The sequence below is a fragment of the Syzygium oleosum genome, unplaced genomic scaffold (assembly GCF_021117445.2).
Source record: "Syzygium oleosum isolate NSW1041296 unplaced genomic scaffold, Sole_v2.1 Sole_v2.19, whole genome shotgun sequence".
NCBI classification, from domain to species: Eukaryota; Viridiplantae; Streptophyta; class Magnoliopsida; order Myrtales; family Myrtaceae; genus Syzygium; species Syzygium oleosum.
Window position 1 is genome coordinate 6,443,558 of NW_026607503.1, and position 71,007 is coordinate 6,514,564.

At 39.1% G+C, this 71,007-nt stretch overlaps 4 protein-coding genes across 5 annotated transcripts; 2 read left to right on the top strand and 2 right to left on the bottom strand.

The window, feature by feature from the left end:
* Positions 1-7,338: 7,338 nt before the first annotated feature.
* LOC115674047 (general transcription and DNA repair factor IIH subunit TFB1-1-like) lies at positions 7,339-16,496 on the top strand. Its single transcript, XM_030596367.2, has 20 exons — positions 7,339-7,736; positions 8,291-8,369; positions 8,567-8,628; positions 8,858-8,921; positions 9,585-9,711; positions 10,111-10,186; positions 10,349-10,444; positions 10,591-10,635; positions 11,458-11,514; positions 11,678-11,833; positions 11,962-12,027; positions 12,427-12,550; positions 12,760-12,816; positions 12,905-13,032; positions 13,117-13,296; positions 13,417-13,530; positions 13,629-13,706; positions 14,197-14,244; positions 15,597-15,665; positions 15,954-16,496. The coding sequence occupies exons 1-20, from the start codon at positions 7,656-7,658 to the stop codon at positions 16,038-16,040; spliced, it is 1,794 nt and encodes a 597-aa protein (XP_030452227.1). The 5' UTR covers positions 7,339-7,655; the 3' UTR covers positions 16,041-16,496.
* Positions 16,497-18,687: 2,191 nt separating this feature from the next.
* LOC115674034 (tRNA (guanine(26)-N(2))-dimethyltransferase 2-like) lies at positions 18,688-25,265 on the top strand. Its single transcript, XM_030596347.2, has 12 exons — positions 18,688-18,999; positions 19,972-20,271; positions 20,359-20,446; positions 20,849-20,970; positions 21,126-21,265; positions 21,358-21,430; positions 21,934-22,022; positions 22,124-22,229; positions 23,481-23,693; positions 24,153-24,347; positions 24,495-24,572; positions 24,779-25,265. Exons 1-12 carry the CDS (start codon positions 18,910-18,912, stop codon positions 25,028-25,030), a joined length of 1,746 nt encoding a protein of 581 aa, XP_030452207.1. The 5' UTR covers positions 18,688-18,909; the 3' UTR covers positions 25,031-25,265.
* A 1,268-nt stretch (positions 25,266-26,533) lies between these two features.
* Positions 26,534-29,829, bottom strand: LOC115674035 (cytochrome P450 85A-like). Of its 2 annotated transcripts, none has more exons than XM_030596348.2 (9): positions 29,429-29,829; positions 28,637-28,961; positions 28,393-28,542; positions 28,045-28,290; positions 27,866-27,952; positions 27,677-27,755; positions 27,284-27,390; positions 27,064-27,188; positions 26,534-26,964 (listed from the first exon to the last, which is right to left on the bottom strand). In XM_030596348.2, exons 1-9 carry the CDS (start codon positions 29,620-29,622, stop codon positions 26,877-26,879), a joined length of 1,401 nt encoding a protein of 466 aa, XP_030452208.1. In that variant the 5' UTR covers positions 29,623-29,829; the 3' UTR covers positions 26,534-26,876. The 2 variants fall into 2 exon arrangements, with proteins under 2 accessions (XP_030452208.1, XP_056176019.1); XM_056320044.1 differs by lacking the exon at positions 29,429-29,829 and adding an exon at positions 29,053-29,394.
* Positions 29,830-66,029: 36,200 nt separating this feature from the next.
* On the bottom strand, positions 66,030-70,107 carry LOC130134462 (PI-PLC X domain-containing protein At5g67130-like). Its single transcript, XM_056320112.1, has 8 exons — positions 69,878-70,107; positions 69,659-69,781; positions 68,025-68,162; positions 67,811-67,909; positions 67,360-67,663; positions 66,995-67,224; positions 66,617-66,703; positions 66,030-66,335 (listed from the first exon to the last, which is right to left on the bottom strand). Exons 1-8 carry the CDS (start codon positions 70,073-70,075, stop codon positions 66,303-66,305), a joined length of 1,212 nt encoding a protein of 403 aa, XP_056176087.1. The 5' UTR covers positions 70,076-70,107; the 3' UTR covers positions 66,030-66,302.
* Positions 70,108-71,007: the final 900 nt, after the last annotated feature.

Consider the following 71,007-nt stretch of genomic DNA (forward strand, 5'->3'; position numbering starts at 1 on the left):
CATAAGATTAAGGAAGATAATGCTGATTTTGTTGTTGACAGTAGCTTTAGAGAATGGTCTTATGCTATAACTATATGTACAGCAGCTTAGGTCGACTTTGGATTCTGTGGAAGCCATCTATTCTTAGGTTAACGGTGTTGGAGGTTTCTGCTCAAGTCATCCATTGTCAAATTGATAAACCTGGGATGGACCCATTTTTGCTTTCTGCCATCTATGGTTGCAATACGGAAGTGGAGCGTGGGAATATGTGGCGCAACATTTTGAATTTTTCGAACAGAAATCCCGGAAACGTGCCATGGTTGCTCATGGGGGACTTTAATGAAACAAAGGATATTAGCAAAAGGATTCGCTCCACGGTTCGCTGGACTGCGGGTATGGAGGAACTAAACAACATGATTGAGGAGCTTGCATTAATCGAGCCTCCATCATTAGGCCCGGTCTTCACATGGACTAACAAAAGCTCTGGGACAAATCTTAGAGCAAGTAGAATTGATAGAGTACTGGTTAACGCAGAATGGTAGAACAAGTATGAGCACTACTCAGTTGAATTTCTACTTCCAGGGGTATCAGGCCACTCACCCTGTTTGGTGAAATTAGACACCACTAGCAGGAGAAAGAGATATTCCTTCAGATTCTTCAATTTCTGGACCTCAAGTCCGGACTATCTACCTATGATTTCCTCCTGCTGGCAAAAAGAAGAAGTTAGAGGATCATGCATGTTTGCAGTAGTGACAAAGCTCAAAAAACTGAAACAACAACTCAAGAGCCTAAATAGATCTCAGTTTGGTGACTTACAAGTTAAGGTAAACCAGGCTAAGGAAAGCTTGTATCAAATTCAACAAAAGCTGGTGATTGACCCATTCGATGCCATATCTCGGGCGGCAAAAAAGGTACATTTGGAGGAATTTCTGGCTTTAAGTAAACATGAAGAAATTTTGCTCAAACAGAAATCCAGAAATCTTTGGCTAAAGGAGGGCGACAATAATAGCAAGGTTTTCTTTGCTTCCATGATGCGAAGAAGTGCTCAGAACAGGATAAATCATCTCATACTTGAGGATGAATCCGTTATCTCTGAAGATGGGGCTCTTAAGAACACAATCTTATCATACTATCAAGCCCTTCTTGGTAGTTCCAGGGGACCTTGTATCCCTTATGAGAGGTTTGTCCTTTTTTTTCATGAAGATATCAATGCTTTAGTTACTTTCACACCACCTCAGAGAAAGGATATTCTTCGAGTCCTAAAGGGTTTCAATGATTTCAAAGCACCGGGCCCATATGGTTTTAACAGTCGTTTCTTCAAAAGTGCTTGGCCTATCATTGGACACGACATCAAGGAAGCTATACTGGATTTTTTCTCGTCCAAAAGATTATTGAAATCTATAAATTCCACTCTGATCTCTCTTGTCCCGAAGGTTCCAAATCCCTCATCCCTCAAGGAGTTCAGACCCATATCATGCTGTAATACCTTGTACAAGATCATATCCAAACTCCTTGCAGAACAAATAAGCGGAATGCTCCCCTTGATTGTTGATCTAAACCAAACCGCTTTCATCACCGGACGACAAATCTCAGAAAATATCCTGTTATGCCAAGATTTACTTCACAACTATCATAAGGGAGATAAAGGTCAACGTGTCGCCATAAAAATAGATCTCATGAAGGCTTATGATATGGTCAGATGGGATGCAGTCATTGGGGTCCTAAAAGCTTTAAATACACCCCAACATCTGGTTGAATTGATAAGTGAGTGCATTACTACCCCGAGGTTTTCAGTGAATTTTAATGGCGAACAGGTAGGGTATTTCAGTAGCACTAATGGGCTGAGACAAGGTGATCCTCTTTCTCCATATTTATTTGTTCTAGTTATGGAAATTTTCAATAGAATTGTAAGAGCAAAAGTTGCTAGTTCTTCCTTCAAATACCATTGGCGCTGCAAAACGCAAAGGATTACACACCTTTGCTTCGCTGATGACCTGTTCTTATTTGCCCATGGAGATGTAGACTCTGTTCTATGCCTAGTAGAAGCTCTTGAAGAATTCGCCACTCTCACTGGACTGCGGTTTAACCCTGACAAATGCAAAATATTTTTCTCTGGGTTAAATGAGGAGGAAAAGCTTCTTATATTGGACCATACGCCTTTTCCCGCAGGTACTCTCCCTATCAAGTACTTGGGTGTTCCTCTTATTACTAAAAGACTCACTCACTCAAATTGCAAAAGCCTTATTGATAAGATATTCAAGAAAATTGAGAGTTGGGGAATGAAGCATATGAGTTATGCGGGTCGGTTACAACTAACCAAATCGGTCCTTATATCTATCTGCACGTACTGGATGCAAATGTTTCTTCTTTCGAAGCAAACTATGTATGAGATTGAGACGAAGATTCGCCACTTCCTATGGGCTGGGTCTTCAACAAACCGTGGATCGCACAAAGTTGCATGGCGTGTAGTATGCTCACCCAAAAAGGAAGGAGGGTTAGGATTGCCTGATTTGAACCTATGGAACAAAGTGTTATTAGGGCGCACAATGTGGAATCTTATCAATCATCCATCTTCTTCACTTTGGAGCTCCTGGGTCCATAGTACAAAATGCGAGAGGAACCCCATTTTGCGAGATGGACATGAAGGGTAGTATGGCCTGGAGTTGGCGATGTCTCCTCAAACTACGTCATGTCCTAACCGAGTCATGTCTAATCCAAGATATTCTTTGCCATGATGTCTTGGATGAACTTAGACACGAGAGTCCGGCTGTGGAGTGGTATAACTTAATATGGAGTAGCGGCGTTAGCAAACGCAATTTTATCGGTTGGTTAGTATGTAGGGATAGGCTTCCGACAGCAAAGATCATATCACGGTGGATGACCTCAGTCGATGTCCAATGTAGCTTCTGTAGGGCAAGTATAGAAAACAGGACTCACCTTTTCTTCCAATGCGAATGGACAGGTAGCATCTGGCGCAATATTCTTGCGCAACATGGGATCAGGCGTAATGTATGGGGATGGAATGAGGAGCTTCAATGGATGGTTAGAGCAACAAGAGGCAAAGATTTGATAGCGAAACTCCTCAAAGTATCTTTCCTAGCGACTGTATATTGCACTTGGATGGAGCACAACCATAGGCGGTTTCAAAACAATCCAACTGACATTCAGATTATTTTGGCGAAGGTGCGGAAAAATGTAAGAGGTAGAGCTTCGCTATACCAAAAAATCAAACCTTCGCAAGCTAACGTTGTTTTAGCTACTTTATGGAGACTTCCTACCTCTATATTCTCGAATTATTAGTACTAGTTGTAATGCCAAGGTATGCCCCTAAGCTGCTGTACATCATCTGTTATATACTACTTACATTTTACACAAAAAAAAAGTACTGCTCACCATCATCGACCCAAAATGTACTCTCATGCTTCTGATACTCCCTATTATGATACCAGCTGGGTACTCAGTTACCCAATGCTCCGTTTCCGTTGGTACCCCAAAACGTAACGGAGGCTCAGTCATAATCAAGGTCGAGGGACTGAAATGTTTAATAACAGGGAATGAGATAAAATCTCAATAAGTAAACTGCCTAAGCCTCGACTAATACGTACCTCCGGCACCCTAATCATGCTATTCTAACCAATAGGGTAAGTTCCTATCAAACGAACAATGGTACTACATACTATGTAAAGTCTCGAATTGTATCACAACCATGGCATACTATCAATATGCATGATACCAATAATAATAATCTAGACATACTCAATCATTCACACGAGTCTCGATTATAAGATGAAATCACTTCAGCCCGTCCCATACCGTGCCTCACGGTTTTATCCCATAATCAAGCGCAAAGCATGCCATATGCACATAACACTCGAAGTTGTCCAAATTATTAACAACCCACCATAGGTCACACCGAACTCCCGCCGGTCTTCCGGCATAGCCAGGCATCACCCCACTACTTTGAGCGTGGCAACGTCCAGGATCGAACCCCCCCCCCGATAAGTCGGGTACTAGACGGCATTCCATTTAGGAGCATCGACCCGGCCTCCACCGCGATCGGCAATGTCTGGAATCGAACCCCCCCCCCCCCCCGACAAGTCGGGTACCAGACAGCATCCGAACTTCCGCCGGGCATCGTCTAGAACTCGTCTTAGACGGAACTCATCATGGCCATACACGTAAACAACCACGCATTGCCAATTTTAATCTTCCTTAATTAGCCAATGCAAGTGTTTATGACATGCAATTTACTATGAATATATATGCCATGAATCGCACTCATTTTCGTATCAAACATCAATATATGATCACGGTATGCCATGCTAAGCCAACAATAGCCATAATTAACCACACGATCCACTTTTAAAATCCTACGATTATTCATCAAGTGCAAGATCAACCATGAAACATCAATTTCAACCATACGATCTTCGTTCTAGGCCACGAAATCATCATTCCAACCACACGATCAAGCCATGTCAACTACTCAGCCATGATTAAATAAATTAACCATACGATTAAATACTTTAACCATGCGATCGGCATTAAACAACTAATCCATCACACGATCGTCATTAAACATTTAATCGGCACATAATTGACTAATTAGCCATGCGATGGTCAATCAAAGCTACACTATCAACTTCAAATCTCTAATAAGCCATATGATCAAATTTTATCACATCCTAATTTACTTAAACCGTACGATCAAAATTAGCACATAATCATGTTAATTAGGCCCTAAAATTAACATTAACCAATCTAGAATCAATGGGGGCCATATGATCAATGTCCAAATCATCCAATTCAGCCACTACCACATGATTATTGCAGCCACAAGACTAACCCACGAATTTAATTAAAACAATCAATAAACAATCATAATTAGCCAAATTAAGCACAATTAGCAACATTAAACATATGCTCAAGCTCAAGTCACATAATCTACCTATCTTAACATTCAAATCAGCCATATAATTATCAAATCCAGCCACCAACAAATCCTTAATTCAGCATCTACCATAACCCCTAAATTAACCCCTAAAATAACCCCTAAATTACCGTAACAACCCCTAAACACTATCCATTGGTAACCTACTAACCTAATCAAGGTTTAGGGAGTTATTTACCACTAATTTAAGCTAGAAACTAAGCCAAAACCAGCAGCACAAGTCACGGTCAGATGTGGAATTTTCGGCGAACAGCGGCGACCAAACGGCGATCCGGCGAACGGCGGTTGATCCGGGAGTGATCGGCGACTTGGGGGCGGCTCACGATGGTCCACGGCGGTCCAGGGGTGGTGGCGTGAGGGTGCAAGGGTGGTGGACGGCGGTGGTGAGTGAGTGAGTTTCGGCCAAGGGGGGAGGGAGAGAGAAAGAAAATGAAGAGAGAGAGAGAGCAATGGAGAAAGTGAGGAGAGAGAGAGAGAGGGCTAAACATATCTCTCAAAATGGAGGGTTAGGATGAGTCCTTGGTGCCCAAGTATTGATCTAAGGGCTAGGAATGCATCTAGCAAAAAGGTTTCTAGAAGGGCAACTATGTAAATAACTAAAAAGGGCAAGGGCAAAGTTGTCCAAGAGGATTTTTGGCCACTAGGGGAAAAAGACCAACATGTCCTTCCACTCAACAAATAAACTCTAGAACACACAGGGGTAAGATCGTCTTTTCCAATTTCCGAGCCAATTTTCACTTTTTCGAGAATTTCTGAGCAAACCGATAATAAAGTAAGCTTAACGCGGCGACGTCCAATATAATAATTTTGACATTCTTGAAAGTTCGATACCCAAGTTTGGATTTCAATTCGTGGCCAAAATCGATCAAACGCGACTTTCGTGTGTCTCAAACTAACGGGCGGCTTTTAAGGTTTACGCATGTCGACCCGTGGTTGATTTGATATCAATCCACGTTTAAGTTGACTCGAGCCTTGGTGACTTCGGTTGTCATGTAATTACGAAGGTCAATCACTAGTTCCAAATGACACGATCATTATAAATTGATTTTGGAACGTTCGGAATGCATACAACGATTAAACGGATTCACCTATGACTCAATTGTATAACATTGTTAAATTATTCCATAATCATTCTTGGATCGGCCTATAATGGCCCAAAATATCCCCTCGTCAATCCTTATGGTCGAAGTGTCGATCCAGGTTCGAGTTCTTGGGTCGTGCGTACCGAAATCCTAACTAGCCATTCCCTAACGGTTAGTATTATCAAGAATGGCCAATTCCGAGTGAGATATAACAGAAAGTACATTGATGATAATATCATTTCATAAATCCCGAAAGTGGGTCGAAATTCAGAATGTCACAATATACATTTGTGTACTCTATTTTTATCAACGTAAATCTCTATTGCAACTCGCAAGTAGCCCTGTTTGCTTTTTTCGCATGCCATCTTTTAGTGTCGTTCTTATCGAAGGGTGGTCGGTTGTGTTGTCTGAAAAATTTGGAGCTTTTGGTCGGGGCAATTAGGAATTCTGCCATTACACTTTTGTGATTGATCATTCCTAAGTTGTGATCGGGGCTCGAGCAGTCGAGTACTGCAACTACAATGGTGTGATGGTGTATAGTCATTGGATTTTTCTTGTTTGGCCTTTGGTTTAATTGTTTGATATTTGTCAAATGCTATGCCGCTGATCCGTAGATACGAGATATTACATGTGGGGTTTAGGAGTCAGATGAATCTCTGTTTGGCTTTTTCCCTTTTTGCTATATCACTTGACAGTATCTCTTAGGGCTTCTTAACTCTTGTTACCCATGAAAGAAGAAGAAAGGAATGTGTTTGTTGTTCTGCATTCTTGTGTTTGACAATTCAAAGGCCAAGTATTAATCCCATGGTCGGGATGAGTCTAAGACTAGTTTTTAAATTCACAAACTATTTGTGAATCTATCAGAAAAGTCAAAATGCCTGTCTGCATGTCACATATGGATCCATGCCACTTAATAGGGAATTTGACTGTGTATATAGAAAACCCTCGAGATACACCGCATTATGAATCTTCAAGGTTTTTGGAGATGTAGGACTCCCAAGCGATTGTGGGCGTAACTTAACCTTAATTTATAATAAAAATCTAAAACACGAACCCGACCCGAACCGACCCGACTTGATCGTGCGGTTATATCTTGTTTGGGTCTTTGTTTCGGGTCGGGTTGGGTATTATGAAAATCCGACCCAACCCGACCCATTGACACCCCTAGTTCCATGAGAGAGTCGGAACATCGTCAGACGCGAACCGAAATCGAACCAAACAACAAAAGTTTTTGGTCTATCCAATAGAATCGGACCGATCGACCGGCTGACGCCCGGTCCAACCGTTTCCGGTCGCCTATATAACGCAACCCCCATTACTTCCTTCCGCATCCTACTTCTTGGCGCTCTGCAAGTACATGCGCAGAGAATAAGAACAAAGGACGAGCTTTTCCTCTCCGGAGATCCTCCCATGAGGATCTCGACACTACCCTTTGCCCTTGCGGTCGATCGGCGTTTCTTCCGATATTGCTGATCGGAACCCTAGATCGTCCGCCCCGTCCCCCGACGATTCGCGGGGTCAATCGCTTCTCGCATTGGCGGTATGGGTGGATTGCCCTAGGACTCGAGGGCGACCCCGAAGACCCGTGCCATTCCGATCGTCTGGCGAGTTCTTGAGGACAATCGATCTGTCGGGCGGCGGGGATGGCGAGCGGGCAGATGATCAAGCGCGCCAAGTACAAGACTAACGTCAAGGACCCGGGAACTGCTGGCGTTCTCAAGATGGTACCCCTCCTTTCTTCTGCGTGTAAATCTGTGGTTACCCTTTTTTGTCCCTTGTCCTCTGAGGCCAAGGTTTGACTGTGTTTGAAGTGTTACCGCAATCTAGTGTGATGGGGTTCTGTTTTCCGTTTAAATTTGGAAACTTCAAATGCGGCGAGGGTGTTAATGGTGGCTGAATTTCTGTAAAGCATTGTAATTGACGTTCAGTTCAGCTCACTGGTACATTTTGTCCACGTCATTCGGCATGTGAGATCATGAGACTCGTGTATAGAGCAGCTTGGGTAAATGGGCTCTCAAATCAAGTTAGTTGTGATAGTGTGCTTCAAAACTTGATTGTCCTCCTTCGATAGAACATTGCTCGAGAATGTAATGTATACTTTCGGCCTCCTAGAAAGTAGCATTACATATTGATTATTGGAGAAGCAGTTGAAAGGATTACTGTCATCGTCAGTACTTCTGTTTGCTATGGTTTAGGCACCAAAGTTACGGCCTTTGTAAACTCTACTTATCATTCATATTTGGCTCCTTTTTTAATAGTAAAATTTTAATTTATGCAGGCTTGGGACAGATTTATTTTCACCCCTAATCATCCCAACTCTGCGTCAAAGCTTGATGTGGAGTTTAGATATATTAAAGGTACTTTTTTTAATGAATGGGTGCTAAACTCTGTCTGTTATTTTGTGAAATTTGATAGGCCTGTCTCTTCTGAGGCAAGATTTGCTTTTGGAAGTAAATGCTGAGTTTTGTGTGATATGAACTTTATTTGAGAAGTGTACCGTTAGTATTGAAGATGTCTAATGCAAGATGTCTAATCCAAACTCTGGATGTTTCAGGTCATAAAAACACCAAGGAGGGATCAAATAAACCACCGTGGCTCAACCTCACGAATGATCAAGTTAAGTTTCTGAATGACTATTTACTGTGACTTTGCTCGACATGAGGATATCTAGCTTGGAGACATGTGACATGGCCATTGTTGCCATCGTTTTATCTTACCAGTATTTAATTAATTTTTCACTTAAGGAACAAGTATTTTGCTCTGCTCTAGTTTGTGTTTCGTTAATTATACTCCACAATTTGGTGCTCTTTATGATTGAAGCATGATAGTCACCATCTCCTTGCAGGGTGGAAGTTTCATATTTGAATTTGAGAGTTACTCCGATCTCCACAATTGCAGAGATTTTGTAGGTAAGGCTAATTCTGATGGCAAAAGCTTTCTGCCTTCCCATTAATGTGCTGGAGCCTAGAATTTAAGTGTCTGAGTTTTGATTCTGTTGTAGGAGCTGCTCATTCTTCTCTATTTTACGAACAGAAGAGATTAGCTTTCATTTATTGTGCAGACGCTGAATTATTTGATTTTATAAGCAAGAGATTTCTTAGTATGTCCATGGATTCTATTTCCTTTTCCTTTTGTTTTGCTGTTACTATTCTAAGCCAAGTTATGTGATATAATTTTTCATTTTCAGCTACCGCAAGAGGGATGAAACTATAAATTTAGTGTGCATAGATGACAAGTTGTCTATGTCTGTGGTTTTGTTCTTACCATTTGTTTTAATGTCTTTAACGAGGAAGGGATTGTGAGTATTGTGAATATATCTAATAAAATGCAGATGGCTAGATGTATTGCCCATGTTTTTATGTCGGTTGTGCATTTTTTTTCAAAATATTTTTGTGGGGCCAGATTGATGGAAGTCTTTGTCTCTGTTCTAGTTAGTTAGATTGCTAGACGCTAAACTATGCCAGTTTTGTTTTTCCTTGTTGCCTTTTGGAGTGAGTAATTCTCTTTTGCTAGTAAAAATTTATTGGTAATTTCATTCTGTCATGGAGCTTTAAGTGGTGCTTCTTGAATAGGAAAAGCCATTGGAAGAGCCGGGGAGACTCCAACAGCTGCCTCCGGAAAGACTGATGCCTCACTTCCTGATGAACAAATCAGCACAGCTGAATTGGAGCTCCGCATCAAGCTTTTGAGAGAAAACAGGTAAATTTGTCTTGTCTGACCACCCATGGTTATACTAAAATTATTAAAATATAGACTTACTCATTCTCCATTTTGTCTCGGTGGTTTGAATAGTTTGAGCAGTTACTGTATATATCCACAGGCCTTATAATGGCTTGATGTTGATTATGGCATTCTCTAGTTGGTCTTATTTTCCATTGATTGTCATCGTGGACCTATGCCCTAAAAGATATTTTGGGCAAAATAAGTAAGATAATTTCCTAATTCCTATTATGACTAGATCACATGAATAATGGTTTGAATAATTTGGCAGATCAACTCCGTAACCTGTACTTCTCTGTTCTAATAATGCTTTAGTTCATATAGTACATAATATGTCTCTTAGAACCACCTGATTTCGCAAAAGTTTGCCCATCGCAGTGAGTTGCAGAAACTTCACAAGCAACTTGTGATTGGTGGGATCCTGACGGAAGCGGAATTTTGGGCAACAAGGAAGGTGAGTAATTTGAAGACAAAAAGCTGCTTGAACACAATATGTTTTTATTTAGAATTTCTAGCATATGAATTGGTTGAACCTCGTTTCCAATGGAAATCATATCAACACGCATGATTACAACTGGTGATGTGATTTTTTCTGCTGCTTATTTTATTTTTGCAGAAATTGCTGGATAGAGAGTCGAATAGAAAATCAAAACAACGTGTGGGCTTCAAAAGCGCCATGATTTCAGACATTAAACCAGCAACAGATGGCAGGGTATGATACTGATCTCTCTAACCGAGCATGCCTATGTCATAATTTTATCTTGGATTTTGCAGGACTTGTGGTATATTTGTTCTCCCTTTTTGGCAGTGTCAATTGCAACAAGAACTTATGGCTGTTTCTTTCCTGTTTATCTGCAGACAAACAAAGTTACTTTTAGTTTGACACCAGAAGTAATCCTTCAGGTATTGTTTCTTCTTTGAAAGAGGACAAGCTTTTTGATTTTAATTTCCGCTTCCATTTTTTGGGTAATCTGGAAAGATAGAAATAGGCGGGCTTTTAAAAATGAGGAAAGTTCTGTATGTGCTGTAAAGAATAGTTGGCTTCCCACCTTATCCTTTTGGCATTGTGTCTGGGAGCTCTTTGACACCGAGTCTTTTTTCAATGTCTCCCATTTTTTCTAGCCTCTAGGTTCTTTGATATGAAAGACAAAACTGGGCTGCCTTTATCACAAAGAGGATGATCATTTCTTGGTGTCACTGCCACAACTATACATAATCTTTGCTAAGAGCTGAATTCTGGATGCCAGTCATTAATAGGGAATGACAAATCCCTAACCATTTTGTTTAGGCATAAATCTGAGTATCACTGGGTGGAATGTCTAATATTTATAATGCAAAATAATAGGCAGTAAAAATGTAAAATGCAGAGAAGTTAAAACATACGTTTTAGTTTTGAATAATGTGGTGAGACACTTAAGCCCCTGCTAAATGGAATGTAGGAATGCCTCTTTGCCTTAGTCTTGAGTAATGCGGAAGAGACATTTCTGATTTCCCTGTTTGTCTCAGTCGTGAGTAATGTGGAAGAGACATTTCTGATTGCATTTTGTATCTGTATGGTGTGTTTAGCATGAGATGTAGTCTTTTTGCACTTCTTTTTTTTCTGTCTAGTACAGATAGATGTTGGTATCATTTTGATGAAATTGGCCTGATACATACATTACTTATATTAAAGTAATACTTATTTTCATTTTACCTTTGAATTGTTAATTTGTACTTGTATCCCAGATTTTTGCTGAGAAGCCTGCGGTTCATGCAGCATTCTTGAGTCATGTTCCAAATAAGGTAATGAAAATATTGCTCTCGTTCCATCGTTTTCCAGACATGTTGACCCTGTAAATACTTAAATTGTGATGAAGCATTTGCGTATTGTTCATTAGATTGTTCAAAGCAACACATGACACTGAACTATGGTTTCTTGAATCATTTCCTGTACTTCTTACTTCAGATGACTGAGAAGGACTTCTGGACCAAGTACTTTAAAGCGGAGTACCTTCACAGCACAAAAAATGCTGTTGCTGCTGCTGCAGAGGCTGCTGAAGATGAGGAGCTTGCTATTTTTCTCAGGAATGATGATATATTGGCCAAGGAAGCGCGGCAGAAGGTGCTTGTTTGAGAGTTTGAAACTCTTCCACTTGAGAATGTTTGAGAGAATTTCCACTTTTGTTACCTTCTTTCTTGATTAGTCTGTATTGATGCTTGAGTTTTTCTAATGTTTTGCTTTGTTTGCAGATCCGACGGGTTGATCCTACTGTAAACATGGAAGCTGACCAAGGAGATGACTACACTCACTTGCCTGTATGATGATTGTGCAATTGTCTGGTTATAATTTCGCATATCTCCTTATGACTATGTACATCTCTACTCTGGTGTCCTTGAAAATCATTTCTCATATTGCTTTGGAGAAACAGTTGACCTGCTAGTGCTAGCTATATGGAATTAAATTTGCTATACTAGACATCTCGAACTGCCTCTCAAGTAACTATTGTGTGAAGAAATCACCTTGCTTTAAGAGCATGTATAAAATTTCTTAGGAATTCCTTTTACTACCTTTGTCTATTCGATTTTCCCTAGGGCATTGCATGGCTTACTTGAGGACTGTCTCGAGTGTTTTATTCATAATGACATGGTGACAGTATGGCCGACAGAAAAGATGGAGCTAAACTTCAAATCAGTTTGCATGTTTTGGACACGCAGGATCATGGAATTTTTCGTGATGGTGGCAAAGATATAACTGAATCTCAACATGAGCTGTACAGGAGGACTTTAGCTCATGATCTTAATCGGCATGCTGCAGTTGTGCTTGAGGGAAGAACAGTAGGTGGGTAATAACTTTTCAGTAATTAATGTTTCTTGTACCATAATTCCTCACTTTAAGTTTTAACTTTAGGCTTTTTATCAGTCTTAGATTTTAGACCTAAGAAATGAGGTCTGAGTTGGAATAAAATTTTTCCTCTTTTCTGTATGTTTTCTAATCGTTAGATTTAGGCATGTGAGGTTAAGCCTATGCCTTTCTAAATAATCACGCAGAGGTAGAAATGGAAGACACAAGGACAGTCGCAGAGGCACTTGCTAAGTTGAAACGCGGTTAGCCCAATTCTTGTTTCCGCTGTGAATCATTTGTTTTATTTTTTCTATCGTGACTCAATATTTCCAACTTTTATTATTCATATAGTCGAGTCGGCTAATGAGGATTCTGATGGGAACGCTAATCAGGGGAGATTGGAAATGATCTCTCGTATCACAGAGATTGAGGACCTTCAGGCAGCTCACGGTCCACCACTTGCTCCACTCTGCATAAAAGTATATCAGTATTTACCTTTGAAAACTTTTAAGTTGCAAAACAGATACTGTGAAATTGGATGATTCATGTCAGTTTGCATCCAGGATCCTCGAGACTACTTTGATTCACAGCAAGTCAATGCCGTTAAAGCCTCAGCAGGGGCAGAGGCGAAAAAGTGCAATTTGAGCTCCAGAGAAGCATACGGATCTCTGAGGGACTCAATATCGCAGACTAAACAAATGGGACTTCAGAATCCTGTTGTAAAGACTAAAGATGCTCTTCAGGTAAAAGAGTCTTTTCTAAAGTTATTGCTCAGCACTCATACAATTGTTGGACTAGTATGCCGAACATTTGTATTGCCAATGCTAGCTCTTATGACTTGCCTTCCCTAATGCACGGTATAGGTTTTCAATGCGCTGTCCCATGATATATCAAGAACCAAATATGATGTTGGAAAGAATCCTCAGGATAGTGTTCTGGACAAGTTGCCAAGCACAACCAAGGAGCAGCTTCTTCATGTAAGTTGACAATTCACCCAAGCTTTTGCTTTTGACGTCTCCTGATGCAAATTTGGTCATATTATCTTAGTTATCATTGCAACTATTCTTGGTGACAGCATTGGACGTCCATACAAGAATTACTGAGGCACTTTTGGTCATCATATCCAATTACGACTTCTTACCTTTATGCGAAGGTAAATGTTTGCTATATCTCCTCAGTCAGTAGCAGGAGGTCTCATTAAAGGTCAAACAAAGGAACCTTGGCAGTCAATGCATTACAAATGTGATAGGTGATTTTTGTATGTGTGGAAGTCACTTGCTGAGGTATAACGCTAATTCTATTGAGGTTTTGAGTATCATTAATTTAGTGGTAGGGTTTGACAGCAAGCCCTGTTAGTAGATTTCTCTCTTTAAACTCACATGACTACCCAGTTATGGCCCTCCTTGTCTGTTGCAAGCAAAAAGATAGGACACAGGGAACGGGTTTTTGCGAGCCATTTCCCTTGAATGATTGCTCAGTTGGTCAAGTAGGTGGAGGAACTGAAAATTAGGATTGAGATGCAGCACTTGTCAAAGAACTTGAGTTTAATCGAATTATGAAAAACTGAAGTTTCTTTGTTTAGCATTTAATTGGATAATCACTGGGTAACTTTTTTACTTTCTCGTTTATTATATTATGTGCAGGTAAACAGACTGAAGGATGCCATGTCACAAATTTACCCTCAGCTTGAAGTATGTTTCTTGTTAATCTCCTAGAATTTGTTAACTGATTGATTAATACAAACCCCTTTGAGAAAATATGATCTTTTTCTCATTCAAGTGGTAATGTAGGGTTCTCATCCTTAATTTTATGTTGATCTGGATCCACTGGTGGCTTTGTATAGGGTCATGTCTGTTTGGGATTCTTGTCAACTAGCTTCACAATACTATGCTCTTGTTGAAAACTTACAGCATTTAATATGATTTTTCTCTTCAAGATTTAGAGTTTTAAGAGGAATCTAATGTAAGAAGTAAATTAATGAAATGTTTTTATCTCCTGCCAAAAAGGAAACAACAGTTTCTTGTAGGATTTGAAGAATCACGTTCTTTTTCTTTTTTCCTGCCAGAGTGCCTTTTTAAGAGTTGATAACTCATCCTGAGGCAGTTGATTTGAAGGTGGCAACCCATATAGATTATGGATTTGTTCTTGATACAAGCAGGCTTTGTTGAGAAATTCTCTCTTCCATGTTGTTTGTTGAAGCTTTGCATTGCTTGTGTAAACTGATGGTACTACATGAAACTATCATTTACCTGGTCAATTTGTTTTTCATGGAACATGGATGTGACTAGCTAGGTGTTTGGGAGTCTGCTTTTTGCTTCCAAAAAGCTGCAGTATTTCCCTTAGGGTGTTTGGCATATATACCTATCTCGGTCTGTTGGGCCTGTTAGGCAGGGCCAGGATAAAGTTTATGCCCCTCGTGGGTGGGCCTGGCTGAAGTCAGGCCTGATTAGTTCTCAGGCTGGCCAGTGTAAAGGTAGAATGTCAAGCCCCAGCTAACCTCGACCTTTTTTGTTCATCATAGATCTTTCGTATATCTGTGAAAGCCAGAAAAAAATTGGCTTAATTAAAAGAACATAACGCTAAAGAAGCACCATCTTTTTTTTAACCTAAAATCAAGTGCGACCTTAGTTTCCTCCAATTCTCTCGCACTCTCTACCAACTGGTCTTTTTGCCTCTCCTCTCTGTGCTGTACATCACTTGCTAAAATCTCTTCTGCTTTTGTCCGCAGAGTCCTCCATTATCAACTGAAAGCTACCTGGTGTATTTTTTCTATTTGTTGTTTTACTCATAACATGATGAACGACATCCTTAAAATATTATCTTTGAAGCACCTAATATAGCCACAGCAGCAGTGCTTCCTAGCACAGCAAAGCGTTCAAGTAATTTACAACGTCAAGTGAATCCTATATGTTGTTTGGTGCATCATCTAATCTGCTTCACTTGTGACTTTCATTTTAGGATTTTGAATTTTTGACAAGGCTTGGTTAGCAACCCGTCTGTTGTTTAGAAATCGTTTAACCTTTGATTTTCCTTCGAATTTCAGGAGATCAAGAAATCTGTGCCAGCCAACCACAAGCAGCATGTTTCCGTTCTTGTTCGCCAAATGCATCAGGTATGGGATTTCCTTTTAATAACAATTGCAACCGCAGATGGTTTTATAGTCTTTGTGCTGGACTTAAGTGGTTTCACTAGAAGCTATTTCAACTAAAATTTGCAGAATTGCTTACTGGATGAGTATTAGGGACAGAATGCACTGATTGATAGACATGCAGGGATTAAATTATCCCTATATTCCTTTTGAGATTACACAACATGAACTTTTGCTGGAGAGCTAGCATATCTTGTGGCACGTAGGTGGCAAATGGAACGAGAGATCTAACAGAAACTTCATTTGATGTAGGCCTTAGATGCTGCTTTTCAACATTATGATGCAGACTTGCAGAAGCGATCCGCAAAGAGCAGCGAGAGACCAAATGGATATGTGTAGATTAATTTTATGCTCATCGTGCAAGTTTATTTGCTGAGACTAGTGGCAGTCCATGGAAAGAAGTGGGAGATGGAAAAAATGGCCCATTTTGATGATACTACAAGATCCATGGCCACACTATCGGTGCTCGGGGTGCTACTTTTGCAGAGTTTCCATTGAATGAATAGACCCCGTCACGGACCCCGTCACGGATCAATTTTGTTGAGTGCCTATATTTATTGTAAAAAAAAATCAGACGGGGATTGAGGCCGTTCATCTGATCTACTGTGTTATACGAGTTCCCCAAATGTGAGAGAACCATCAGAAGAGATTTCAGGAGAGGCATACAACTCATTTTTCCCCCCTCTTAAGTTAATATGGGCTCTTAATACTGTATGAGTTACTGTTAATCCTGGTTTTCTGCAGAGCAAGTATCACATCCCGAAGAGACCCCATCCGGCTTTTGCTTTTCTTGAAGCTTTCTTGAATTTCATACTTTTATTCCTGCAGATTTTTGAATTTTCCAATAGCGCAATCATGCGATATGTTTGTGTTTATGACCCATAAGTGCTGAAATAGTATTTTTGTAGTAATTGGGAAAAGGTAAGTTTTTTATTTTCTGTTTGGCCAACAGACAGAAGAAGAGGCTTGGGAAAAGGTAAGATTTATGAGCATCTCTGTGCATCTATATCGGGTCATTAGCAACCTGACTTCTCCAGGATGTTTTTGCTATTTCATTTTGGCTGCTTGTGCTATCTAGTCTAGTGTAATTTAGGTCAATACAACAAGTTGAAAAAGGAAATCTTCAATTCTTGTCCCCAAAATATTATGCAATTTCTATCTTTAAAATCACATTCTCACTGTCAACCCAAGCACTGGAAATTCGATGGGGCTCTAGATAGTTTGGTCATTTGCCACTTTCTTTGTGACGTCTAGATCTTCACAGACGGTGAACTCGAGACTTTAAAAAGATTAAATTCTCGATCAACCAAAGTAAAATTTGAAGTTCTCCATTGATGAACGACTAGAACCTTAAATCATGTGAAGGTGAAGGTGGTCGGCGACGGTGGTGACTTCGGACGGAAATGATAGTAGGGTTACGGGATTTAGGGCGTAGGTTTATGGCGCCTTGGGAAATATTTTGTGTTTTTGTGTAATAGTAGGAAATTTATTTAGCAAGTTACTCCTAAGATGTAAATTATGTATTCGAAAAATGAGCAATATATACTAAGATTAGGGTGCAAATTTAGTTTACAAAGTGATTTAAAAACTAAATTGGTATATGAACACGTCATATCCGACACCCATTGAAATGGCTTTGCAAATTAACTTTAGCTAAGAAACCCTGCAATTTTAGCTCCAGTTCCAATTTAACACCAAACCTTTTTTTGTCTCATAAAAGACTCGTGTTTAAATTCAGTTCCAATTCTACCCTAATTTTTTTTTTATCTCATAAAAATCTCTCAACTTTACTCCAATCCTAACCCTACCCTCAATTTTTTGTCTCGTAAAAAAAATCCAGCTTTAAGTTAAGTTCCAACTCTACGTAAAATTTTTTGTCTCATAAAAATCACCAACTTTTATTTAAGTCTCAAATTTTCCCCCCATTAACCCCTTGTCTAAAATCGCACTCAGTGATCTTACATGGTGTTTCTATATCATTGCTCTAGTTTTTTTTTCTAAATTTCAAATCCAAAAAGACATCTTTTGAAGATAAATTTCCATATTAGCCTCAATGTCTTATTGGATGTGAAATTTGGGTAAAAACTAAAGCAATTATGGTTGGTTTTTTTCAATTATTTTACTCTCGAGAGAGTCTTCCTTTCATTTTGCTCGGGGATCTTCGATTTTGCACTTAGTCGTAAACTTCTCACGCTATGGAATGTTCCATCTCTCATGGCTGGAGAGCTCGTGCTCTAGATACTCGGCTTGGGATGCTCGAACAACTCATGCGTGGGAGTTTTCCATCTCTTGATTGTCAATGAGAAATTTTGGATAGAGAGGTAATGGCGGTAGATTAGTGATTCAAGTAAAAGTTGATTTTTTTTTTATGAAACTGAAAAAATTTTAAGGTAAAATTGGGATTGGACAGTAGAATTAGGACATGACTTAAATTTTGTGTTTTCATGTGACAAAAAAGTATATGATAGAATTGGAACTAAATCTGAAATTGAGAGTTTTTTATGTTACAAAAAAAGTTTAGGGTATTTGTGACTGAACCTAAAATTTGGAGTTTTTTTTTAGGGTATTAGGCCGTTTTGGGGGAATAAAACCTAAACGTAAAAAGAAATAGTCCATACTCTTGATAATGGGTCTTTTGTATCGCGAAAAATGAATAACATTTGGAGAATATGTTTTCATTAAAGAAAACAGATTGCGTCCAAATATTTTCATGAACAATAAAACCCAATTTTGCAAACAATACGAGCGATCGTTTTTTAAAGAAAATATTTTTCAAATCATTCATTTTTTTCGCGAAAAAAGTTTCTTGGCCCAATATTCCAAACAGCTAAAATGAAAGAAATTCGAGGGTCTAAGGAATCAGAAAAAAACTACGTGGGAGATGAAACAGAGCCTGTCCGGACACAGGAAACGCACGAGCGAGAGAGAAAAGGCGTTACTGTTGCCGCGCTACCGATAGGGTTTTTCCCCACTCGCCAGCACGGACAGGCCAAGAGCTTGTGTCGTCCTCCTCTATAAATCATATCCTCCGCGCCTTCCCGCTTCCCTTTCCCCACCCTCACAAGCTCGGCGAAGCACACGCCGCCGCCGCCGCCGCCCGCCCTCTGCCGTCGCCCCCGGCCTCCGCCTTCTGTCCCGTTAGCGATTGCCGACCCGCCCCTGCGCCGACCCCCGGGAGGAACCGCGATTTGCGAAACGCCCCGTGTCGATGGATCTCAACGACTTCAAGATCATCAAGGAAGGGGAAGCGGAGATTCTCATGCACGCTAAGAATGAAGTCTTTTACAACAAGACCCAGGTGCGGAGCTCTCCCACCCTCCCCTCCCCTCCCCCTTTTGTTTTCTTTTCCCCCCGGTTTGCTGCGGATGCATTCGTTGACGAAGCGAGTCATATGGTGGTGCTCAAGGGATTTGGTTCTTTGTTTGATTAGTGGTTGTTTTCAATGCTTTAACTTTACCTTTTGCTTGAGTTTCTCCCAATATTTTAAGAAAGAGGTAAGATAGACTCTGGTTTGGTTTGGTTTGGTGTGGTTTCTGGCGCTACGATTCAGTTTGGCATGTGATGGCTTGATTCTTGTGCTTGGTTTTCGGTTTGGCTGTTGGAACGATCTTCTTTAAACTGGCCAAAAATGGGTTTTCTTTTATTTTGGCTGGGAAGTGAGAAATCAAGTGTAAATTCCTGAATGCTCTTACCTGTTTCGAGTTTGAGCATCGGTGATTATTCCAATAGCTGCACCCAACTTGAGCAATGTCTTCTTACTGTTTTCGTAGCCGTCAAGCAATTAACAACCAATTTAAAGAATTTGTACCTTTTGCATGGTTGAATGAATGAACTCCTTTTGCAAAGTGGCACCGCTATGCTTGATTTATATTTGATGCGTCTCATGGTGTGAGAAATTACTAAATGCACCTGAGTGGCACCGTAAGTAATGTATTTCCCGCATCGTAAAAAGTTTAGCGTGGATAGTCATCTCTTCTTCAAGACTAAAAGAGGTATCTCTCTGTGTGTTATTTCGGTGTGCAGTATTCTATTTCTTTTATTCGACAAGTTGTTATCTGGTTAGTGAGTGTCGGGGGATATTTGCCAATCTCATTGTAACTTCTTTACACATGCAAAAGCTTTCTTGAAGATGTCATGTCATGCCTGCAATATATTTATTCTAGTATTTTTTTCTCTAGAAAACTGCAACTGAATATATAACAAGGCTGTAGATGTCTCCTGTATATAATTGCTCCTTGAAAGGATCCTGATTGTTCTCTCTTGTAATCAGGTTAACAATAGGGACTTATCCGTTGCGGTTCTGAGGTCATTTATAGAAAAACGAAAGCTGGAGCATGAGGCCTTCTTGACGAAAAGGACAAAATCAGCAGAAAAGGTACTTGAGAAAAACTCGGAATCTGTTTCAGAAGCAGCACCCAATGAACTGCCAATGGATGATGTAAAATGTAATGGAGAGCGAGAAATGCTTGACGAGACGCCTCAAGAAGAACCTTGCAGTGTCCACGAGGACATACCTGAGAGCACAAATGGAAAAATGAAAAGAGAGCTGAAGCCACCAAGAGTTCTCGAGGTACCCCATTACCAGTTTGCCTCTCAGTTCATTTCACTAATGAAATAATGCTGCATATATATTCTAATCATTTCCTTGTGACTGAAGGCTTTATCAGCATCTGGGTTAAGAGCCCTAAGATATGCCCGTGAAGTAGAAGGGATCGGTCAAGTTGTGGCCCTAGACAACGATAAAGGTTGCTTCAATTTGGGATAGGATTTCGCTTTTAATAGTACCCCCTCCTTAGAAGTTCACCATGGTTTTTACTTTTGGTAATGGATGTCCTGGTTTGTCCTTTACTAGTATGCATATTCGCACTCGTGTCACTTGAAAAGTGAAAGTTTTTTCTCTACCTTTTTCACCTATCTGCACGTGACTGACATGGCAGAGAGCCTTTCGAGTGTCCATTCATTTTATAATGTTGTATCTTTGATTTCCTTTCCATACAAATGAATTTACTCTTTAAAACTTTGGGTAACGTTCCTTGGTAAATGTGTTCCCTTTAACATTAGTTTGGGCATTCTTCTTTGCTGCCCCATGCATCTTGTATAGATTAAATATGTGCATTAATATTCAGCCCTTCTTATTGCCTCTGCAGCGTCAGTTGAAGCTTGCAGGCGTAACATTAAATTTAATGGTTCAGTTGCTAGTTCAAAGGTGGAATCGCATCTTGCTGATGCTCGAGTATTCATGCTCACCCACCCAAAAGAGTTTGATGTGGTATGGGAGCTGTTTTTATACCCAAGTCTTATATTTGTTAACTGACTTCTGGCTGGTCCTTATTGAGGAGAATAGATAATCAATTATGACTGCTTTCATTAAAAAAATTTATTGTATAGAAGGAACCTCATTCATCCTGTATTGTCTCATCTCAGGTTGATCTCGATCCATATGGTTCTCCTTCTGTTTTCTTAGACTCTGCTGTTCAATCCGTTGTTGATGGGGGAATGCTGATGTGCACAGCAACTGACATGGCTGTGCTCTGTGGTGGAAATGGCGAGGTTTGCTATTCCAAGTAAGTTTCTGAAGTTCTTGCTTTCCTTTCACCTTTGAATTTCTTTAAGTGAATCCATTATATCTGCTTATGTCTTTCTTTATGGGATCTAGATATGGTTCCTATCCACTAAGAGGGAAGTATTGCCATGAAATGGCTTTAAGGATCCTTCTAGCCTGCATTGAGGTAAGTTTTAGTGTTTCTCAAGTCAATCTTGATGTCTGGCCCAAAAATATAAGTCAATCTTGATCAAGGTTCATATCAGGCTCGTCTCAAGAAAGATTTCTTAGTAACTAAAAGTAATATCTCAGTTATCTTTAACAATATAATTGAGCAACAGCTATCTTTTCCTGAATGAAATTATTAATTTAATTCCACATTTGTAAGAGAAGGAGATTTATGGAAGCATGCATCTGGGCCTATTTTTGTTCAAGTGCTAGGCTTAGTTGTCGTCGTTTCTGAAAGGAACTTGAATGCACTATTTCTTTGAGCTTACAAATTTTTTTAGGAATGCACATCTATCTTTGGTAATCTACATGATATCAGCATGTTAGATGGTGGTTTCGTCCAAAAGTCTTTGAAGGGACATATGAACCTCAACTTTTCTGTCTTTTCAAGATCACTCTTTTAATATCTCTTGAAAAGTTCAAAACTTACTGGTCAATATTTCATTTTTCTTTGTTACGCAGAGCCACGCAAATCGGTACAAGCGGTACATTGTTCCTGTGCTATCTGTTCAGATGGACTTCTACATTCGAGTTTTTGTTCGGATATACACGTAGGTGGTTAACCTCATCTCCATTAGGATATTGGTAGAATATGATTTGTGAAGATGGATTGCTCTAAATCAGGGTCTGATGGCTGATGTAATTGTTGCAGGTCTGCAAGTGCAATGAAGAATACTCCCCTTAAGCTGTCATATGTTTATCAATGCATTGGTTGTGATTCTTTTCATCTTCAGCAGATTGGAAGAACAGTTTCCAAGGTTTGCATTCTGATTTAGAGTATTTTGCCATATAGCTAGTTGTTTGGGAATGGTACAACTTTCTTGACCTGAGGTAAATGATGAAATGCTAATTGGTGGTTAACAATGTACCTCTCTGAAAAATGCATAAGACTTGTGGCATGCTGGAGTTCATCAGGCATGACCTATGATAACTGTTCAAGCCATGGTTCAGTTGTTTATCTGTTTAAGCAATGCATTTTGATGCTCATTTTTCTTTTGGCTAGTCATGGGATCAAGTTGACGGGCTTATAAATAGATTTAGATGTTTCTGCTGTGATATTAGGTCGACTTATTCAGAATTAGCACTTAAAATTAAACTAAGCGAACAAGCCCTGTATCTCTGGACTTTAATAATTCAAAGCCGGATGTTAGAATTTCAATGTTTTTGAAATTAGAGGTATGAGCATATGAATAATCAAAAGACAGCTGACTATCATGAACTCTTCATCTTGCTTCCTTAACTATTGTTTTATTTTCTTTTAAAAAGCAAAGCTGGATTGTCTGACACTGTATACAATGAAAGAGTATGAGTTTGGAGGGTTCTCGACTCTATTGGTTGAATCTGTATTTAAAGGTGGTTTGAGCATATTTCGAGATAAATATATGTGAAGTTCTTGTCTTTTGAGCTTGGTTAGGTTGAATGGGGTGAGAATAATGCCAGAAAATCATTTCTACCTCAGTAGTTTCAAGCGTTTCGCCTTTTCACAGTCTCTGTTTTAGGTTTTCCTCTAGAATGGGGTGTGCGGAGCTGTTTGAGCACCCGAATATTCCATTGGATGTCATAATTCCCCATCCCATTACCGCATGTGTGTTCCTTGGTTGGTCCGAGAGAAAGCACAGGACTTGGTCTACTTTATTTTATTAGTTCTTGTAAATTGTCATTTGATAGGCCGATGATATTGAATGGCTGGAACAAGGATTCACATGTCTAATCCGAGGTTGAGATCAAATTAAGTTTGCAACTGTAGTGTAAATAGTGTCCAAGACACTTTGTAAGCAGTTGTGCTAAATTTTATATCCTCAACTTTCTGTTCCCGCTTTAACTTAATTATTGTGGCCGGTTGGCTATGTGTGACAAGGTTATCTGTGTGTTTATAAATAAAAACCCTTTGTTATAGTTCATTTTCACTATCTTTTACATATTCAACCACGTCAAGGCTCAGCATCTTTAGTTTACTTATTTTTAGTCATTCTAGTCGAGGTGTTGATTAAACAATTTTTCCCCTTTAGAATAACAGCGTGAGGTATTTACCTGGGTTTGGTCCTGTTGTTCCTCAAGAATGCACCGACTGTGGGAAGAAATTTAATATGGGAGGTCCTATATGGTCGGCGCCTATCCATGATCACGAATGGGTGACTTCGATACTTGCAGATTTGAAGTCCATGAAGGATCGATATCCTGCTTATGATCGTATCTCGGCTGTACTGACAACCATTTCAGAGGTGAACTTTTCCTCTTTTTTCATCTTCATCTAAATGACTTGAGAGTCGCATGACCTTAAACTAAGAGCTGCAATTGTAAAGTAATAGCTTTTACAGAAGTAGCACGGCATCATCTCTCTGCAACTGTAGATTGGCAATTAGCTTTTTGTGGGCTCTCAAAATGATAAAGTTTAATGACCAAAGTGAATGAACTTGTATGGCTTCAATATCTGTCCAGATGAAGTGGGTCTTTATATGTCTTAGTATACTGCTGAGTTTTCTTTTGAACATTGTTTCATGGCGGCTATCCTTTAAGTGCTAGGTTTTGCTCTCTCATTATTTTGATTACATAATTTTACTCGGTTATATTTGTGTAGAGATATAAGCTTTGATCAGCGTGCTTTGCTTTCTCATTACAATTATACTTCGCTTTTTTGGCTTGATCAATGTGTTAATTCTTGGATGATATGGTGTTTGCAGGAACTGCCTGATATTCCTTTATTTTTAAGTTTGCACAATCTCTGTGCCACCCTAAAATGCACCTCGCCCTCAGCAGTTATCTTCCGTTCTGCCGTTATTAATGCCGGATATAGAATCTCTGGAACTCACGTGAATCCGTTGGGGCTGAAGACAGATGCCCCCATGGACGTTATTTGGGACATCATGCGTTGCTGGGTAAGGATTCTCCTGATTCTTCTTGAGCTACAAACCGGAAGATGATAGGCCCCCATGGATGTTTCTGTGGTATTTGCAGATGTTCTGTCACATACCGTTGTCATAAATAAACATGTTTATAGAGTTTTTGTTGTGTTTCTCATGTAGGTTAAAAGTCATCCTGTCAAAGAACAACCTCCAGATCAGTCTGGAAGTGTGATACTGGCCAAGGAACCAGCTTTCCAAGTGTGTTTCTCCTCTCACAGTTGTTCCTTTTTTTTTTTTTCTGTTCATTTTTCTTTAACGTACATGACACGCTATACAATTTACTCACTTATGCTATGAAAATATGATTTATGTGGGTGCACAGTCGTGGCAAACACGCCACTCACTCATAAGAGGTATTAATTGTCTGTGGTGGTTCTTTTAGTTAAAAATTTTGTTTGGAGCAGGCAAATTTTGCTCGAGCTGTCGCATCTCTGAGCAAGGCACAAGCCAAGAAGGTTGCGCGCTTCCTTCCAAACCCTGAAAGGCATTGGGGTCCAAAGCTGAGAGCAGGTCGTCAAATCACCAGCAAGCACATTTCTCTTTTGGGTCCAGAGGCGGTAAATGGATCTCTCAAGCATGATGATGACGTCGATGATGAAGAGGCTCAAGGCGAAGCTAAGCGTCAAAAGACAGCAGATCCCACCTTAGTTTCATGATATTGACTAAAAAATGTACGGCTGACTTGGGCTTAAATTGCAGTCGTCATAAATTTTGATCTCTGGTTTGGCAAGGCAGGCTCCAGTGGAGGAATGCCCTTCTTTGTGGCCCTTTATTGTCATTTATTTTTGTAATGTGACATAGAATCTAGAACTTTCAGTTGATTTATTACGTGCCTTAGCTCCATGGTTGTGTAATTTAAACCATGATCTTTGGCCAAGTGAAGCTTTTTCACCCTTAAGAATGTGCGTGTGAAATTGTTTGCTTAGCCGCCGTCTTGGCTTCCATCAGATACTAGTTTCTTTTCTTTTTTCATTCCCTTTCTTCTGTCAGCATGTCCTTGAGGGCCAGATTCTTATGATTATCTAAGATATCCGAGATGACGATGCCCAATGTTTCAGCAGTACATTAGGAACTTGATGAAACTGGAAAGGATTGACATCATATCTTGAAATGTTTTGTTTATGAATGTCCTTGGGACATCAAGCTACAATTAATTGCTACGTTTCGACAATGAAGTGGTAGTCTTTTCATGTTTGTTTCTTCTTGGAATTATACTCAAGATTCTGCATATGATTTAAGTACAATAAAATGGGCTTGTCCGATTGTCTTTCTCCTGTTCGTTGAAGTACTTAATGACGGGTTATAGTGAGTACTCCTGTTAATTTTTGCCAAATTATACTGTACGCTCAATCCGTATTGCGTTACCTTTTGAATACGCATCGATTTAAGCCTAGCTATTGTAATTATGGAGGTGTATACGGTGCGGTTGGATGGGCTGGTTCACGTTCCACTGGGTGAATTGTTTGGTTCTAAGTTTCTCTAAATCCTCGTTCATGGTAACTTCAAGACAGAAATTCATCTATCGAAAGCAAACCTGATCCAAACATGAGTGCTTTAATCGCCTTGGCCCAATTGTACAATTACAATCACTTGTTCAATTTGGCCAATTTCTGCCACGAACTAAAACCTCTCGCTAAGCGAAATTGGATGCCTCAATCACCATCAAATTGTTGATCAAGTTGGTTCAGAGGGTTCATGTCATGGCCCCATCGGTCAGTTCGGTTCTAAGCCGGTTTCTGGAACTTGGAATTGCCTCTCAGTTGGGTTGATTTCATGTTCCATGGATTCAATCTGAGAACACAAGTCAGGCCGGTTTTAGGAGGGAACAGGCCATTGCAGCAAAATTCCTGTGCTTCGGCTTTTCCTCTTACCTGTTCGCACAGAGGTGCAGTACCCATTTCTTGCAGAAATAAAAACAATAGGAAAATCCAACACTGGACCAGGTATGTTTCAAGGTAGACCAGTCAATTTTCCGGGAAAATTTTGAACGGTTTTCTCCGGCACAATGTATGCTCTACTGGATGAACGATGCAAGAGAAAGAAGTTTTGCGGATCAGTGCTCGCATGAATGTACTTTGGCCTGAATATAGCCGGTCTGCTTGTGGATTCAGATTAGTCCATTCGGTTTTTTTTTTACCGGCTTTCTAGAGGCAGCAGAGGACAAAAAATCAGGCCCATACTTTCTTTCTTCAAAGAATTAACCTTTCCATGTGCTTTTCTCCTAAAGCTGAACTACAGGGACAAGTCTAACATGCACGATCGCGTCATTTTCGAATTTGGCGAAGCGCACGTCGACTCACCCATCTCATGTGCATCTCATGTGCGCAATTACATGTGTACCTCCCTTATATGGAACTATCATTAACGTGCAAATCAAGGTCACAGGATAAGTAGGCAATGGTCGTTTGATCACCGGTCAATTCGTAACCGGTAATTTCTAACTAGAGATCTAGTTATTCACAAATGTGTTTCTCTCTACATGTTGTCCCTTTACAAAAAGGGTCAGTAAGATCTGACTCTAATGTGCAATCCATTTGGTGCTTCGACTCTTGGGAATTTCATCAGTTTCTCTCCTCCAACTTCTTCCCATCTGCAAAGAACATGAATCAAATTCATTCATTCACATGTCAGCCAAGTCAAATCATCTCTAATGTCGCTAATAAACGCATTGACGATATCATCATTTTACCTGTATCTAGTTACAAAGTAGTGAAGAAATGTAGAAATCTCAGCAATTCCGAGTTCCTTTCCGGGACACTGCCTCGTGCCTCCACCAAATAGTAAGAAGTAGTTTTGAGATTCCATGCTTCGGTCCTAAGTAAAGAAGTGCAGATATCAGGGTCAACAATCTCCATGCAAATAAAAGCAAGAGATAATGAACCGAGGGTTCTGATCTAATCTACACGAACCATCCATCTCCATGGATTGAAAGTGAGGGGCTCTTCGTACAAATGAGGGTCGTAGTTTATCTCCCTCGTGTAAACATATATTCTCCATCCCTTTGGAATTGTAAATCCTGCATAGAGAAGGACAGTAAGAACTTCCAATCATCATTTGCTTCTGTTGTTGCTATAAGATAACATATAAAGTGCATATGTCTGCAGCTGTGCACCTGTTGTTTTTTAAGAGTTCCCAAGTTCTTGATTAGTCAAATGATTTTCAAAAACATATATTAAACGGGAGCATCATCACAGGTTCATATGAAGTTGATCATTAAAAGAAATGTTCAATTGTTTAGAGCTATGGCTGAAACAATCTTAAATTACAATGCCGAGCATTCTCGCAATTAGATGAAATTTTACCACTGAGTTCCATATCCTGAGTAGTTTTCCTCAACACTCCATTTACAACAGTGGCCAATCTGGATGTTTCAATGATCACCTGCATAAAAAAAAAAAAGCAGAGTAGGCACAATTAGACATGACTCCTGTTTTCATATAAATCACATAATGATTGTTTCCTAGATGAGTGAATGTTGCATTGCATCTTACTGCACGCGTGAACTGCATCGCCTTGAAATCGTTCCAGTCAATTGGATCTTCAGGTTCTTTGGCGTCTCTGATTGCCAAATGTTCTCTCTGCCCGATTTCGAAGCTAGTCAGATTTTCATGCAATTGAGAAGATATGAGACAAGCATATTTGGAAGTAAAAACCAAAAACGAACACTAACTCTTAGTTCTTGAAGCACCCTTGGGTGATCATGCAGGTACTTGATGGTCATCATGGTTGTTGTTGAGACAGTTTCATACCCAGAGTACAGAACGGCAATTATCTGATCTATTATCTCTTCATCCGTCAACTTGTATCTATTTTCATCTTCTCTCATCAAATAGCCAAGCATGTCTTGGTGGGTTTCTTGGGAAGCCGTTCTCTCCTCCATAAGTTGCCTCAACATGCTGACAATATTCTTCCTTGCCTAAAAAAAACCAGAAAAAAAGAATAAGTTAAGTCGATTGAAACTGGGGAAAGTTTGTTTGTTTGGACTCTTCCTGAATGGGACCTAAATAGGCGGACTTGCCTGAAATCCGCGGCGATAATTTGTGCCAGGAAAATCAATAGGCAGGGACAGAGTTCCAAGGACCAACTTGAAAAATTCATCCATGAATGCCCTAGCTTTCGAGCCGGATTCGATACCGGCAATTTGCTTTAGAGATGATAGAAATGCCATCTGAGTTGAAAAAAAAATAGAAACAAGATCAGACTGAACGCTACAAGTGCCAAAAACTAGATGAATCAATAGTATCATATATGATGCTCTATACCTGTTTGGTCTTTTCTTGAATGTTGATGGTGTGATGATCAGCCCAGTTGCTGAGGTGGGATCTCATGAACTCATCGATCTTGAGCAAGAGATGGTCCCTGATCATGGCGGGGCTGACCAGGGCGAGCAATGCCCCTCTCATGTGTCGGTGGGCGGACCCATGGACCGCGGCAATGTTGCTCTTGCCCAATATGTCGAGCATGGACTGCGGGTAACCGGGCACGAGGCCTCTCGCTTCGTTCATGAGGATGAACCTGTTGATCTCTGGGTCCATGGACACAATTGTCGGGCACCCCAGAATGTGGGACTTGTACAAACTCCCATACCTGTCAACAGTATAAAAAAGGATCAAGCACCTCAGACCAAATTTATAGTAGGGTCACTGCAAAAAGAAGAGAAAAATGAACTGTTTCAGACATGAGAAATCTTCTCTTCTTCACAGTAACATTTTACAGAGTACTCAGGAGGGCCGTTTGCGTGGTTATCTCAGGTTTAAGTCCTGTGCAGGCAACAGAGGCCAGGTTTGTATAGTTTGCCTATGACTTAGCCCGGAGAGATGGACCAGTGACTATCCGCTTGGCAGAGACCCGATACCGAACCCAAAAAAGGAAAAAATTCATAGAAAAATTGCCAAATCTGCAGCCATTGAAGTGACAAAAGCCACACCCTCAAGAAAAAAAGGAAAGGATGAAAGCACATTGCACATACAAAAATGTAGTCAGGGAAACCAAAAAAATAGATCATCTTTTCGCAAAAAAGAAATGCAGTGATGCAAAGAAGCGGGTGAAATGACCTTGCTCTCTGGTTTTTCATGAAGTTTGGGCCCTGTTTCAGGAACTCTGTGGTCTCACCGAAGAAGGGCCAGCCCATCGTGCCCGGAGGCAACCCTTTCTTCCTCCGGTACTTCACCTCATTCCACTTCAATAAAGCAGTGCATGCACTGAGCAGCATGAAGGCCACAAGAAGCAGCAGAACGTGAACGGCCATTGATGCTCTCAAGAAGCTCAGCTCAAGCACTCACTCCCTCGCTCCTCTCTTCTTCAGAGACTTGCAGAGGTTATGAAATCTTGGGATTACATTCTGTTGGTAAGTCAGTGCGTGTATATATAGGCCTGCTCGGGCGGCAATTCCCTTGTTTTATTCCAATAAGCAAATCAACCAGATCGTTCAAAAGCGTCTTTTTAAAATTGATTACAATTAGCTCTTATATTTATATAATGACACTTAACCAAGTTGTCATTAACCAAGTTGTCACCCTATGGTTTTCCATCCTTTCTTGCCTATGGGGGGAGAGAGAGAGAGAGAGAGAGAGAGAGAGAGAGAGAGAGAGAAGGCCAAACTGTGGAGCCTCTTATTAGGACTGCAAGCCCAAGAATTAGATTGGCCGAAAAAGAAAAGGTTTCTTTTCAACACTTTTTACAGGGCACACGGCTCAACTCAATAGTAAATGGAAAGAAAAGTAAGTTGGAACGTCTTGACTCTTGTGATCGGATCAGCCGGTGGATTTAAAAAGTTGCATGCAAACATGCACTGCGGAGTCAATTCGTCCCCCAACACACCTCTGCATTTTGACTTGTTGACAAATGTGGGCAAGAGGAGGGGTTGCTGCATAGACTATTCACAGCTACAGCACTAGAGTCATTGAAGATGGGTCGTGGACTCAATGGTGTGGTTTCCAAGAAAATCATTTGGGAATCAATTTTATTATCTGTTAGAGAGAGAGAGAAAGAGAGAGAGGGGGTGCACATGTCCGCAGAACATCCATTGAACCAATAAGAAAAAGGCAAGTCCCAACAGCCCCAAGAGCTCAACAAACATTTTTTTGCCGATTGAGTCGGATTATCATAATCATTGATCATATGAATTTCATGTGAATCCTATTGACGAGGCTCGCAAGACCTATTGGCACAACGGATTCGATCCAGCTCTCCGTTGAGAATTTTCCTAGAGCGCTCTCATACATCCATTAGAGTGTCAAGAAGATCTAGCCCAGAAATCCCAAAACAAAACCACAAGAAGACACAGCAGCAGGGTCTTTGCGACCATGTGAACGGGAGATATGACAGAGATTTCGGTTCTTGCACAACAATTTCGTTTCTTATAGTTATATATAGCAGTTTGAAACAGTGACGTGACTTGGAATTTCTCGGGCGCTGAGCTGTGCCCTTGACTTTGTGGGACTCTGAACAAGAACGCGGCTGGAAATACATTGAGAATGGCACCGTCTCTCGTTCCGTCCGATGGTCCATGCACAGTAGTAAATAGATTCCACCACCGTCTTGCGCGGGGTAAAAATCGAAGTGGGATCCCCTTCCAATATAAAGATTAGTTGGAGACACTCGTGGACAGCGAGGGGCGTGTGTGAAACTAGAGAAACCAAGACCATAACAACACCACCCCCCAATGATGGCTCTCGTTGCTTTAGGACTAGGGCTTTGAACAACTGTGAAAAAGGTAGAAGAGAAAGTGCTTCCTCGGTCATGTGTCCAAAAGACTATCTAGGTTATCACCGACGGTGATAGCCATGCGTTTTGAAGCTCTACAAGCACATGGATTTAACTTGGGATGTCTTTGTTTCGGAGAAAATAAAATAATAAAAAAAAATACTTTTCCAAAGATCATTTTTCAGGAAAATGTTTTGGCATTTTCAGCTTAGGGAATTCATTATCTTAACTTTTTGTATGCATATTTTCTTTGATCGTAAATGGTTTTCCACTTATTGATCATCTTCGGCAAACCAAACACGTAAAAGTCTAGAAAACTAATCTGCGGAAAATTCTTTCGCTCAAACAAACAGACCCTTAATTTAATTACGAAAACACAAATCACAAAAACTCGAAAACAGTAACAAGGTTTTGATTAATATAAATACAACTATCTATAGACAAATTAATATCATTTTCAAATATCCTAATGAAAACACTTTACTTAAACTTAGGAATACGAAACCATACAACTTTAAATAAATTTTTATTTTTACCATTATAAAGATTGTTAGATAAAATATACTTAAATGGAACTTCCGCAATATTTAAAATGACCAAAAAGGTAAAAAGATAATTAAAAGAGAGCATTTTTTTTTTTGTTGACGTAGGAAATGGAATGAAATGAAAAGATATTCCAAATGACAAATTTGACTTTGTTATGGAAAGTTGAGGGACTAGATTGAACAAATTAAAATTTTATGGACTAGATTCCGCAATTTGCAATAGTTTTCGGACTTGTTGTGACTTTTCTTCCTTGTTTGATCAAACAAAATGACTATAGTGATATTTATGAACAGTTCAATGATCACATTGAACCAACTAAAATTCCAAGGATGATATTGTATGTTATTCCGAAATCTAGGAACTATTAGTATCGTTTCCACTAAAAAAAGAACAATTAGCATGAAAATTATGCACTTGGACGAAAATATCACTATGTAAATAAATTATATGGTTCCAATCAAATAAAAAAAGAAAAAAATTTAATTAAGGACCTAAACTTCTATCATTTTCTCAAATAAGGGCTTGAAGTGGATCTTGTTTAAATAAGTGCTTAAAGTGCTTTTATTTTATCAAATAAAGCCCAAAGTGGACATTATTTCAATTAAGGGCATGAAATGGCCATATCAATTTCAAAAAAAGGGTCTGACCTCACAAATTGATCAAGGGCATTTTCGTCATTTTGCTTTCATTCTTATTTTTTTCCTTTTTTTCCTTTCACCATTTCTTTTTTACCATTTCTTTTTTTTTTCTCCATTGCCGGGCCCTTGATTGGTGAGGTCAGGCCCTTTTTTGAGACTGATATGACCACTTCAGGCCTTTATTTGAAATAAGGTTCACTTCAAGCCCTTATTTGAGAAAATAAGGACACTTCGGGCCCTTATTTAAATTTTTTTTTATGGAAATTACAAACAATTGTAGTTTGTAAACTCCTTTTCTTGACTGACGTAGGTTGGGAAGCGTGATATGCTTTTAGTAAGGTTAATACCATAAAAAACCCTAAACTGATACACTTGTGACAAATTTATCCTAAACTAATTTTTTGACCACCAAAACCCCAAACTGATACACTTGTGACAAATATAGCCTAAACTAATTTAAACCCCAAACTGGTACATTTGTGAAAAATTTACCCTCCGTTGATATTGACCAAAAAAATTGGATTAATATCACAAAAAACTACAAACTGGTACACTTATGACAAATGAAGGGTAAAACCTCAAACTGATCCACCCATCAATTGTCACTTGTCATTCAACTCAAAAATTTGACGGTAAATTTTAACAAAAACTAATGGAGGTTAAAATTGTCATAGGTGTACAAGTTCATGATTTTTAGTAGTATTAACCCTTTTTTGAATGAAAGAAGATGATAGTTGACCTCAAAGTTACGATTATAAGACAAATTTCCAAATTATAAGATATAAAATGATTCTTATGTCGTAGAGAAGTGTACTGTTAATGGAAGTTCTCCGCACCTTTATATGAAGGGAAATGCTTGAGGCAGTTTCTTTTCAATAACTACGTATTAAAATTTATATTTGTAAATTAGTACTGTATTAGGAAATAAAAACACCTCAAATGTTAGAATCAAACCGTAAAGAATTGGCTTCTGGCTGAAATTTTTGTAGATTGGGAAAGATATTATTTTAATTAAAATGTTGCAATAAATCAGGTTAATGCACTGCTTTATATCTATGGAAAGTAAATATGGAATGTAGTAATATGTATGTAGTTACATGAAATTGAGTATTGGGAAAGATTTTATTGCAAAATGTTGTTATAAGTTAGGTCAATGCACTACCAGAAGACTTGAGCTTAGCAATAAGACTCCATAAGATAGCATTAAATTGCTAGAATTCATCATGTAAATATATAGTTTTTAGGTGGTATATTTCAGGAAAATAACATGAAATGCCTATATTGACGACCCTATTATTATGATAGTCAATCCAAGTTTGTAATAGCAAAGGAATGCTAAGGTGTCCTCGTCGATCCAAAGGCTAAATAGCTGAAGGCTTATGGTCTGTGAATTAATTGGGGATTTGATCAAATCCTAGTGCTTGTTAACCATTGTATTTTGAAATAATTTAAGAATTATATGCATAATGCAATATGTTGTATTTCGTTTTCTAATCACTGTTGAAAAGGGGGATACATGTTTCTCTTTAAGAGTTACTTTGTGCCCAGGAAAGCCAAACGATAGTCGACTTGTTTAAAAAATCTCCTTTTATGTCGTTAATATGCCATGTCATCATTGCATGTCAACATTGTAGGTCACGTTATTGATATATGCCCGGTCACGATTACATGCCACTTCATTTGATCACGTCTTTATATCATGCATGACGTGTCATTGCTACCTAACATGTCATGTCTTGTCATGTTATCAATACACCACACGGTTGTTTGCATACTATGTCAAGCTTTTCCTATCGATGTCGGTGGTTGCCACATTGCGATATTTGCCATGTCATTGTGCTACCATAATATCATATTAGGCCACATCATCTCATTCGGCATGTAATCATCTCACATATCGTGTGACTGTTGTCATGTTACTATCACTTTCATGTTATATAAACTGCGTCATATAATCCTACGCAGTCTTCCTATGTCATGTCAGGAGTGTTTAGACATCACATTGCATTCTCATTACATAATTTTGAAGGGCCTAATAACCTAAAAAATCTCAAACTTTAACTCTTATGCCAATTCTACTTTTTGTCTCATAAAAAATCTCAAACTTTAGGTCTTGTCCCAATTCTACCCTAAAGTTTCTTTTCTCCAATTAAAAACCCCCAACTTTAGGTCCAATCGCAATTTTATCTAAACTTTTTTGTCTCATAAAAAAATATCAACTTTAGGTTCACTACCAAGTCTACCCTAAACGTTTTTTTGTCTCATAACAAAATCCCAGCTTTAGGTCAAATTTCAATTTCACTCTAATTTTTTTGTTTCATAAAAGATCACAAAACTTTTACTTGAATCCCAAATATGTTCTCCATTAACCCTCCGTCAAAATCGCCCTTAGTGATTTTGCGCTGGTCGATCTCTTGTGCTTGGGATTGTTCCATCTCTCGTAATCGGAGAGCTCACGCTCGGGACGCTAAAACAACTTGTTCTTGGGAGTTTTCCATCTTTCGGTTGTCAACAAGAAATTTTGGACAAAGGGTTAATGGGGAAAGATTTGTGACTCAAATAAAAGTTTATAATTTTTTTTTATGAGACTGTAAAAATTTTAGGGTAAAATTGGGATTGGACGGGAAAATTGGGATAAGATCTAAAGTTGTGATTTTTTCACAGGACAAAAAAGTTTAGGGTAGAATTAAGACTGAATCTAAAATTGAAGTTTTTCTATAAGACAAAAGGTAAAATTGTAACAAAACCTAAAGTTGGAGATTTTTCAGGTATTAGGCCAATTTTGAAGTAAACAATTGCCTAAAAAGGAAGTACCTTAAGGTTGAGATTAAGAACTTCTGCGGATCGTTTGTAGCCCAAAAGATGAAAAAGCGGTCCGACCAAAGCGTGTACCGACCTAGACAGAGACATAAATGTTGAGAGAGAATTGTCATCGACTCTGTATTTACGCGAGTTCTCGAAACACTTCTCGAGGCCTGCCATGAAAGTCAACTGGATCTTGTTCGACCATGGCTCAGGATTCACCAACCCGCTGCCATTAAAACCCGCGTGCAAGTAAGCGTCAGTGCAAAGCTACTGCCAAGAAATGGCAGTCTACAGCACTTTCTGCGAAAGAAAAGCGTTGCCATGTTGGTTCATAGAATAAATCACTTCGACTCATGGGTCCGGTAAAAAAGTTGCATTAGTCATAGTCCAAGTGTTTTTTACTAGTGATAAACTTTTAGATGCAAGTCCTACAAGTATCAGCGAGACTAGATTTTTTCGCTTGAGGAACAAAAATAATTTGTATATAGAGGCTGAAAGTACGCCAAAAGAGGAGGCTTAGATGGCCTGGATATACACACACATCATGATTGTGCACACTCAAGCGATGTGGGACCGACTCCCTGCCCAGATATTTCTAATTTTGAGTCACTCAAGCCTGTGAGCATAGTCACACTAGTATCTTTAGGCTTAATGTCTAAATGTTTACCACTAATCAAAATTAGAGTCATAATCCAATTAGACTCAAGGATGTTCGGTTATTTGAGTTTATCATGTAAAGTTACCTTATAAATTTTGAGAAATAACTGTAGTTACCCTCTAAAGTTAGGCTAATTGTAGGTCTCTTTTGGCTCATGTCAAGATGATGAGTTGGCTCATGGCTACAAAAGAGAGCGTTGCGATGCATCCCATAAATTTAGAGTATCTCAATCCTTGCGTTTATGGGTGTGGGAAAACGAATCTTGTGGCTAAAATGACATATAAAGTCAACACTTCCTACCGGTGGCTAGAATAGACATATAAAGTCAAAACTTAATCGTTCTACTTTAACTATACATAGGTCCCTACCTTTAGTTCGTTTGGGAAAATAGTGTTTACGGTGTTGATGGGTTGAGAGATTCAAAATCTTGCCTTTAATAAGCTAGGTAGGAAATCAAGTATAGTTTTCCTAACCTGTTTGGACATGTATTGAAAGGAAAATGATAGAGAGGATTCAAAAATGAATATGGGCGATTCATCACTCTTTGCTTATCTAAGTTTGAAAGTAAGAGTGAAAAGGTATAATAATGAGAGAATATGGAAAAACTGATTTTCTTGGATTACCTTAGGGGGAGATATATGCTTGACTCCTAACAAATTTCAAGTAGAATGAGATCCCAAAAATTTAATCAATGACAACAACGACAGGGAAAAGACGGTATTAATATCAAAATTATTGTACGTCATTTACTTTGGTGTCAAAACTTTTCAAACATCATTTTTTTGTTGAAAACTTCAAACGTCATTTAAATGCTATAACTTTTGAAAATTGATCACTTAAGTGATTCCGTGCCATTAATTTTGACGTGTCATTATTTTAATAATAAAAACTCATAGGAGTCACTCAAATGGATAGTTTGCAAAGTTTTGATACTAAAGTGATACTTAGGCTGCGCATGACAACGATTCTGTGCCCGTGAACAGATTCTGCTCAGAAATGATTCTTTTTTATTCTGTGCCCGGAATTGATTCTGAGCATTTTAAGGCGTTTGTTAACGGTCCAAAATTCCATCCCTGGAATAGAAAAAGAACAGAAATGCGTTTGGTAACGTCACAAAATTTCTTTTTATTAATAATATTTTTAAATATTTTAATATTTCTTTCTTTTTTTTCTTTTCTTTTTTTCTTTTCCTCCTTCTTGGCCATGGCCTGCTCGCCGGCCATGGCCTACTCGCCGGCCATGACCGGTAAAATATTTTTTTTATTAAAAATATATATTTTTATTTTTTTTTGGCCATGGCCTGGTTGCCGGCTATGGCCGGTAAAATATTTTTTTTATTAATAATATTTTTTATTAAAATATTTTTATTAAAAATATACATTTTTATTTTTTTGGGCCATGGCCTGGTCGCCGGCCATGGCCGGTAAAATATTTTTTTTATTAAAATTTTTTTTTATTAAAAATATATATTTTTATTTTTTTTGGCCATGGCCAGTAAAATATTTTTTTTATTAAAATATTTTTATTAAAAAAATATATATATATATATATTTTTTGCCATGGCCTGATCGCCGACCATGGCCTGTAAAATATTTTTTTTATTAATAATATTTTTATTTAAAATATATATTTTTATTTTTTTTTGCCATGGCCTGGTCGCTGGCCATGGCCGGTAAAATATTTTTTTTATTAATAATATTTTTTATTAATAATATTTTTATTAAAAATATATACTTTTTCTTTTTTTGCCATGGCCTGGTCACCGGCCGTGGCAGGTAAAATATTTTTTTTATTAATAATATTTTTTATTAAAAATATATTTTTTTTCTTTTTTTTAGCCATGGCCTAGTCGCCGGCCATGACCGGTAAAATATTTTTTATTTTAATAATATTTTTTATTAAAATATTTTATTCTCGTCAGATCCAGCGAGGGCGGTCCTCGGGCCGGACATTAGAAGCTACATTAAAAACCAAGAAAAGGAAGAAGAAAAAAAAATTGATTCTCAAAATTGTTCCCAGAATCAAGAAGCTACTTTTTTTTTATTCTTGATTCTGCTCCAAAACTGATTCTGGGAACAATTTTTGACAAAATTGTGCCCAGAATCAAAAAATTAAACAAACGCATTTCTGTTCCCAAACTGATTCTGGGAACAAAAGAACAGAATCAAACACTGTTTAGCAAGTTGTAATGCGCAGCCTTAATAGAGTTTTGACATTAAGTTGATTATTCATAATTCTTTCGCACTAAACATTTTAAATTGTTTAATGCATAACTTACATACCAAACAACGTTGTTGAATGCATCAAATTTCCACAAATGGAGACATTAGGCTTAAATTGGTTTCCAAACATGTGACCTAGCATCCCATTCCATTATCAGAAAGCTCCAAGCTTCGTTGCTCATTCTCAAAAGAAAGCAAGGTCAAAGAAGAAACAAATGAAGCTAGAGATGGGATATCAAGAAAATTTTGATCGTTTCGTTCTTTTATGGAGGAAAGCAGATAGATATTTGCGATTCTACATGAAATTATTTGGAGAGAGAGAATGTTTGCTCCATGATTGCTTCTGAGTTTAACAAGGAAAAATTGGTGGCAGAACTAGAATATTTGCTATTGATTTTTGCATCTAACTCACGATGTGGTTTTGTAAAGTTTCTATTTTCATATACTTTGGGGCCCAAACATTACCAACGTTCGATTAGTACAAAAAAAATCATGAGTTAGACCATCTATTGAAAACCATCAATTTAAGTGACTCGGCCTCTTATTACTAAAATAATTCCATGTGAAACTTCCTAAGCTAGCACCGTAACCATTTAATTAATCATCGATTTTTTTTAAAGTAGTGACACTTAAACGATCATTTGAAAAGTTTTGGCTCTAAAGTATTTGCCATACAATAATATTGCCACTAAAACTACACAAAGTTAGGAAAAAACATGAGATGCACCGAGATGAAGATCCTGTACCATCACATGTTTTGCTCACCAGATGCAACTGCCACTATGTCACTTGCATTCTACCATCATCGCAATTAACGAAAAGATGGAGCTGTGGTGGGAGGGCTAAGAATCACATAAATGTAAAACTTTTACTTGTCACCCACCAATCAGAATAGGAAGCAACGCAAAATAGCACAAATATAATTAATGGCCGATCCCTAAAGATATTCCAACGGGTTATGTTAGAATATCTAATCCAACGCAAAACGTCTAAATCATCGTGCGGAGGGAAACTACATATATAAAAGACTCATCTAAGTTTCGTACTCATGTGATGCAGGATAGCACTTTAACAGGTTTGGATAAGCATTTTACTGACCCTCGGTGGGGGTAGTTTACTGGCCTCAGACCAAGAAGCTCATCCACACTACCCTAAAGTAAATATTGCACTGGCATAATCGGCGATGGAAGAGAAACAAAGAAGAAAAATCCAACTAGTGCTTTAGGACACAGACCATCATCCTTAATCGACCACAAGGTTTTGTTCCAACCTTGTGTGCTTCCAACCAACATTTGGCATATGATTGGTACCATTTGCTGGTCCACTTCACGAGCTCATGCCACAAGACCTAAATGTACATGCTAAGGCCCTCCCAATTGTTCCTCATTGGATTTGATTTGATACGGTCTTTCTGGTCCTGGCTATGAGCTTTATTTTCGTCCATCACTAATTGGAGGACGTCTTCTTTAATGATACTTCCAATTGATGGGTTACAATAGTTATGGACATCATCACATGCTAACTTAACGATATATAAGTATGAATTCTATCCATGTTGGCCACCCACCAATCAGAAAATTGATTCGAAGGAAAACACAGCCCCTCGCTGTCACCCCCTGATTTTATTTTCCACATTGACCTTTTACTTGTCTACGCTCCAATGAGTGCAACTTCACACGCAAATACACATTATATTTACATAATTTGGTGAAGAAAGACTACATGTGTATAAGGTATATTGAGCCCCACATTATGTATAAGCGATTTGAGATAAGCATTAACAACTTAAAAACTGTTTTCAAAGTGAAAAAGGTATTTATTTATAGTCATCCCAAGTAAAGAGGATATTTCGATAATAAACAATTATGAACAATTCGAATTGAATGTAAATGTTGAAATATAATGTTCGTAATAATGCAATGCTAAAAACAAAAAGCAACAGTTAAAAGTTAAAAGACCATACATATATGGCGTGAAGTAAACACCATAACTATAAGCGTCCAAGTTACTAACGAGAGCATATGACACTGTATGAATGGTATTTTAATTTAGCTTAAATAGATCGAAGCATCTATATAAATATGCATATATCATGAGGGGTCTATAGTATAAACTAATAATTCTCCGAGATAGATATGCTATCCACAACACGACCCTTCTCTCGGCTTTTCAAGGGATTGCTTGCTAGTCTCCAAAAACCATTAATCTATAAAATAATACTCTCATGTCTCAAAAACTTTATGATCCATAAGATCCATAGAGTGGCAAGTGGAGAGGATAATTGCGGAACTGACACATCTTAGTGAACTAACGGTATAACCCTAAGCTTTTAATCGGGAAAATTGTCCAAAAAGTCCTAAATCTATTACACTTTGGCTGATTCAATCATAAACCTTTCACTTTTGATAAGTAAGTCACAAACATATTCACGTTTTGCCAATTGAGGGCCAATTTTAATCGGAAATCACTAATGTGAACCTCGGTAGTGCCATGTGGGAATGCCAACGCTAATGAGGACAATTATTTTATAATTATTTTATTTTTTATTTTTCTTTCTTTATTATTATTTATCTTTTATTTTTATTTTTATTTTTTCTTTCTTTCTTTTCCTTTTTTTTTTACCAAATACGGTGAGAATCGTTGGCCGACCCTCGCCTGTCACAAGTGAGGGTTGGTCGACCCTCGCCAACCACAGGTGAGGACCAACGAGTGTCGGCCGGTGCTCACAAGGGGTCCTCGTCAGGCTTGGAAGAAATAAAAAGAAAAAGAAAGAAAGAAAAAAAGAAGAAAAAAATATATAATGAAAAATTTAGCAAAATTTAAAAAAATTGTACACGTCAGCGCCGGCCATACCACATCGGATGGCCAGTGTTTACATCAATGATTTTGGGCTTAAATTGGCCGGATCAATTGGCAAAACATGAAAATGTTTAGAACTCAATTAGCAAAATTGAAAAGTTTAGGATTGAATTGGCCAAAGTGCAATAGGGTAAGGACTTTTTGGACAATTTTCCCCTTAATGGCATCATACTTTTCTTTCTTTATTATTATTTCTTTTTTTTATTATTATTAACCTTTTCTTCATTATGAAAAAGAAGACTTGTGTTCCACACGTAAAAAAAAGATCCATGGTAGGACGATGGTGATAGCTATGGTGGTTCACCACCAGTGACAAGATGATGTAATGACACATTTAGGGGTGAGCACTGGTCCGGTTCAATTTAAGAACCAAACCGTGTGGCCTGTTGACACCGAGGTAAATTGGTTCATGAGAATGAGGGTACAGCTCGTCACCCCGCAAAATCTACTGCCCTTCGCTTCATTGCCATCTTCATGCCGTATTCCATAACCCGACCTTGGAAGCCGTCCATGTAGGCGTAGCACAACACTCACCCATGTCTTCACGTTGCTCATGTATTAGGCGAAGTTGTAACCTACTGACTTGACCCAAGCACTTGAGCTCCCTCATTGACTTGGTGAGTTGGTCAACGAAGTTGCACATTCTTCAGAGACAACTCTTTAAGGAGAAAAATTGCTAAAAATTGGAGCCTGAGTTGGGCCGAGTCCGAATTAGGTTTGGGTATGGATTGATAAAAATGGGTCAATATGAGTTAAATAAGTCAATTTGAACATAAATGTGTTGGTAATAAATCTACTCATTTGACGGGCCCAATCACATGCGATCTTTTCCCAATAATTTAATTTTCATGGTCACTGTAGAAAATATTTGATCCTGATAAATTTGTAATTCTTATGCATGTGTTGGTGATAAATCTCTAATCGATGTACAACAAAATAATAGAGTTATTCATATTTTGGTAATAAAATCCTAGCAAATCTCTGATTAGTATGTATATTTTACTAGTAAATGTCTAATCAATGTATATTTTGCTAATAAAATCCTAGCAATTTAATTTTCATGATTACTTTAGAAAATCTCTAATCCTAACAAATCTCCAATTCTTATGCATATTTTGGTTATAATTCTCTAATGGGAAAATTTCAAATCAATACCCAAAGTGGGGCCATTTTCTCAAAAAGGGGTCCAAAGTGGACATAATGCCAAATAAGGGCTTGAAGTGCCCAATCAATCTCAAATAGGGACCCGAAGTGCCCAATTAGTCTCAAGTAAGAGCCTGAGTTCGCCGGCCGGTCAAATGCTCACAGGCCGGCAAGCAGGTCACTGTTCCGGCGATCGGAATAAGGGCAATTTCGTCTTTTACTTTTTATTTTTTTTTTGTTTTTTTTCCTTTTTCTGTTTTTCTTTTCTTTTTCCTTTTCTTCTTCTTTTTTTTTTCCTCTTTTTCCTTCGTCGGCCACAGCCGGGGTCGGCGGAGGTTGCCGAATTCGATCGAGGGCCACCCTCGCTTGGGCTAGGCGGGCGAGGCGGCCTTTGCCAGATCTAGTGAGAGCAAGGGTTGCTCTCTCCGGATCTAGCGAGGGTCGCCCGAAGCAAGCGAGGGCAGCCTTCGCCCGAGGCCGCAACCTCCGTTGGCCCCGGGTATGGCCGGCGGAGGGAAAAGACGAAAAAACAAAAGAAGAGGAAAAGGAAAAGGAAAAGAAAAAAATAGAAAAAGGAAAAAGAAACAAAAAAAAATTTAAAAAGTAAAAGACGAAATTGCCCTTGTTCCGATCGCCGGAACAGTGACGTGCTTGCCGGCCGGTGAGCATTTGACTGGCCGGCGAACTCAGGCCCTTACTTAAGACTAATTGGGCACTTTGGGCCCCTATTTGAGACTGATTGGGCACTTCAGGCCTTTATTTGGCACTATATCCACTTTGGACCCTTTTTTGAGAAAATGACCTCGCTTTGGGTACTGATTTAAAATTTTCCCTTCTCTAATTGATATACAAGAAATAATGGAGTTATGGAGATTTTGGTAATAAAATACTAATAACTCTCTATTATATTTTTAATGACATCATACTTTTTTCTTTCATTATTATTATTTCTTTATTTATTATTATTACTACAAAATCTCTATTATATTTATGTACATTAAATAATAGAGCTATGTATATTTTGGTAATAAATAACATAACTATATATGCATATATATATTCTATTTAGATGAATGATTAGAAATCTGTGGTAGGTAAAATATGATATAAAGGTTTATTCCCCAAAATAAATGTTATAAATTCTATTGCGTGTATCTCAAAATAATTGTTAAAAATATTTTGTTATAGCTATTGAATTTAGAATATGATATATTTCTCATAGAGAACTTTTAATAGTTACAAAAATTTTACAAAAGTAAAGATAAATGTTAGATTGCGGATATGAGAAAAATATAGGTTTAAAAATAACTTTTTATAGCTGTTGATTTACGGATTATGATAAGTTCCTAAGCAAGATTTCTTAATCACTAAAAAAATGTTTATAAAAGAAAAAAAATAAAGTTTAGAGTTTGTGTTACCTGTGCTCATATTTCAAAAATAAATACGTAAACATAATTATTTATGCGGTAGATAGTAATATATGTAGTAAATTTTTTATGATGATTAACTTTCATATTTATAATCCATATTTCCCACAACAAGTTCGATAGTGCATTGATAATAAAAAGGTTTCAAATTTAGCATCCATTTGTTTCACGGAAAAAATTTCCAGGAAAATGTTTTCCGGATTTTCCGGCATTCGTTTCATAGAAAATAAATTAGTCATGGAAAACATTTTCCATCAATGGAAAAAACACCTTCAAAAGTGAGGAAAATATTTTCCGTTTTTCAAAAAGCGGAAAACATTTCCCATATCTTCTTTCACATCACTTTCTTTCACAAAACACATTTTACTTTTATTTTTATTATTTTTATTATTTTTTATTTTCTTATAATTTTTTATAAAAAAATTGAATTTTTAATTTTTTTCATTTGATAATCGTTTTCTTTTTCTTTTCTTTCTTCCACTGTTGGTTGCTTGCGACCGGCGACAGGTGAGGCTGGCGAGCTAGAACCTCGTTGGATTTGGCAAGGCCTCGCTCTAGGCCGCGAGGCTGGCCTGTGGCCGGTCGCCGAATGTCGTTGTGGCCGGCAATAGGCAGAGGAAGAAATAAAAAATAAAAAAGAAGAAGAAAAAAAGAAAAGAAAAGAAAAGAAATATAAAAAAATTATTCAAAAAACCAAAAAAATTAAACATTCGATATGTTTCAAAATAAAATAAAAATAAAAAAATTATTAAAATGAGTGCAAGGAGGAAAATCAAATTATCCATACCGAACAACGAAAAATATTTTCCAGTTCATTTTCGGATCTCAGCCGAATATTGAAAAATATTATCATTGTTTTGGAAAAAGACTTTTTGAAAGACATTTTCCAGAAAACATATGAGTTGTAAACTTATAGAATTATTGTTAGGTCTACTGTTAGTACAAAAATCTACACCTTCGTCTTTGAATATGTGACATGTGTTTGGAGTAAGTTTTGTAACCAAATTGTTCTACATATCAAACATTTTTTAGTTAATGTGTACATTTACTTTAAAGGGTTAATACCACGAAACACCCTTAACTGGTGTCGCGACCTAAAAAAAAAAATCGGGTTTTCGATCTAAGGCTAATGGATTACTAGATCAATTAAATTAACTAACCTAGCTCGAGTTCTCCCAAACTCTACCAAATCGCAACTTAGGTCCAATTGTGAGCATGCAAATATTTTCAATGGGAGTCGCCACTAATCATTTAAGGTAGGTTGATTAGAAACCTAAATAAAATAGCGGGAGTACTATTTTATTTCTGCGAACCAGAAATTATAAATTCGGGGACTTGGTTACGCTAGATTCCCTAATGCCCTTTCGGTACCAATTTCAAGAGAAATACTCAATTGGACAATTTTGATAAATCCTGACTTAGAGTTCAAAGGTGCAGAAATTTTCTTTTTTGATTTTTTATTTATTTAAATGAAAGCTAACCTATATGTAATGACGTGCAAAAATTGACATGTGATTAATGCAACCTAACATGCAAACTATATGTCATGCGACGAGGTGATCTATTTCTAATGACGGGCATATTATTATTTTTTTATTGTATTTTTTCTTTAATGAAATTCGGAATTAAAAATGCCAATTATCTAAACATGCAATTTTAAACTAAAGAAATTAACCTATTCTAGAGTAATCTTTTTGGCATTTTTTTTTATCAAAATTCGAAATTAAAATCAAGTAAAAAATAACCGCTAAATCTTTCGAATTAAGTTTCGATCTGAAGCCTGACAGATCGATCCTAAAATTCGAAATACCCGCTATGGAAATAACTCTATCTAAAGCCTGATGGATAGATTTATTTCCACGTGTGCGGTTGCGGATTAGGAAATTTTCCTAATCAATCACATCTTGAAAAAAATTAGATATCTTAAATATCTTGGATATATTCAAAAGATTTTGAAAATTCTAAATTCTATCCAAATTTGAAAAGTAATAGATATCCAAGATTTCAAAAAAGGAAATAAAATCCTAATTGAAATAATGCTTATTATCCAAATATGCAAAATTAGATATCAATAAGCACAAATTAGGCAACCAAATATTCGAATCAAATCGGGATATGATAATTACCTGATTTGCAGATTTCTTTCCTAATTTGAATCTGTAGCGGATCGGGATTGCGGATTTCTTTCCAAATTTGAATCGCCGGGATTGCGGATCAGGACGGTGACCGACGGTGGGTGATCAACGGCAGACGCGGCGGCGACGATGAGAGGCAACGGCGATGGAGGTGTCACCCGAAAGATCAGGACTGCTGGACTTGACGATCCTTGATGAATGTCCAAGCAAAAGCTGGGCACGGCAGCGAAGGGAATTGCTGAAAGCGTCTAAAATTCACCCATCATTAAAGAAAAATCACTAGAATCGAATAAAGTGCAACAAGGACGGATAAAGGATGAAGAATGGAGGAAACTTTTCTCTTGTCTTCTTCTGTATGTTTCTTCTTTAGTATGTCTCGCCAAGCAAGTCCAAGTCTCCTCTGTTCCTTTTTTTTTCGTCCTCTTGTGTCCAAGATTTTAATCTATCCAACCGAGATCACCTGGTGCGATTGGGAAGCTAACAGGTGTGGTGGTGGCAGTGAAGTGCTCACGGTGCAGAGAGGGCTTCCTTGGCGTTGCTGCTACGGGGGTCTAGTCTGGATGGCTTAGACGCGAGCGAGAATTACTGGAGTCATCGGGATTTGCTTGCTGGACGCCAAAGCAGAGAGTCGCGGCCGTGGTTGGAAACTCAACGTGTGTCGGGCTGAAGCAGGACGACGCCGTGGCGAGCGCGGCGTTGGTGCGAGTAATCCGGGCACGTCGACGGGGCACGTGCGGCCGTCTTCTCCTCTCACGCCCAATCTCACGTTTTGCTCTCGTGCTCTCAAAGATCGTCTTCTTGAAAATTATGAGAGCTCCCCCCCTCTTTGATTATGAGACAGAAACATATATTTATAATGTAAACCTAGGTCAATTAGCCGGGCTTTCTAGTCCTAATGGGCTTAGGTTTAGGCTTTAATTTAATTCTAAATGGGCTGAATTAATTTGGGCTTTTCTTTAATTAAGCATAATGGGCTAATTTAAGCTCAAATTAAGACAACCAAGCCCTTTTGTGTGTGATTTTCGGCCCATGCTTTCCGAGTGAGCTGAATCTCGTTCGGTGCCCGAGCTCGATTTACGTGATGAATTTTAAGCTCGCTTACCACCGCCGATCCGATGCGAAATGCAGTTAATCTATATGAACCTAAACTTTATGCTATGCGATTTGTAATATCTATGCAATTAATCACTAAATGATGCGCCGAAATTTAGGTGTCAACAGCTGCCCCTCTTTGAGTGGAGGCTCGCAGAGGTTTCGCTCAAAGATTGAGACCTAAATTTAAACTATGCAAAATGATGAATGATGATTTTTTTTTAATGCAATGATGCATGATATGCAAACAATAAAGAACGTATGCTAAGGCTTCTCACTTCGTGTAGAGCGGTGAAAGAGCCTTACATACGGATCGCACAAAAAGCGTCCAAGTGAGGGAAAGCTTTATAATGCTTTGACTTCCCTCGATCTCCAAACTTCTGGTCCACTGGAAGTAAGGTTCTCGAGGTACTGGATTGCCTATCTGTTACCTGTAGTTTCCTACAGATGCGAAATAGCGCATGATATAAAGAAAGAATGAGATGTGTTGCCCATACCACTGGGCAATCACGAAAAAGATCATGTCACCTCTTCCATTGGATGAACATGAAATGGGGTGTGCCGCGTACTCCACTTAGCAACACCAAATGAGAAATTATGCTGCCTGTCCTACTGGGCGAACATAAAATGGGGTGTGCCGCGTACTCCACTTGGCAACACCAAATGATATGTCACCTGTTCCACTTGGCGAATATATGAAAGAGATCATGTCTCACATTCTGGAAAAAGAGAAACAATGAAGAATAATTAGTAGACGTACCTGATTTCTTCTTGTGTTATAAAAATGGCAAAGCCAATTGCATTGCACCTGTTTTTACCTGAGAAAAGGCTAAAACAACACATGCGCAGGGGCAGAGAAAACATAATTCATGAATCTGCTTGCATTACCAAGCTTTACTGGGGAATTTATCAATAAGAACAACCGTTTCGTCCTTTTGACAATTTGATCACATTAAATGAGAGACCTTTAATCAGAAAGGACTTTCTACTCACTCTTAATGAAAGGCTTTTGACCCGACCTTTGATGCGGGTATAAGAATCACTCAAACTCTCTTCATCGTGCTTGACAAGGGTTCGGATATTCTCAAAATCAGTATGACTTGACCAATCTGAGAGGTCTTTATAAGGACTAAAACGTGGGTTTGGTCAATGGCTTAGCAAAAGGGACTCTTCGAGTCGAGGCTATTGAAAGAATTGATATCACCAGCTGCTCCGGGTTTACAAGTCAGGGATGCTGCAAAAATGAGATAGAAAAATCTTGCTCGCACTTCTTTGAGCAACATTTATAAGCATTTGAAACTCTACGTTAACTCAAGTGCCCTATTCTGAAGAGACTTCGGTAAGGGTTGTAACGTAGGTTCGGGTAGGCTTGAAATGAATGGCTTATTTCATTAAAGGGGGGTATTATGAACATGGAGATTGGTGATCATCCAATTATGCTACTGGTACCATTGACCTATCTCTAGCAATTGCTTCACAAATGAACCTTCAAACGGTCTTTTCCTTGAAGACTGATCTTGTATGTCGACTCAGTTCTTGCTGAAGCTTTTCTTTCCCTCCTTTTTCTCTCTCTTTTTTTTAGAGAGATTTTCTTTTTGAGAGATTTTTCCTAGAGAGAGAACTTCAATTTAATGGAGTCCTTTTGCGTCCTTTCTGATGAATTTTCTTTCTAACTCCCATTTGCCTCAAGTCACCTTGAACTTGCTTTGAGATGATTTCATTTGTTTATCACCAGAATGATCACCAATCGGGTTGAAATGAATTTACCGCTCAAATTGGGTATGCAAAGGGTATAATGTGTAGGGATATAGAAAGAAATGGTCTTCGTCACATCTAAGGCACTCGAGCTAACACAGAACTTGCATGCAATAAATATACTTGAAGATTGATGCAAGTGAAAGCAAGAAAATTCTAATCATTTTCAACTTTCTAAGAAATTGCCCCGGTATGGGGTTGTTCCTGACAGGGGTAAGAAATGAAACTTCGTTCAAAGGGGTTAAGCAAATGATAACCTGTAGTGTTTAGATAGAGGAAATGAATGCCTCTCATCATTTTGGTCGTCATACTTTTCGTGAGATAATCCTTTACCTTGTCAGCACGGAATTTTCACTCAACTCGCACTAGGGATTATTATTCAGAACATGTATGGAAATGTCTTGCCTTTCGTCATCTTGAAGTCTCTCATGCAATATGATTGCTTCATTAGGACAGAAACAGATTGCCAAATCACAAGCCTTCCTCAAACAAAACTTGGTAACATAAATTGATTCATGAAATTCAACTTGATACTTGATAGAAACAAAGTCAGAATGAGTACAAATCAAGTGTAATACTTCTTCACAGAATCGGAATTAACTGGACTGGAAAAAACACGACCATCCATCTCGGCCAAAATCAAAGCACCTCCTGGAAGAACTTTCTTCACAATGTACGGGCCGCCATAATTTGGGGCGAATTTTCCTTCTGCAAGAGGAACTATCGGCAATAATTTCCGCAGGACAAGGTCGCCTACCTGAAAATGTCGAGGCTTGACTTTCTTGTTGAAAGATTTAGCAACTCGTTGTTGGTAGCACTGGCCATGACATAGAGCTCTAAGCCTTATCTCATCAATCATGTTCAACTGGTCCAATCTCTGCTGGATCCAATCTGCTTCTGACAATTGTACCTGTGAAAGAATACGCAACGAAGGAATTTCAACCTCAACAGGTAGAACTGCTTCCATACCGTACACAAGAGAATATGGAGTTGCCCCTGTAGATGTCCGGATAGAAGTTCGATATGCCATAAGTGCAAAAGGTAATCTCTCATGCCAATCACGGTAGTTCTCAGCTGTTTTAGCCAAAATTTTCTTGATATTCTTGTTGGCTGCTTCGACCGCTCCGTTCATCTGCGGACGATATGGAGAGGAATTCAAATGCTTGATCTTGAACTCCTTGAACAGATCATCCACCAATTTATTATTTAGATTCGACCCATTATCAGTAATTATAGTCTCAGGTGTACCGTATCGAGCAATGATGTCTCGACGAATGAACTTCACCACAATCTGGGCCGTCACTGTTGTATAGGACATAGCTTCGATCCACTTCGAAAAGTAATCGATAGCGACCAGGATAAACCGATGCCCATTTGACGCTTTAGGATTAATTGGGCCAATCATATCAATGCCCCACATAGAAAATGGCCATGGTTCAGACATTTGATGCAATTCATTCGGAGGAGTTTTAATCTTGTCACCATGGATCTGACATTTGTGACAACTTCGGACATGCTGAATGCAATCACTTTCTAAAGTGAGCCAGTAATAACCCATCCTCATTATTTTCCTTGCTAGCATATGACCATTCATGTGCGGACCGCATACTCCCTCATGTACTTCTAGCATCAAATGAACAGCCTCGGTTGAATCAACACACCTTAATAAAACCGAATCATAGGTACGCTTGTATAGGCATTCCCCACTCAAGAAGAACTTCGACGCCATTTTCTTGATATACTTTTGGTCAGATGCGGTACTTTTCTCAGGAAATTCCTGTGTTTGAAGATATGCCTTGATATCATGATACCACGACTTGCCGTCAGGCTCTTCTGTCGTGGCCATGCAATAAGCCGGTTTCTGTAAGACCTCTATCTTCAAAGGTTCAACTTCTAAACCACTTGTCACTCATAGCATTGCCGATAACGTAGCCAGAGCATCGGCAAAACTATTTTGAGTCCTTGACAAGTATTCAAACGAAATGTCTTCAAACTCTTCCACCAACTCCTCCAGATAGACGTGATAGGGCTGCAACTTAGCATCTCTAGTTTGCCATTTACTAACGGTCTGAAGAATAATGAGGATTGAATCCCCGAACACCTTAAGTCGAGCTACTCCCATTTCAATTGCAGCTTGTAACCCGAGGATGCATGCTTCATATTCGGCGATATTGTTCGTACAAGGAAATATCAGTTTCGCTGCGACCGAATAATGTTGTTCGCCTGGAGATATTAAAACCGCCCCGATACCTGATCCTGACAAGTTTACGGCTCCATCAAAATACATGGTCCATACATACTCATCAATTGGCATGACTCTATCCTCTAACGGATCCAGATCCTCATTTTTCCTAGGATTTTCAGCCAAGACATCAGCAATTACTCGTCCTTTGACTGATTTCTGGGACATGAATCGAACATTAAATTCTGAGATAAGAATCTGCCATTTTGCCAGTTTTCCAACCAAAGCGGGTTGATTGAGCAAGTATTTGATGGGATCACACTCTGTCACAAGCAATATCTGATAGTGCAAAGTGTATTGCCTCAATCTGTGTAGTACCCAAACCAATGCTGCGCACGTTCTTTCTGCTTCGGAATAATTCATCTCAGAGGCGGTGAATTTCTTACTCAAATAATAAATCGCAAGCTCCTTTCCATCCTCTTCACTTTTCTGAGCAAGCATGGCATCTAAGGAGTCACTGTGGATTGTAAGGTACAGGATCAGAGGTTGCCCTGGCGTTGGTGGAACAAGCACTAGCGGATTCATCAAGTAGTGTTTAATCTTGTTGAATGCCAGTTCACACTCTTCATCCCATCTAACCAGCGCATTCTTCTTGAGGAGTTTAAAGAAAGGCTTCGCTGTCTCAGATAGCTGAGAAATAAATCTGGCAATATAGTTTAGTCTGCCCATTAAGCTACGAACTTCCTTCATCGAAGAGGGAGATTTTATTTCACAAATGGCTTTCACTTTTGATGGGTCAATCTCAATCCCTTTGTTACTAACAATGAAGCCAAGTAGTTTACCAGAGGATGCCCCGAACACGCATTTTGCCGGATTGAGGCGCAATTTGAACTTATGAAGCCTGTCGAATAATTTCGTCAAGGTTTCTATGTGATCTTCTCCACGTCGAGTTTTTGCAATCATATCGTCAACATAGACCTCGATCTCATTATGCATCATGTCATGGAACAACGTGACCATTGTCTGCTGGTAAGTTGCCCCAGCATTTTTGAGACCGAAGGGCATCACCTTGTAATGAAATGTCCCCCAAGGAGTAGTAAATGCTGTTTTCAACTTATCATCCTCATTCATCAAGATCTGATTATAACCTGAGAAACCATCCATGAAGGAGAATAGTTCGAATCCAGCTGTACTGTTCACAAGCATATCAATGTGCGGGAGTGGAAAATCATCTTTAGGACTAACTTTGTTAAGATCTCGGTAGTCAACACATACTCGAACCCGACCGTCTTTCTTCATCACTGGGACTATATTAACGACCCATTCTGAGTATTGGGTAGTCTCAATAAATCCCACGTCAAGAAGCTTCATGACCTCTTCCTTGATTTTCTTCGCCAGTTCTGGCTTAGCTCTTCGCGGCCTTTGTTTCACAGGCTCAACCGAAGGATCAGTCGGTAAACAATGTTCGACGATCGATCGATCAAGACCCCGCATATTAGCATAAGACCAGGCAAAGATGTCTTGATAATCCTTCAACAACTGGGTCAAGCGTTTGGCCACATCTTCAGGAAGACATGCCCCAATCTTCACCTCTCTAGGATTCTCCGTGTCGCCAAGGTTGATCACCACGGTTTCTTCGGCGGTCAGAGGCTTAGATTTCTCATGGATTTCCAAGTTCCGTCGTATCTCTTCATCATTCGGATTAGAATCATCTGACTTATTGGATTGGCTTGCATCACATATATGAGGGTCCACGATTCCCGTCCCTTCGCATGCCTCGAGATTAGTCCTGAAACATGAAAGAAAGGGATCAAAAAGACAAGACAGGGCTTAACTACATGCAATTTTTGAAAATTGTTCTTTGCTTTTTTTTGAAATTCATTTTGCTTTCGAAGACCTCGAAACGAGAATTCTTGAGAAGCCCAACCCTCAGTTCTTACCGTAGATGACAAATTTTTCAATCGTTGGTTATCGTCATCGGGTTGGTTTAGGACACTTCAACAAGATTCAAAATGCTAAAAAACGCTGTAATTTTATTGATATTGAACCAATGAATTACATCTTATTGGATTGAAAAACCTAAGTGCAACATGAATAGGAATGACAATCGAAAAAAGTAATAAAGATTCCCACGCAGGGGAGATACGAAAACTAGAAATGATTACTCTTGAGAGCTATCGCCCATCCCTTCAAGTGGTCCTTCAGTGATTGCACAAATGGACGTCTCAGCAAACCAACCGGTGAGGTAAGGTATACCATCATCAAAGTCCAACACCCTCGACTCCGACTTCTTGAAAATACAGGGTGGCCGGTCATCCTCAGAATCGCCAGACAAACTGACCAGAATCGCTTTACCGTGCTTCTTAGGTGAGTCAGTTAGGGCTTGTGGCGACTCAGGAAAGATAAACCCAAGATCATCCTCAGTCGGGCTCAGATTTAAATGTTGATATCCTCCCACAACTCTAGCCGAGTGAAAGGTGTCGTTGATGGAAGGTGGTAAGGGACTTTGACCTGCTCCTGTTCGGCTTCTGCAACAATCGTTGCTTTGTTCGCGGCTTCCCTGCCTATGATATCCCAAACCAGCTTTGTGGGATTGCCCATTTGTCTCGATCGCGGCATGAATGCCTTGGCCTTCTTTCCCAAGACCCTAACCTGGCTTAAAACCATTACCGACCATGACCTTAGCCACCATGAGAACTGCTTTAGAAACTTCAGGAACGGGCAACGGCATATCAGAGGAAGCTTGAACAACTTGAACTATCTCAAATGAATGATAGCTATCCTCTTCAACATGATCGGGTTTTATGTATGGGATCGATGTTGCATTGAAGATTCGGTGATCTTCCTCTCCATAAATTGTAACCAACTTTGCTTCACCCACAAACTTGATCTTCGATGCAACCGGAGGGTACTGCGCCCGCATTGTGAATCCATGGCCGTCCCAAAGAAGAAATTGAAAGCGTAAGGGATATCCAAGACTTGAAAAGAATATCAAACACTTAAGGTCCGATCTGCAGCTTTAAGTTAATCTGGCCTATGACATCTTTCTTTACTCCATCAAAGGCTCGTACAGAAGTCTTGGCTGCTTGCATGGTAGATGGAGGAATGCCCAGCCTTTTCAAAGTAGCCAACATGCATAAATTCAGAGCCGACCCGTTATCAACAAGCACCCTAGCCATGTGAGTCTCTTTGTACTTCACTGATATGTGAAGCGCCTTATTATGACCACGTCCTTCAACTGGGATTTCCTCATCAGAAAATGCTACTTGATCTTTGAGGAGGATCGTCCCGACAAACCCTTCTAGCTTATCTTCTTCAATAGTCTCGGGCACATGAATGTCACCCAACACCTTCATTAGAGCACTCCGATGCTTATCTGATGTCTGGAGAAGTTTCAACAACGAGACTTGTGCAGGTAACTTTCTCAGCTGATCAACCACGTTATATTCACTAGTATTAATCACAGCTAGGAATTCCTTCACTTCTTTCTCAGCCACTGGCTTGGCCGGTTGCTTATCAGGATAAGTTCGCCCTGACCTCGTTATCAGATCAACGTCGTACGACCATGGAACCATCTTGTCACTCTCATAAGCGTAGGGCTGAGGTGATGCCAGGATCAATACTTCCGGAGTGTCGGGTATAATGATCCCGAGGTCACCGTCAGAGGCGTCCTCGAGAGCGAGCATGTCAGGATCCAACTTCACTTGTTCATCGGTCATCCTTGCGAGTTCTTCATTCCAATCAATGATGACTTGGGATATAGCGGCCACTACCCCGAATTCATCTGCTGTCCCAATCATCCCCTCTCTCACCAACTCATCCACTTTCTTTCTTATGTCACCGAGTGACACCACTTCACCGGTCGAAACATAACCAGCTCGGACTAAAGCATCGAACATATTTTCGAGAGGGACCCTGAAGCCTCGAACCTGCTTGACTCCCGGGCCAAGGACAACATTTGTACTGCTCGAATGATCAGGGAGTGGATTGTTCTGCATATTGGGCTTACCGGCTGGCTGTAGTTCAAACGCTCCAGTCTCGAGTAGATCCTGCACTCGATGTTTGAGCACTTGGCAATCATCTGTCGAATGCCCAACCTCACCTCTATGGTAATCGCATTTCTTTGACGGATCATACTTTGCATAGCCGGCAGCGTTAGATCTTTGTGGCTCTGAATTCAGCAAGTTCTTCTTCCTTAGCACCGCCAGTACTTGAGATAACGTCCCGGGAAGTGGAGTAAACTGGCGGGATTTGCGCTGTTAGCGTGGGTCTTGTTGGCCTTGCCGTCCATAAGAGGTCGTCTGCTGGGTGCTAAATTGTAGCTTAGGGGCCTGAGCTGGTGTCTTCTGCACATAGGTCATGTTGACTTCGGGGACATGCTCTTTGTCCTTCTTACTAGTAAATCTCTTGCTTGATGAACCTGACTCACTGTACCATCCTTTCTTGAGCCCGGTCTCAATCTCCTCACCCATGGCTATCAGCTGGCCAAAAGATTGGGCGGCCGTTACTAACATTCGTGAACAAACCGGCTGCGGTAGAGTGGACACGAACAACTTCATTAAGTCACGTTCTGAGGGTTCAGGCATGATCTGCCCTGCCATGTTCCTCCAACGAGTGGCATACTCCTTCAGAGTCTCGCCCTTTTTCTGCTCAGCTCTCTCCAGGTCTTCCCTTGTAATAGTGACGTTGAGATTGAACTTGAAGTGCTTGACGAAAAGGTTTGCCACCTCTTCCCACGAGTCTTTCCGGTTGATCTGGTGGTTGGTATACCATCTCATTGCAGCATCCTTCAAGCTTGCTTGAAAGGTTTGGATCATTAGGGGTCCGTTAGACACATATCTATTCATGAGCCCCTGGTACATATCGATGTGCTGAATTAGGTTCGAGGTGCCGTCGTACTTCTCAAAGGCTGGCATCTTGAATTTATCGGGCACTTCGACCCGGGTAAAAATGGACAAATCCACAGGCGGAATACTTTGAGTTCCCTCCATTTCACGTAACCTCTGGTCGAGCTTGGCCAACAACTTGGCATTCTCATCATTGGGGGGTGAATGAGGAACAGGGACCGACAGAGAAGCACTAGTGTCGATCAAAATGGCATCATCCAGTTGAAGGGTTGTATTAGTGTTTACTGCAGGAGATTTGTCAAGGCGGTGGCCTTGACGGGTTGGAGGTGGAATCTCCGATTGGGAGGCAACATTGATCTGCTGCTGCTTGGCCATGAGATCACTCATCATTTTGGATATGGCAGCCGTGATCTGCTCATTGATTGTATTCATGTGTTCTTTCAGCTTTTCGTCGATCATGGCTGCAATCTCGGCTTGATTGGCAATCCTTCTTTTGGTCACCGATCGAGTATTATGAGGATGAGGGGGATCCGTGGCAAATTACCTGCAAAAAGCAACGGTGGAATAAATACGACAAGTAAGAATAACGAGTCGGTCCATGACATCCTCTAGACTCTCAAGATGAAATTTCTTTCGAACGACCGATTTGTCCAGTAAATCCCGAAATTCCAAATTGCTTTATTCAATAAAAACCTGGACTGATTCCAAAATTTACAAATTATAGCTCAATGTTTTTCATTGAATTGCTCAAAATGGAAAATGTCTCAAAAGAATTCTTATAAAAATCGTTCAGCAACATTTATTACCAAAAAACATCAATAGCATGAAGTACAAATGTAAGCTAACATTCCATCTTAAAAAGAAAGAAAAACTCCCTAAACCAAACTAGAAATCAGATAGTCTTCCTCTTTTTAGAGGCTACGTGATCTATAGACGAATGGGCCTTCAAGGCGCGCCATAATCGTGCATTCTCTTCAGCCAGAGCATCTGCCTTATCCTGGGCCTTCGTCGCCTTTTCTTCGCTGATTTTGATTTGAGTCTGAAGGGTATGTCGTACTGTCACGACCGGGATCTTCGGGAGTATCTCAGCAGGGATGGTATGATGCTGAATATACCGGGCTGTGGCAAAGTGACTTCTCATCCTTCCGGTGGGCTCATCCGCGGGCCAAATCAGCTTCTGAGTGGAACAATTCTGCCAAGCCTCAGAATGACGCCTAAGCTCGACTCGTAGGACTCGTCCTTCTCGAACCGAACTTGAAATTCATTGGGCCCGAGTGGAGGTGGGACATCTGCGAACTCGGAATTGACGTGTAACTCGAAGGGGCTGATAGCAGGTTGCCCCATAAATGCCCATCAAAGGTACGGGCTTCTGATCGCCATGGTATAATCGAGCCTCAACCTCCCGAAACCACACAACTTGCCAAAGGAAAATCTTAGAGCTTGGATCCTTGAACAGATGGACCCATTGTATATAGTGCAAGCTCTTAGTTTGATCTTGTATTTGTTTGAACCTTAAAATAGGGTTATCAGTCACATCCATTTCAAATACAGTCATATTTTCCCCAAATTGAGAAAGGTGTGAGAAAAGCCAGATTTGTAAAAGCTCAATCGGGGCTCGAAAATTTCTATCTTTTCCTTTCTTGAATCGTGTCAGAGACATGAAAGTTTCTGCCAAAATTGTGTTTATAAAACTAACTCCACCACATATTTGTTTTACCGTCCTAGCTATCACCGGATCAATAGCATTTTGACGGAATGGAAAAACGATGAGTCCAAAAAAAACTAAGATAAAAATTTTAGATCTCATGAGGACGGAGTTATTTTCGAAACATTCAATAAGAAAAGATAATGGGCATGCTTGACAATTACCCTTTAGCACTTTTTCAATTTCCTTTTTAGTCAAATTCAAAAATTCAGCAAGCACTACCACAGGATCTACCTTAATGGGTGGTTCGACTATATCCAACTCAATCGATTTCCCAATGGCAATACTGTATTCTTCCAGAGTCGGTGTGAGCTCAAACTTACATCCCAACACAAATGTGGTTGTCTCGGGGCACCAAAAATGAGCGAGTGCTTGCATGATCCCGCTCTGAACATCTATGTCTAGGATTGGTAGCATGAATCCAATACGCTTGAGAACGTACTGCTGACCATCTGGCTTCAACTGGCTCCATAACTTCTTGAGCTCTAGCTTCGGAGTAGGCACGAAACGGATATTGAGGTGACCCATTCTTATAGACCACGTGCCAAAAGACTCAACCTAAACCATGGACCAACTCAAAATAAGATACAGAAAACCAAAGATAAAGCTCGAGAAATTACCGTCTTCGGGGAAAAAATGTCAATCACAGAGACACGCACATGAATCGTGAGTTTAAATCTTAATCTATCTATCCTAATGGCTTTTGCAAAGTGAAATGATGAACGGAACGACACGTCGCAGCCTCGCGTACAATCATCATGACTAGTCGCGGCCTTGCATACCGTAGTCATGACTAGTCGGGTCCAATCACTTCGGCTTGGTTCGGTCGACAAGGGTAACCTCCATGCATTGTAGCCTCACGTGCATGAGGACAACCCTTGAGCCATTTTTTGAAAAAAATTTCGGGATCCAAATGGGATAACCTTTAGCGAAGTCTTACCGCCAAGGTTAAAGAACCATCCAAATACCATCTTAAAACTATGGGTGTGAACCAGGTCCGATCACAGGTTGTGTGTGGTGTAGTGCAAATACTGTAAATCATGCACAACAATTATATGCAAACACCACTTCAATAGTGCAAAAATTAAATCACAATTCCACTCCACCAAGCCTGCAAAACAAAGGATTAGCCAATCACTACTCCCCTTATAACTCCCATCCGGCAAAACCATTTAACACCTAAGAATGAGAATCCGATCAAATTTTGTCAAATCGAGTGATTTTTCCATAAAAATTTTTTGGCCTAAGTCCTCCTTAAAATTTTTTTAAAAAAAAAAAAAAAATTAAAGTTAATCTCCCCAGCGGAGTCGCCAAGCTGTCGCGACCTAAAAAAAAAAATCGGGTTTTTGATCTTAGGCTAATGGATTACTAGATCAATTAAATTAACTAACCTAGCTCGAGTTCTCCTAAACTCTACCAAATTGCAACTTAGGTCCAATTGTGAGCATGCAAATATTTTCAATGGGAGTCGCCACTAATCATTTAAGGTAGGTTGATTAGAAACCTAAATAAAATAGCGGGAGTACTATTTTATTTCTGCGAACCAGAAATTATAAATTCGGGGACTTGGTTACGCTAGATTCCCTAACGCCCTTTCGGTACCAATTTCAAGAGAAATACTCAATTGGACAATTTTGATAAATCCTGACTTAGAGTTCAAAGGTGCAGAAATTTTCTTTTTTGATTTTTTATTTATTTAAATGAAAGCTAACCTATATGTAATGACGTGCAAAAATTGACATGTGATTAATGCAACCTAACATGCAAACTATATGTCATGCGACGACGTGATCTATTTCTAATGACGGGCATATTATTATTATTTTTTTGTATTTTTTCTTTAATGAATTCGGAATTAAAAATGCCAATTATCTAAACATGCAATTTTAAACTAAAGAAATTAACCTATTCTAGAGTAATCTTTTTGGCATTTTTTTTTATCAAAATTCGAAATTAAAATCAAGTAAAAAATAACCGCTAAATCTTTCAAATTAAGTTTCGATCTGAAGCCTGACAGATCAATCCTAAAATTCGAAATACCCGCTATGGAAATAACTCTATCTAAAGCCTGATAGATAGATTTATTTCCACGTGTGCGGTTGCGGATTAGGAAATTTTCCTAATCGATCACATCTTGAAAAAAATTAGATATCTTAAATATCTTGGATATATTCAAAAGATTTTGAAAATTCTAAATTCTATCCAAATTTGAAAAGTAATAGATATCCAAGATTTCAAAAAAGGAAATAAAATCCTAATTGAAATAATGCTTATTATCCAAATATGCAAAATTAGATATCAATAAGCACAAATTAGGCAACCAAATATTCGAATCAAATCGGGATATGATAGTTACCTGATTTGCAGATTTTTTTTCCTAATTTGAATCTGTAGCGGATCGGGATTGCGGATTTCTTTCCAAATTTGAATCGCCGGGATTGCGGATCGGGACGGTGACCGACGGTGGGTGATCAACGGCAGACGCGGCGGCGACGATGAGAGGTAGCGGCGATGGAGGTGTCACCCGAAAGATCAGGACTGCTAGACTTGACGATCCTTGACGAACGTCCAAGCAAAAGCTGGGCACGGCAGCGAAGGGAATTGCTGAAAGCGTCTAAAATTCACCCATCATTAAAGAAAAATCGGCAAAAGAACACTACAAGTGCCATAACTTATGTACGGCGCTCACTTTGGTGCCATAACTTTTTTTTGGATCACTTTGTTGCTAAAATTTTTGAAAAACGATCACTTAAGTGCTAAAATTTTTGAAAAACGATCACTTAAGTGCCAACTCCGGTGCCGTACACAATTTTTCGCCGGAAATCCAACGTGGCATTTTTTTTATTAATTTCTGAAGCTGACGTGGCTCGCCGGAGATTGGCACTTAAGTGATCGTTTTTCAAAAATTTTAGCACTTAAATGATCGTTTTTAAAAAATTTTAGCGCTTAAGTGATCGTTTTTCAAAAATTTTAGCACTGAAGTGATCCAAAAAAAACTTATGACACTTAAGTGATCACTTTTCCTCCGACTTGGCACCAAAGTGATCCGAAAAAAAGTTATGGCACCAAAGTGATCTCCGTACACAAGTTATGGCACTTATAGTGTCCTTTTGCCAAGAAAATCACTAGAATCGAATAAAGTGCAACAAGGACGGATAAAGGATGAAGAATGGAGGAAACTTTTCTCTTGTCTTCTTCTGTATGTTTCTTCTTTAGTATGTCTCGCCAAGCAAGTCCAAGTCTCCTCTGTTCCTTTTTTTTTCGTCCTCTTATGTCCAAGATTTTAATCTATCCAACCGAGATCACCTGGTGCGATTGGGATGCTAACAGGTGTGGTGGTGGCAGTGAAGTGCTCACGGTGCAGAGAGGGCTTCCTTGGCGTTGCTGCTACGGGGGTCTAGTCTGGATGGCTTAGACGCGAGCGAGAATTACTGGAGTCGTCGGGATTTGCTTGTTGGACGCCAAAGCAGAGAGTCGCGGCCGTGGTTGGAAACTCAACGTGTGTCGGGCTGAAGCAGGATGACGCCGTGGCGAGCGCGGTGTTGGTGCGAGTAATCCGGGCACGGAGACGGGGCACGTGCGGCCGTCTTCTCCTCTCACGCTCAATCTCACATTTTGCTCTCGTGCTCTCAAAGATCGTCGTCTTGAAAATTATGAGAGCTCCCCCCCTCTTTGATTATGAGACATAAACATATATTTATAATGTAAACCTAGGTCAATTAGCCGGTCTTTCTAGTCCTAATGGGCTTAGGTTTAGGCTTTAATTTAATTCTAAATGGGCTGAATTAATTTGGGCTTTTCTTTAATTAAGCATAATGGGCTAATTTAAGCTCAAATTAAGACAACCAAACCCTTTTGTGTGTGATTTTCGGCCCATGCTTTCCGAGTGAGCCGAATCTCGTTCGGTGCCCGAGCTCGATTTATGTGATGAATTTTAAGCTCGCTTACCATCGCCGATCCGATGCGAAATGCAGTTAATCTATATGAACTTAAACTTTATGCTATGCGATTTGTAATATTTTTGTTCAGGGATTAAAATTTAATCCCTAATTTTCTATGCAATTAATCACTAAATGATGCGCCGAAATTTAGGTGTCAACAACTGGTATACTTGTGACAATTGCCCCAAACTAATTTTTTGACCACCAAAAACCTCAAACTGGTACACTTATGACAATTACTCTCTTTTAGTTTCCATTAAATTTTACTGTTAAATTTCTGAGTTGGATGGCACATGATAGTTGACGAGTGTACCAATTCGGGGTTTTACCCTCCATTTGTCACATGTGTACCGGTTTGTGTTTTTCATGGTATTAATCCAATTAATGGAGGGTAAATTATCACAAATGTACTAGTTGGGAGTTTTTGATGGTTAAAAAACTAGTTTGGGGTAAATTTGCTACAGGTATATCGGTTTGAGGTTTTTCGTGGTATTAACCCTACTTTAAACCAGTATTGTGAACGTTATAAAAGTCCAAATTTGTATTACTTCGTGAGGATATAGATGTAAAATTATATGGAAATTTAATCACATTTATGAGATCAATAATTCAATATTGATACTTAACAAATATCAAACATAGATTTTATTCATAGGTTTTAATAACACATAATGGCAGGTTAATATAACTAAATGCTAATTAGAGATATATCTCGTCAATTTGCCATTGATAAGAGCAAATATACATATATTTATAATAAAGTATACTTTTCTAAAATCTTGAATTTTGTAAGGATCAATTAAAATTTTGAAAGATGGATATTTCTATTGATTTTTCGTAAATACCATTTCAATAAAAAATGTGCAATCAAGTCATGAGCTCGCCGTCGATGGAATTTCAGCATTAGAAATCCTACAAGGCTCTTAGCTACACGGCTACCCAGCATTTAAAAAAGGCAATGTGGAAGCCACAGAAACCCACCAATGGCGAGCTTAGGACAATGTTGCAAATTTGTTCAAAACGTTAAGGACTTAAATGACTAGAGTAATATGTTAAGAACTCAATTGACTAATGAGCACAATATTATGAACTGCTTATGTACTTATCCCTGCAATCAATCATACTTAAGAAAATGCATGTCAATCAATGTCTTTCTCCATAGGATTCGATGTCAAAACCTTTTGATTTTTGATTTTTTGATTTTTTGGTTTAGGGGGGGAGAGAAGCATCTTTTGTTTTGGGGTCAAAGGGGCAGCATTCAAATCCCAGTATTATAATTGATATTTGCTTAAACCATTGTTATTAGATTAAGCCCTTCTCTTCTTGATTAGCAAGGGGTACGAAAATCAATGTGAGATAGGGGTTGCATGCTAGGGCCAACAACAATCGGCTCGTGGGGGTGGGGGCTTCCGATCTTTGACAGCGAAACAACAAAGGAAACAAAGCCAAATCGCATGTTACCCCCTCGTGGGGGCATCACGATCGTCCTCGGGTACGACAACGAAACAGGTGTTATATAAAGCGATGATCACAAGATGATCACGACCACGGATGTGATGTGCAATGAATCTCTTGTTTTGCCCTTTTCATCTTGTGGATTTAAGATCACCCGACTTTTCTTTCTGACACACAGAAATTGAAATGGAGATTATGAGATATCGGGCAGCAGCCAAGGTAGCCAAAAAGTTGATATGTGTCCATCACTTCGTCCGTCCCATTTCGTGGGGACCAAATCTCATATGAATAGATTCATGTGTTCTTCTATATATGTCGACTTTATTTACATAAAATTTGTAAACCTTGTTGATGGACAGACTACATCACGAGATTCTTTAAAAATGTAGGGCGAGATGGAATTAGGATCTTTTGTGTAGTGGGGACATTGAAGTAATGAACTAAATTAAAAAAAAAAAAAGATCAGGCTTTGTTTACTACAAAATGGGTGTGGAAAATAAAAGTTGGTATCATGCTGTTGAGATTTACTGCTTTCATAAATTTTGATTACCTAACGGTTCTTTAGATTTTCGTGCAACTCGATAGATCTTTTCAAGTTTAAGCTAGAGTGGGGCTCTTTATAAATTCAGACTACTTGAAATCATATCAACCTTAATAAAGACAAGAAGTTGAAGTATCCAATAAACGTATATCCGCCTAAACAAAATTCGGGCTTACATCTGGAAAATGTAAGAAATGGCCACACCTTACCCAAGTGAAACCCTAATTTTATGCCACATGAGCCACACTTGTTTCGAGCAATATACAGAACTCAAGGTCTACCTAACATTACTCTTGTCTATCCAATCTCCTATGCATTTTACTTCATTGTTCTTGGTCACTCCAAAACTTCTTTAGCCTGTTATATTAATGCACAGAAGACGCATCAGAGGAATATTATATGAGGCAATGAGCTACATGCAGAGGATCATACATGAATACTTGAGTCTTGTTCCTCACATGAAGGCATCTAGAGGCAGAGCAGAGCCAGAGACAGGTTGCATTGCAACCACCTTATTTGACCTGCTGACATATGCTTAATCATAGAACCAAGTTCTTTGAACTCTGTTTCGAGTTGAAGTATCGCAGCAGTTTTCCCTAATAAGTCAATGAAGAGAGAGATTCAGACAGAATCGCAATTAACGGAGAGAGAGAGAGACCAGTTTCTGTTCAGGCACGAAGCCTTCGACCCAACTCTGGACTCTGGCGTATTTGCAAAGCTCTCAACAGGCCAAAAAGTAGTTTACTGAACCAATGCTCGGGTTTGGCTCAACAACAAAGCTCAGGTTAGGCCCGATGACTATTTAAGATCGGCTCACTTAATTTTGAGTGGAGCTATTCGAGTATCTTGTCTAGTCCTCAAGCCTACCAATACTAAACTCAATAGGCTCACGAGCTTAGTTGAACCTAATCGAACTTTCATTAGTTTTAAAGATATATTTAACAAATATAAAGAAAACCCCAAGTACTTATATATAATTTGAGCTTATAAATCTTGAGCCTTAGATTTAGTTATTGTAATCGAGTTGAGTCGAGATCGAGCATCTCAATTTTCTAATCGTGTAGACCTTAAGCAGGAAAATTAATACTTCATTGAGCTTGACTAGACTTTCGAGCATGGAGCATGTGACATGAGTCGAGCTTGAGTTCGGCAGGGTATCGACCCGATTGCACAGTTAGACTCAAATGTGTCGTATTTCTCTAGGTTGTTGACTATATGCACAACTGAATCATCCTATAATAAAGATTCATTCCCCCAATTTTCGAAAACCACACGGAGTGAATTTCTCGAAAGTCGTAAAGAATGTAAATGACCCCACACAATATTGTAATGCTTCATTGATTGGGGAACCCTATGTCTTGACTCTTTATATCATATCTAGCCCTAGATAGACTTTGAAAGCTACATGCTTCAGCATATGTAATGAAAGATACCTCCTAATCTATCTCCCTATTGGCTGACCGGATCACATGGCCGTGAGACTAGGGATATATCTCTATTTTGAGTATCATTCTGTCAAAAAAGTTCAGTCAAGCAACATTTTCCATTGCCCTCCCGTCATTGCTTTGACCTATTAGCAGGATTTTGACTGAGTTGCCCAATTTCTCGTTTTCTTAAACTTTTGTCTAGGAAAAAATGTCCTTCAGGACACCATTTACTAGCCACGTGAATTTCGATGTCCATATCATTTTCCGATAAGGTTCGTTCACCAACCCCGGTTACGTATTCATCAGTTTACTTTGAGGACAGCCAACTAAGAAATTTAGCAAACTCTCAATGTCCTGTCGACCGGTGCATGACTCATTCATGACTCATTACATTACTAAGCCATCTTTTTCTTAACAATGTCCTTGTCGTTTAATTCGAAAGAGAGAGACAGAAATTCTTACACGGAATTTCAAATAACGTATCATACGAGATTAAAAAAAAAAAAAAATCTCGTTAAGCACCCGTTTGTCGATGACGAACATTGCCGCAACCTGACCAACATTACGACGTAACATTACCTGAGTTAGCCCTTTCTGCTTGTGCGTGCATGAATTTGGTGAGCTCTCACTTTCATTAGGAGTAAATGGGATCGATTCAGTGGTAAGGAAAAAGGTTAATCCGACGGTGAGCAGGTCACTCGTGTTTATTAAGAATCAAATCGTTGTTTTTGGGAGGGTTACGTGAAAGAATGAGGAATGACTTAAGCTTAACTAGTTTCCAGTTACCATCAAGAGAGAGTTCCTAAACTAGAAAAATTTCTTGGCCCAAATAGCCCACCAAAAACCCTTGGGCCTTCTCCAACCACAACCATGAGGTTTTAAGTTCCAACATCGCAATCTATTCGTTTCAGACTAACTCAACGGATATTAGTGCGTGTTTGTTTCATTAAAAATTTCATGATAAAAGAAAATATATTCGATGATAATCATTTTCAATGGAAATGTTAGTTTTTATTTATTTGGTGGTTTAGAGAAAGTGATTTACTTTTTACTGGAAGAGAAAGTCATTTTTCCCCAATCTAAGCTTGTTGTTTTCGGTCCATAGAAAACGTTTTATATAGATCTTTTAGTTTTCCATCATCAAATTACCGGAAAGTCAGAAAACAATTTCCTGAAAATGGTTTTTATTGAAACAAACGAACCCTAAGTGAGAATTAGTGAGGAGAAATGCTAAATTTGCTAAAATTGATCATAGTAAATGATATGGCAGATTGTCATTGGCTGTTGAATATGCCCACTTACTTAATTAGCCAATTCTAGTATGCCACAAGATTTAGTATACGGAATTTGTAAGCCTGTCTTACTATGCCTAGCGTTGAGACCCTCGTTTTACGAAGAACTCCTTCTACTAGGGTAGATCCTTATCATATCAAGAAGCAACGGAACTCCGATTACGCTTATGTGATCGATTGTATCGATCGCGGCATAATCTGTTTTTGTGCTCCATGTGTACCCGAGAGAGGAAACGAGCAGTTGAGTACCGTAAGTAAGCACAAACTCAATATGCAGGCCTGCAGGGCATGACAAACAGAAAGATGTGTTACCTTATTGAGCTTTCTTTTCCGTCTGTATCGCTGCCTAAAAGATACATTGTCTTGATTGGTAGGTATCCACTATTTTGACTGAGTCACTGTAGTCTTACATAAAAAAAAAAAAATGCAGCAACAACCGATTTGGTTTCCTTAGTTGTCGGAGACTCGGCATGAATTGCAGTGTGCATTTTTCTATTCCGAGTTGCAGCAGTTGTTGTATTTTCCTTAGTTCTATTCAGGATATTGCTGTTTTCTATGGAGTGCATGCCCCAGAAGTTGAACCCGGCTGCAAAACGAAAGTACCAATCGCGTCAGCAAAATTTCCAGAAAAGAAGCATACAATTGTCTGTGAATGTTCTTCCAACTACTAATGAACCTCATGGGTTTAACTTCATAATTGAGAGAGAAAAGCATGTCCAATATAGATTAGGCTATGACACGGGCTTGGTTCCCCTTACTATCAAAGCAATCGAAATGGTTGGGACATCCGTTCTATTATGCCAACATTGAGAAGAGAACATTCTTTTTGCTTCAGAGAAATAAATGAGCACCTCAAGTTTACCTTACCACGCACGCGTGCACATCGTTACATCCACATAGCAGCTCCCCGTTGAGAGTGTCTACTGCTTGAAATGATCCTCCTCCCTCGCTCCTCTGCATAAAAGCATAGAGCTTCCGGTGTCAATCCTTTTCCATGGCTTTTTCATTCCAAAAAATGCAGGTCTAAATCCATCGAGAAAATTGGTCGGACAAAATTAATATTACTATAATCGACTTCTAGGTGTGTCTCCGATTATCTAGCCCAAACAAGAGCATGAGCCAAAGGTACATATTTTTTGGAGTGTTTCAAGTAGTAAATACGAGGAAAAGATGATATCCCTGATAGCTTTTTTAAATTTCAGAAGGTCCTATGGACAGAGATAAGCATTGAGAAGATAGAAGAACTTGTTCCTTATAATAATCGACAGCGACAAAATTAGCCCATCTGTTGCCGGCCGTGCCATAACAAGTCTGAAGCATGTTAATAAGGTCGGTTGAGTTGTTCTCGCAACTGAGTAGGTAGATGGGCACAGTCCGGAAGTAATTCACCAAAATCAAGGACTTGCTCCTGTCATTAAGAGGAGGCGATTCAGCTCTGTTTGGACAGCTTCCTGCTTTCAATCCACCATTGCCATCTGCAAATTACTAATTAATTAACGTGCCATACACATACATGGACACAACATGTCAACAACGAATAATGTGTTTGAAAAAATATGGGCCAAATAGTCTAGAAAATTCTCTCTAGGTGAACTTGACTATGCACATACATTGATTCTCAACCATGTAATTCCACTGATAAGCGATCCCTTCACTCTGTTCCTTTGATTGGATGGAGGTAAACACGAGCAGCCGCTGGTTATTAGCCACCATGTCACTTACTCGCGGCCAATCCTGACCGTTCTTTGGCATGTTTGATACCGGAAACCAGTATTTCATCAAGCCAGCATCAGTAAAGACCTTTGTCAATCCATTTGGTGCCTGAACGTAGTCCTCGAGTATCAAAGTGACTATCTCCGCCGGGTTTGCAGATAGAAAAGCTTCGACTTCCTTGAGAGTGTCTATAGCAGGTTCCTGCATGGCAAACAAGGATCCTCAGCATTCAAGGTGCCCCAAGAAGATAAGGTGAAGGAAGAGAAGACAAATTTTCAACGAGAAGAGAAAAATCATAAAGCACCGGGGTGGACATAAACACTGTCAGTTTAAGGACACAGTACTTACAAATGCTGTGTAGTCATGACAATGACCTTTGAAAGAATGGCACAACCATACATCTCCTTCAAAATCATATGTATCTAGCATCAGCCCTCGAACTCCATTCTGGAAACGGAAAGATGCCATTGGCGACATAAAAATTGAGATCATATTCCTATAACATCATGAAAATGAAGATAAGGAAAAGCTAAAAAGCAATCGGGTTTACAGGGAATCGTACATTTAGCTGCTGAGTGACGGTATCCTCTTGATTTGTAAACGTAACTCTTGGTACAGGCGTGTGGCGTGGCTCTCCTTCGATCGCATACGCATTGTGGGTCGTCAAGAATGCATATTTGTTGAAGGGAAGAGAATTGTTCTGATAAAGAAGTTAAATGAAGCAGATCAAATCACTGTTCAAGATGCTATACCAGTAGTTAATAATGATAAAGTGGAAGGGCGAATTGTGGAATTTCTGTAGATTTCGATATATATATTAATGAAAAATACATTAGAGCTTTATTAGATAGCTATTCTTAAATAATATCTTATTCAAGATACGCATAACCAAAGGAAGATATACGTGGAATATACGTGCAATTTTGAGAGATACGGATAATTAATAGAATTATCAAAATATTTCTAACAAAGGAAATTATCCTAAAACAAGGCCTAATTATCTCTAACACCAATCAAGCCTTCTAATGTACCTGCCAAAACCCGAAAAAAAAAATACAATGAAAAGAACATTCTCATGCTAGAAAAATTTCTGGCCTGTAATTCAAGCTTTTAGAAAATGTGTATTGCATCTACTGTATTTGAAGTGCCATCATTCTTTACCGAGTCAAGTACTTAACACAAATCTTGCGAAAAAAAAGTACTTAACACAAATCTGACCAAACAAAAAAGTACTTAACACAAATTACATAGCCCGAATGTTAAATCGTTACATTTATGAATTTCCGCACGCAACCAGAATACATTTGAAACGACAACAAATTGGCATACTATAGTCGACCGGCGTTTTAATTGGAAAAAGACTATTTATATGCAAATTTCTTAGTGGCATGAACTATGTAAAATTTAGATTTTTCTTCACACAAGAGATGAATGCTCATGGGCAGTTGAGATTAGGCTGATCATGTAATAAGAACAATGAATTTGCCTTCTTATTCTTTCTTTTTCTTTTATATTTGGGCAAATGATAGCGACTTTATTGGTAACACATCCAACCTAACGCCATGTTTGTCAATACTTCAGCTGCTCTACTCCAACTTTTATTTAGCCAATAATAAGAGCAAGGGTTAATACCATGAAAAATCCCAAATTGGTATATTTGTGACAAATTTAGCTCAAAGTAATTTTTTGACCATAAAAAATCCTAAACTGGTAAACCATTGACAAATTTAATATCCGTTAGTTTTTATTAAATTTTATTGTCAAATTACTAAGTTGGATGACACGTGCCAATTGACAAGTGTATAAGTTCGGGGTTTTACCTCCGTTTGTAACAAATGTAATAGTTTGTGATTTTTCGTGGTATTAATATAGTTTTATAGAGGGTGAATTAGTCACAAATATACAAGTTTGGGATTTTTCCTGGTCCAAAAATTAGTTTGGGTAAATTTGTCGCAAGTGTACAATTTTGGGTTTTTAATGGTTAAAAAATTAGTTTTGGATTAGTTTGTCACATGTGTCCTGATTTGATTTAGAGTTTTTCGTGGTATTAACCTAGAGAAAATGGCAAATTTATCAACTCCACTCCATAAAATCTGAACTTCTTATATCACTGAGCAGGTCGATTTCGACAATCAGAAAGGAAAAACAAAATTTGGACTTCAAGGCAAAAATGAAATTACAGAGAGAGAGAGATACCAAGAGCTTGAACTGGTCAGTCGCGGTTGATCTTACACATATGGGATCTGAAAGGCCTTCAAGACAAGAAAAACAATAGAGACCGGCCTCACAGTCGCTATCCCTCGAGCATTTATCAAGTAGCTTCATTCACGAAAGACCACACGAAAGAACAAAATCAGAAATTTCCCCAGACTCGTGCCCGAAAACCGAAGTACAATCTGACAGAGACACACGAACCTTGCATTGTCCATTGGAGCAAGAGGCACCGAAACTGAAACTGAAGAGCGTCGCCGAAAGCACGAGCAAGAGAAGGCATTCGCGACGACCCATCGGAATGTGAATGGGAGGGAAACGATGATGGTGCTGCGTGTGTGGGTCGACAGCGATCTTCCTCTGAAAAAGTGGGAGGGACTTTTGGTCGGATGGAAAATGCATATAAAGTTGGTTCTTTGTTGTTCGCAGAGGAGAACAAGGAAACATCGGCCCATAAAGGAAGGTTATCTATCAATTCATTAAGGGAATAACTCCTACGCCCCAATAACGAGAAACCGACGAAAAGGTATATGCTTTTGATTTTTCTTTCATGGATCATTTTCTAATTTAGTGTTTCGTAGTTTAATGTTTTCCACATATACATTTCCTAGTTTAACGTTTCCTAGTTTAATTTTTTCTAGTTTAGGCTGCATTTGGTTATCTGGATTTTTAGCCAGGATAAGATTGGATACTGATTTTACTATATCCTAAAAATGCAGAAACGAATATGGTAAGAATTTCTCATGATTTATTGCTAAAGAATTCACAAATAGACAAATGAAGATAACCTCCATAAATCAATTTATAATTATTGTATGATCTACATCTTAAACAAAAATGGGGCTCATCGCACTATTCTAGATAGGGGTGATCGGTTCCCGGTCCAGTTTTTGGTTTCACCGGTCCGGTTCGGTTTCAAGGTGGAATTGAAAACTGGATCGGGAGAACCAATTACCAAAATTGGGAACCGGGGACCGGACCGATTGGTCTAAGATCGAGAACTAGACCGGACCACCGGTTCTAGTTCGGTTCAATGTAACCGGCCACTTTTTTTTTCCCACTACTTGTTACCATGTATTTTGAAATTAGAATTGTGTTCCCATGCCGACTACACATAATCACAAAAACAAGCGTGCAATTCGAGCCAATGCGATGACGAATTGTGTTCCCTATGCCAACTATACATATGTTCTAAATTTGGAATTGTACTCCCCATATCGACTACATATAATCACAAAAAAAAAGTATATATAGTTAGTTTGGTTCGATCTAGCTCTCCTTGGAACATGGTACATTGGACCGCCCAGACATTGGTTTCACTTTTAGGAATTGGG

What these genes read in the sequence shown, in the direction of transcription:
- LOC115674047 (XM_030596367.2), top strand. Translation starts at nt 7,656, where the DNA reads ATGGCGAGCGGGCAGATGATCAAGCGCGCCAAGTACAAGACTAACGTC. An exon ending in CCAAGGAAGCGCGGCAGAAG is followed by an intron (nt 11,834 to 11,961) that starts GTGCTTGTTTGA and finishes CTTTGTTTGCAG; the next exon opens with ATCCGACGGGTTGATCCTAC. An exon ending in GCTTGAGGGAAGAACAGTAG is followed by an intron (nt 12,551 to 12,759) that starts GTGGGTAATAAC and finishes ATAATCACGCAG; the next exon opens with AGGTAGAAATGGAAGACACA.
- LOC115674035 (XM_030596348.2), bottom strand. Translation starts at nt 29,622, where the DNA reads ATGGCCGTTCACGTTCTGCTGCTTCTTGTGGCCTTCATGCTGCTCAGT. An exon ending in ATTATCGCCGCGGATTTCAG is followed by an intron (nt 28,291 to 28,392) that starts GCAAGTCCGCCT and finishes GGTTTTTTTTAG; the next exon opens with GCAAGGAAGAATATTGTCAG. An exon ending in TCAATCCATGGAGATGGATG is followed by an intron (nt 27,189 to 27,283) that starts GTTCGTGTAGAT and finishes TTCTTTACTTAG; the next exon opens with GACCGAAGCATGGAATCTCA.
- LOC130134462 (XM_056320112.1), bottom strand. Translation starts at nt 70,075, where the DNA reads ATGCATTTTCCATCCGACCAAAAGTCCCTCCCACTTTTTCAGAGGAAG. An exon ending in CCGTCACTCAGCAGCTAAAT is followed by an intron (nt 67,910 to 68,024) that starts GTACGATTCCCT and finishes TTCCGTTTCCAG; the next exon opens with AATGGAGTTCGAGGGCTGAT. An exon ending in ACGATGTGCACGCGTGCGTG is followed by an intron (nt 66,336 to 66,616) that starts GTAAGGTAAACT and finishes TTCGTTTTGCAG; the next exon opens with CCGGGTTCAACTTCTGGGGC.
- LOC115674034 (XM_030596347.2), top strand. Translation starts at nt 18,910, where the DNA reads ATGGATCTCAACGACTTCAAGATCATCAAGGAAGGGGAAGCGGAGATT. An exon ending in TACTGACAACCATTTCAGAG is followed by an intron (nt 23,694 to 24,152) that starts GTGAACTTTTCC and finishes TGGTGTTTGCAG; the next exon opens with GAACTGCCTGATATTCCTTT. An exon ending in CCAAGGAACCAGCTTTCCAA is followed by an intron (nt 24,573 to 24,778) that starts GTGTGTTTCTCC and finishes TGTTTGGAGCAG; the next exon opens with GCAAATTTTGCTCGAGCTGT.